General features: G+C 33.8%; 6 protein-coding genes and 1 pseudogene across 7 annotated transcripts; 3 read left to right on the plus strand and 4 right to left on the minus strand.

The window, feature by feature from the left end:
* Positions 1-2,356: 2,356 nt before the first annotated feature.
* LOC118043767 (uncharacterized) lies at positions 2,357-3,455 on the plus strand. The gene is made up of 3 exons (XM_035051837.2): positions 2,357-2,614; positions 2,705-2,874; positions 2,979-3,455. The coding sequence occupies exons 1-3, from the start codon at positions 2,456-2,458 to the stop codon at positions 3,277-3,279; spliced, it is 630 nt and encodes a 209-aa protein (XP_034907728.1). The 5' UTR covers positions 2,357-2,455; the 3' UTR covers positions 3,280-3,455.
* Positions 3,456-8,947: 5,492 nt separating this feature from the next.
* LOC118043766 (uncharacterized) lies at positions 8,948-11,414 on the plus strand. The gene is made up of 5 exons (XM_035051836.2): positions 8,948-9,501; positions 9,599-10,375; positions 10,470-10,549; positions 10,670-10,741; positions 10,937-11,414. The coding sequence occupies exons 1-5, from the start codon at positions 9,178-9,180 to the stop codon at positions 11,277-11,279; spliced, it is 1,596 nt and encodes a 531-aa protein (XP_034907727.1). The 5' UTR covers positions 8,948-9,177; the 3' UTR covers positions 11,280-11,414.
* Positions 11,415-12,068: 654 nt separating this feature from the next.
* Positions 12,069-16,967, minus strand: LOC118043765 (uncharacterized; annotated as a pseudogene).
* Positions 16,968-21,298: 4,331 nt separating this feature from the next.
* On the plus strand, positions 21,299-23,778 carry LOC118043742 (110 kDa U5 small nuclear ribonucleoprotein component CLO). Its single transcript, XM_035051806.2, has 4 exons — positions 21,299-21,420; positions 21,927-22,684; positions 23,085-23,192; positions 23,707-23,778. Exons 2-4 carry the CDS (start codon positions 21,941-21,943, stop codon positions 23,776-23,778), a joined length of 924 nt encoding a protein of 307 aa, XP_034907697.1. The 5' UTR covers positions 21,299-21,420; positions 21,927-21,940.
* Positions 23,779-24,190: 412 nt separating this feature from the next.
* LOC118043764 (protein STRUBBELIG-RECEPTOR FAMILY 2) lies at positions 24,191-30,338 on the minus strand. 2 transcript variants are annotated; one of them, XM_035051834.2, is made up of 16 exons: positions 29,931-30,338; positions 29,028-29,160; positions 28,860-28,931; positions 28,713-28,778; positions 28,494-28,565; positions 28,319-28,390; positions 27,696-27,767; positions 27,526-27,591; positions 27,369-27,434; positions 26,999-27,279; positions 26,228-26,487; positions 25,857-26,122; positions 25,400-25,547; positions 24,901-25,040; positions 24,669-24,825; positions 24,191-24,567 (listed from the first exon to the last, which is right to left on the minus strand). In XM_035051834.2, exons 1-16 carry the CDS (start codon positions 30,022-30,024, stop codon positions 24,382-24,384), a joined length of 2,151 nt encoding a protein of 716 aa, XP_034907725.1. In that variant the 5' UTR covers positions 30,025-30,338; the 3' UTR covers positions 24,191-24,381. The 2 variants fall into 2 exon arrangements, with proteins under 2 accessions (XP_034907725.1, XP_034907724.1); XM_035051833.2 differs by having other exon boundaries at positions 24,901-25,088.
* Positions 30,339-34,832: 4,494 nt separating this feature from the next.
* Positions 34,833-39,180, minus strand: LOC118043763 (UBP1-associated protein 2A). Its single transcript, XM_035051832.2, has 6 exons — positions 38,951-39,180; positions 38,125-38,245; positions 37,788-37,931; positions 36,547-36,743; positions 36,353-36,428; positions 34,833-35,515 (listed from the first exon to the last, which is right to left on the minus strand). The coding sequence occupies exons 1-6, from the start codon at positions 39,085-39,087 to the stop codon at positions 35,168-35,170; spliced, it is 1,023 nt and encodes a 340-aa protein (XP_034907723.1). The 5' UTR covers positions 39,088-39,180; the 3' UTR covers positions 34,833-35,167.
* Positions 39,181-45,118: 5,938 nt separating this feature from the next.
* Positions 45,119-48,862, minus strand: LOC118043762 (uncharacterized). Its single transcript, XM_035051831.2, has 7 exons — positions 48,108-48,862; positions 47,801-47,999; positions 47,639-47,715; positions 47,493-47,532; positions 46,273-46,327; positions 46,013-46,082; positions 45,119-45,691 (listed from the first exon to the last, which is right to left on the minus strand). Exons 1-7 carry the CDS (start codon positions 48,690-48,692, stop codon positions 45,479-45,481), a joined length of 1,239 nt encoding a protein of 412 aa, XP_034907722.1. The 5' UTR covers positions 48,693-48,862; the 3' UTR covers positions 45,119-45,478.
* Positions 48,863-71,261: the final 22,399 nt, after the last annotated feature.

Below are 71,261 nucleotides of genomic sequence, written 5' to 3' on the forward strand. Positions count from 1 at the left end.
GAAAGAAATAAGATACGAACAAAGGGTTCTAGCCTCCATACCAAACCACTCCAATACATAGGTTTATTTATACAGCTCAGGTTGTTATAAGAATACATTTGAAATATATAGGATATTAAAGCCTGATACTCCGCCTCAGTGTTGGAGTGTGCTACAGCCGTTGGTTTCTCAGCAGTCTTTGACAGTAAACATGAACCAAGAAATACACCATAACATGTAGTTGAACGAAGATCATCATGATTACCAGCCCAATCGGAGTCGCAATAGGCTTGAAGAGTAAGAGATCCTTTTTTATATCATAAGCCATTGTCAATTGTTCCTTTGAGGTAACAGAGAACCCGCTTAGCAACAGACCAGTGAGTGGATCTTGGACAGTGGAAATGTTGGCAAAGTTGGTTAACTGAGAAAGCAATATCCGGATGAGTCGATGTGCGATTAATATTTAGTGCACCAACAGTTTGGCGATACTCAATACGTAATTTGAGTTGTCGAGAGTGGTTCACCATTATGAGCTGAAAGCTTAAGTCCCGGGGAGCATGGTGAGGGATAAGGCGTGCCACCAATTATCTTAGTGCGATGGAGAAGATCACCAGTGTATTTTGATTGTCGGAGGTGTAAGCCCTTAGAGTCTCGATGACCTTGAATGCCAAGAAAATAATATAATGAACCAAGATCCTTCACTTTGAATTCCAGTTGCAACTTGGCAAGAAAAGAAGCAATAAGAGAAGGATGCGTGCCTGTCACAAGAATACCATCCGCATAGATGAGAAAGAACAAGTGAATATTTCCTTGATGATAAATAAATAATGAAGAGTCCACCGGTGAGGAAATAAATCCAAACTGAAGTAGAGACTGAGATGGCGTATGAACCTAGCCCGTGGGGCTTATTTGAGTCCACATAAGGACTTCTCAAGCTTGCAAACATAGATGGGAAAATCTGGATGAACAAAGCCTTGAGGTTGCTTCATATAGACTTCCTCTTGTAAAACACCATGCAAGATAGGATTAGAAACATCCAATTGTCGTATATTCCAATAATCAAAGTGAACATCATGAGCAAGAATAACTCGAATTGTGGAAGGTTTAATAACTGGACTGAATGCCTCAGTGAAATCTATACCACATTCTTGCTCAAAACCTTTAGCCACTAATCGGGCTTTAAGTCAATCAACCTGACCATGAGAAGTTTTTCTATCCTTTTAGACCTATTTGTTATCAACAACATTATGATTCAATGATCGATCAGTGGAGAGTATCCACATACGGTTTGCAATCAGAGCATCATATTTTTCTTGCATAGTCGTGCAGTATTCAGGATGCAATAAGGCTTGTTTGTAAGAACGAGGTTCAATTGACATTTTTATACCGGTGAGAGCCTTAAGAGGGTGTTTTGTGGAGTAGAATGTCTTGTACTCAGGGAAGGTGCGGGGCTTGAGATGGCCTGTTAGAGACCGAGTGGTCATAGGATGGGATATTTGAGAGGCAATATATAGGTGCGGGTAAGGAGTGAGGTGGAGATGGAGAAATATCTAGACTTGAACTGGATGTTGGAACAGCAAAATCATATGAAGATGATAAAGGGTTCAGTCAGGAGAATTATGAGAGGTTGATGAATCTGCATGAATGCTAATAGATAGATCAAACCCAATATTAGAGAGAGATAAATCATAATTAAAATCTGAAGAAAAGGAGATAGGGAAGGAATTACCATGAGAGGTAGCTAGCCACCGTGAAAGGTTTGCCGAGGATGGTTAGGTCGTGGAGAAGGATAAGATTGGGTATTAGGTGCATGCTTTTTGAAGTAGTATGGAGGACGGAAGGTTTGCCGGTGGGATTTTGTGGGGTATTATTTTGGCTCAGAAGTCTACAAAGGAGAGAGCTTTATCTCGGGTGGCAACGTGCAGAGAGGTGACAAAGGGGTGATATGAATCGTCGTCGTCGTCGTCGTCATCATCATCAATGGTCTTACCAACGGCTCCTAGTTGTGCTGCTAGTTGCTTTGCCGAATCAAGGTAAGCCGCCCACTTCATGGAACCTTGATTCAAAGTTCGGAGCAGCCGCTTCAAGTGGTCTCGGAGTGATTAGTACTGTTTAGTGTTTAGGATTGTGGTTGTCTAGAATTTTAAAAAGTTTTCGTTTTTTTTAATTTTAAATTATATTTTTATATATTTAGAACATTTTAGTATATTAATAGCAAAAAATAAATTTTAAAAATAAAAAATAAGAAATATTTTAAAAACAATTTCTACCATTTTATTGAGTTACCACTGTTTTCTCTTTGTTTTATTTGATTCAAAGTTCAAACCATGTTTTCCATGTTGCCCGTTTCTCTTACTTGGGATACGAGTCTTTATATTTGCTTCTTCTTCCTTATTTCAGGCAGCTTGAAAAAGGCAGACATACTACAACTCTGTTTTTTCTCCGAGGGAAATTTAGTTCTCGGGGTGGTTTAGCAATGGCCGGTGTGTTGCCTGGTGTTGAATGTGCTCGAAGGAGGAGGTTCCATCGAAGTGGAGATTCACTTGGAGCCCCAGCACATGGCTGGACAAGAAGGTCATCTTTTTGTTTGTACACAAGCAGCCATGAAAATCATCATGGTTCAATCTCTTCCCTGGTATATATCTTACTCTCTATCTACAGATCTTTTCCTTTCCTTTCTTATGTTTTGGTAACTGTTGCTGAGATTTTCTTTTTTCCTTCATAGAATTGGATTGAGAAGCAAAAGCGAAGAAGCATATTAAATCAGGCATGCGAGGACGAGAAGCTGGGAGGAGTGACAAAAGAAGCAAAGGAAAGATTAGATGAGAGGCTAAGAATGCAAAAGAAGAAACCAGAAATCACAAGGAAAACAATGGCTTCAGCACAGTTCATATGGTCCTTGCTAATATGAACACAGTAGCCAAATCAAATTTAGTACTTGGATCAGCTTTCATGCTTACGTGCTATGTTCTTATTTTATTTTATTTTTCTGAATTCAGGCACAAAAGCACAGGAAATCTAAGAGGTGTGGATGGCAGGTCAATGGTACTAGGGGAATTGCAGATGGAGGTGTATGGTCCCAAGAGGAGTGGGTCGAAGAGATTCAACTGGTCCAAATTGAGCTGGAAAGCTGCTGACCAAGACGAGTGCACCATCTGCCTTGATCGGTTCAAGTCTGGTGAGACCTTGGTGCACCTTCCTTGTGCACATAGGTACCACCCCAAGTGCTTGGTGCCATGGCTAGAAAGCAATGGTCAATGCCCTTGTTGCAGAGTGGAAATACATGTTGAACTTTCCTAGAAGCATTGCTCTCTCTCTCTCTCTCTCTCTCCTTTTCCTCTCTTTGTAGATACCAATTAGGGTTTTGAGAGCAACTTTGTTTGCTTTAATAGAGTAATTTGGGGTGTGCCAAGACATGTAGTGCTTGGCTTCTCTGTGTGTTTGTAATTTCCAGTTTTCCATATTAGCAACAGAGATTTTGGGAAATTAATTAAGTCTATTGATGACAAAGTAGTATACAAATGATTTCTTTTTTAATATGCGGCAGCTCAAAGGTTGTATAATGCAAAATCACGGTGGCTTATTTTTTCAAGCTTTTGTAGTTTTTTTTGTTTTTTTTCAAACCTAAAGCAAAAGATTTAATTTAGAGGGTGTTTTTTATGGTGGCAGATTTTTTTAAAAAAAATATTTGTATTTAAAATATATAAAAATATATTTTTTTAAAAAAAATTATTTTTAATATTAACAAATTAAAACGATCTAAAATATAAAATAAATTTAATTTAAATATAAAAAGAATCAAAATTTCATGAAATAGTGATTGCTCGTTGCCCAAAAACATACTTAATCAGTGCCTATATTTTTTTTAACACGGTCTCACTTTGAAGATTTTCTGATTCGCTATCCTACACCACAATCTCATTTTGCTATAATTATTATTTTAAAAATATTTAGTTAATCAACCTATATTATAATTTTATATAAATTTTATTAAACATTCTATTTTAAAACCATAGTTATAAAAAAAACTAGAAATTTTAATTTTTTTAACTACTTTTTTAATTATCAACCACAAAAATTACCACAACTTGAACCATCCTTACAATACTAAAATATTAAAACATAAAAACTTAATGAAAAAACCATTTTTTTTTTTTGTTTTCTTGAGCATTTTAGCTTTCTGACAAGGATCCTGGGGTGTTAATTTGTAAGAAAATGAAGGGCATTGCAAACTTATTATTATTATTATTAATATGGATGTTCAGACTAATTTATGTATACCTTGACTAATTTCATAGACTTTAAAATTAATGATCATACAAGCCTACAGTAATCCTGAAATTTATAATACTCGAACTGGTGACATCTAGAAAACAAATATAAAACCTGATTAGTTGAGGGATACCTATTAGGATTGGAACATTACAAACTTACTCGGTTATATTTGAGTCATTAATATTAATATTATTTTTTTTATCTTCACGATGAAATGTATTTTTAGATTAATTTTTACAAATTGAGAATAAATCATCAATATTACTTTACTAGCTCATAAATGTGTAATGCATTGTAAGAAAAGAAGCCAATGAAAAGTTTCTTTTTATAAATTTAGAAAAGCATAGATATTCTACAGAATTGTAATTTAAAGGTGTAATGCATTGTACAGAGGAATTGCAGGCATGCTTGGTGATTGGCCTTTTTTTTTCTTTTCTTTTTTTTAATTGTGTGAATTTGCAACTTGATAATTTAAAGGTAGCCTAGTACAGGTCGAAGCTTGAATGGACAGCCTAGCTACTTTTTGTCCTGATGAGATCAATGGTCAATGCTGAGGAAAAAGAAAAAATGGCAAAATTTTAGTTGAATTTCTTGCAGCAAGTGGTTCTCATGGCTCCAAAGATCACTGTCTATCCATTCTTTTGTCGCACAAGTTGATACTCAGTTCCAAATAATGCACCTCTTCTGTCTATAAAATGGGCCATAAAATATGGAATTGCAGCATGGGAACGATGATACACCTCTCCTTTTTACCACATTAAAAACAAGGCAGCCATGTGTGGCTGTACAAAACTTGAAAAACCTTGCTTAAATGATTGTTGTCGTGAAAATACGAGGTGCAAGTGTTGCAAAGCTATTTGAGGTGGGACTGCTTAAATTTTGAATTTGTTAATGTTTGTTGCAAAACAATGAATTTTTGCTGATTTCTTCAGATTCAGGGCAACAACTTCTTATTTTTAATTTTCTGGTGTGGTGAAAGAGAGATGAAAAAACAATTAAATGGCTAATTAAACATGGATCTTATGAGACTATGAGTGTGGGAGAATCCATTGAGAGCTTTATAAACAGGCAAAGCTAAGTTTTTTGATGAATGAATGTCATGTAAAATAAACAATATTGCGAGGGAGGAAAATAAAAGCCAGTTAAAAGCACAGCCAACGGATGCAACTGCGATTGTTGACTTTTCAATGTAATGTTATAGCGTATTTGACAGTGTAGTAGCGGTTGCTTTTCAAATAATTTTTCATGTCGAAATGCATATCAATAATGTTTTTTTTATTTTTTAAAAATTATTTTTAATATCAGTACATCAAAATAATCCAAAACATATAAACCGTATTAAATTTTCATTAAAAAAAAAATTAATTTTTTTAAGAATATGGTTTGCACCGCGTTTCCAAACTATTTTTAAACACCGAATATTTCTATAATAAATGCATTCGACGCGGAACTCCTGCTATTTTAAGCTGCATCTCCTGCTATTTTATGTAGAACCAAGGAAGAAGAGAAAGTAATCCATCATGAGTGATATACTTTGTGAGAGAGAGTTGATGAAGTGTTTATTTCTATTAGGAATAGAGAGATTGTTAACTGTTTTTCTATTAATTAAAAGTGGTTTTAATTTATGAATGTAACTTTGATGAATTATTTAAATTTTTACGTGGCTCCTTTCTTATTTTATTTTGTTCTTATTAGCTATGTATTGTCGATTTTGTATATCGTGATTCTAACATTTAGCACATACAAATATTATGTGTACTTAGATTAACATTGGTTTGTTAAGTAAAACAAATTATATCATTAGATGTGCTGTGTTGTAGGTCAAATTATTATTTTTATATAAAAAAATATCAAGATATTATTAATATGTTTTTTAGTAAAAAAAAATTAAACTATATAAGAATTAACATGATGTAACTTGGTCAATTTAACAAGTCTAAAGAACACTCAGAAAAATATATAAAAATATAGTTTAACCTACAAAAAAACAAGACAAATAAATAATGAAATCTTGAAAAATCAAGATAACATCTATTTTTTAAATATTTAAAACTACAACATATTAGATCAATTTAATTTAACCTGTCAAATTCATTACCCATATCATGAAATCTTGATAACTTTATAGAAAGTAAATAAATAAAAAATTATTAAACCCAATTCTTAATCAACCCAATGTTAAATGATAAAATTAAAAACAAAACTTAACTAAAAAAAATTCAAGTCAACTTAAGTTAATCTGCGAAACTTGGATCAAGAGATCAAAATAAATTCATAAAAAGTAAATCAAGACAAATTACAAAGTTTAGTTATTAATCAACTAAATTTTAAAGGATAAATAAATATAAAAACCTACGTGAGTTAATCGACTGAACTTTTGACTCAGATAATAAGATTAAGATAACCATTCCAGCATTGAAATTAAAAAAGAAAATAATAAGTTTGAAAATAAATAAATAAAAGGTCCCAAAAAATTTTGATTGCAAAAGTTAAAAGGGCCTGGGCATTTTACAGCTAATTACTAGTACTTTTATAATATGTTAACTTAAATAAATCTTTAGACATATATAACTCCACCAAAACTATGTCAAAACGCTAATAACAATTTCAAAACCATTCATATAATTTTGAGTTTTAAATTGAATTTAGTCTATCATTTTATCCATAAATTAAATTCACCATCATCAATCACATACGGATTTAAAATGGATGTCCTCATGAACGTGAGGGCATGTCAACACGAGAACAACTTTAAATTTACTTATTACACAATAATACTAAAAAATATTGTTTTTGCTATTTATTACCTATGGACGCCATTATCTAATGAACAGTCTTTGATATATTATGTTGTTGATATTCTTGTGAATTCAATATATTTTATAACATTTTAAAATTTATGGATTAGTAGCCGTGGTGGTGGAATAATTAGGTTATTCCTGTGGATTGTTCGAGTATATTAGTTTTTTTAAAAAAGTTTACATAATAAATTAATGTTTTTACCTCAATAACAACAAAATTTAGAATTAAACCGTAAAATTACACATTTATTTTTAGGGTTAAAAAAAAATTAGATGTTGATAAAGGGTTTTTTGCTTCTTAGAATAAAATAAAAATACACTTTTACTATTAGAAATGACAAAAAAACAATGTAGGGTCATTTTTTTCATTCATGCAGGGTTTTTTTTTTTTTTTTTTTTTGTAATTTTCATGATCATAAAAAGGTATTCTAGCATTTTTTAAGTTGAAAAAAAATATTTTTTTTATTAAAAAACGCTATTGACACATGCTCATTACACACTAGCACATAAATAACATCTGTGTTATTTGGATGATGCATGCAACGTTACCCGGTAGCCAAACTTACACTTTCTTTGTATCTTTGGAAACACCATTGTATTCTCTTACTACTGGTGTGTCGTATGGTGGCAGATGACAAGCAGTTTGTTGTCGATGGTCTTTTTTTTCACTTTCTTTTTTTTCTTTCTTCCAAAGAAAGTATAAGTTTATCCTCTCTCTCTTTTTTTTTAACAATTTCAATCCTTATATTTTTTATTTTTTATTTTCATCCTTTACCCTTTTATATAAAAAAATAATTATGTTTTCAATTTAGTCCTTAAATTACAATTTGACAAGTTGTCATGTATCATGTTTTTTTCAAATTCGGACCTTATTATTTTGATTTATGATTTATTTTTTCTTGGCTTTTTTTTAGTTAAAGTTTCTTTGGTTTTCAATTTCATCATCCAATCAAAGTTTATATTGTTTTATTATTTTTAATTTAATCCTCATTCTTTTGATTTTTTTTCCTTTTTTAAAGTTTTTTTTTTTCAATTTAACCATCCAATTTAAAAATTTTTGATGCTCTCTAATTTATTTTTTATTTTAATTTTCACTCACATTATTTTTTATAAGATTGATTTATTTCTTGGTTTTATCCTTCGACGTTTAATTTGTTAGGAATTGAGTTTCATGGTTTTTTTTATTTGTAAAGCTTTTGATTTGATGACATGGGTCACGATTTTGAAAAGTTAATGCTGCTCAACATCTTTTTTTCTCATCTTTTTTTATAATTTTATCATTATATATTATTATTATTTTAAAATGATTTATGTGTTTATATTTATTTTTTTTATCGGTTTATCTTAGTCTCTTAATTTAGACAATAAGTTTTGCAAGCTTTTTTTAATAGATTTTTTTAAAAAAAAAAACAATTTTTTTGTATTTGATTTTTAAAGAATTTCATTTTATTTTATACAGATGAACTTTTTATTTATAAAAAAATATTTTTATAATATGTTTTTCATAATATTGTTTTCTTTTATTTTATTTAATAGATAAATATATTATTTTTTTTATTGATTTTAATAAACAAACTCGGTAAACAAGAGCAGATAAACATTTCATTTTATAATATCAAATGTTTTAATGTATATCTATTTATCTATCAATTTTTTTAATTTATTTTTAACAATTATTTACTTACTATCATCAATTTATTTTATTAAAATGTTTTTTATCAAAATAGTTTTAAAAAATTATTTATGACGCATGACGAAACACGAATTTTTATAATATGAGAGAGAGGAAAGACCATGGTACCACATGTGGCCGCCGTAGATTATGAACAGAAAATCCAACTCATACTAAAAAATGACATCGTATTACTCCACCAACAATTACCAAGTCCTCTCACCTTCTTCACCAACGGCTAGTTCCAAGTGACCGTTTCATAACCCAAAAATTCAAACTCTCGAAGAACCCTAAATAAACACCAATCCGGAAAATAAAAAAGAGAAAGGGAACACTTGAAAATCTTCATTAAAAATCACAACAGCCCTGGCACCCCATAAAAATCACAACTATCTGTTATCTCTTCTATTCACTTGTTCAAATCAAGAAACAAAGAAAAGATCCTCAAAAATGGTATACACATACACACCAGCATACTACTCCACTCTCCATGACTCAATCACCTCTCTTTGCAAAACAATCCTCCCTTTTTCCTTCAAGAAAAAGAGATTGACTGATGCAGAACACAGGCTCTCAAAGCTGCAGTCTGATAACTTGAAGTGGCAACAAGACTCATTCCACCAGATTTTGAACTTGATGGGGTTGCATAAAGAAGATATTTTGTCTGAAAATGAGGTTTCTGCTTTCAAGATTCATTTGCTTGAGACCCTTATTGCTTCTCCACTTGAACATGAACAACCAGTCATTTTAAGAGATAAATTGGTCTTCTTGCAGGTAAACTTTCTAGTTTTAGAACCTGGGTTACATTTTATTTCAGTTTTTATCTTTAGACAAGCAAATTAAACTAATGTTTATTTTTTCTTTTTTTTAGGAGCTTCTTTATGCAAAATGTATATCAGAAGATGAGTACCATTCATCAAAGAGGCCTTTGTTACAACGGCTAGCAGTACAAGGAGCAGAAATTGATTCAAGAGATGTTATTTTTGCTGGTCCAAAAGACACAAAAGAGAACAAGGAAGGGGAGTGGTCGTTTATTGATTTAAAAGATGAGAAAAGTTTGATTGGTAAAGAAACTTTACAGTTCAAAAACAGATCAAAGCCTAACTCAGCGATCAAGCAAGTCAAAGGAGCAGCCTCAGTTTTTGGTTTTGGGTCCTCCCAAAAGCTAAGCAAACACAAAGAAGAAAAGAGTATTTTTGAAATTGAAGCAAGATTGGCCTCCTCTGGCCATGTTAGTAACGAATCAGAGAACCCACTTTGGGATGAGGGAAGTGAAACGAAGTCAATTCTCATGCAAGCAAGCTTACCAAATGAGTCTACAAAAGAAAGTGGAAGCAATGACAAGTCCAAGAGGAAACCCTTTAAGACTCTGTTTCTAAAAGAGCCAAGAGAAGGAGGTGGTGGTGGTGGTGATAATGGTCTTAACTGTGAGGAGAAAACCTCGAAATCGGCAAAAAAACAATGGGGTTTTGACGGGTTTAAGAAATGGAAGAAAAATGATTCAGACGATGAGACTGCTCCTCTGCCTCTTAACAATGAAAGATCTGACAGTGAGGTTTATTCAGGATCTTACCATCTTGTTGATAAGGTGCATATTAAGAAGAAGCTGCATTCTAATGGCTCTGCTTCAGATTTTTTCATCGATAAGGTTCAGCCTTGACAGTTTATATAATTATTTTTTTCTAAATCTTTAACTTTAAACCTTAGCTTATGGCTCTGTCTATCTGCTGTTAATTATTCAGGTTTCAGGGGACAAGATAAAGAAGGAGATATCAAAAATCCAAACAGAACTAAGCACAACAAACTCCAGTCTTCAATTTTCGTAAGCATTGTTTTTTATTGAACAGGGGACTTTGAAATAGTTGTGTCTTTGTGTGAGTTAGCGATCAATTAATCATTTACTTTTGTCTTGCATTGTGCTTGTTCTTTGTGGTTCTATCAGTGATGACCAAATTGAAGCAATTTCCACCAAGCTTCCTGTTGACAAGGCTGACCTGAAAAAGTTCTGTCCCAAGTAAGAAAACAATTAAAAGGCATTTCTTTTTAATGCTTGTTTTTTGTCACAGCATATCTGATATGGTGATCTACTAAACTCGTAGTCATTGCAACTAAATCGTAGGCATTTCCTTACATTTGCATCCTTGCTACAGCATATCAAACTTTTTATTTACGAAACCTCATATGAACCGCAAATATGTTGTGTTTTAAGGTCATGGCGTGATCGTGGTGATGTTGTACTGGATGAGGTGAAGAAGGAGTTCAAGGATCATGTTGGAGAGAAGATGGAGAACAAGAGAAATGCTGCAAGAGAGAAACATCACAATAACTCAATGCGATGGACAACATTTGAAGATGATGATGAGAATTATCACCCAAACCTTTTTTCTCAACAGGATCACCATTCATTTCCAAAGGGCCAGAATTTTACAGCCAGGAATGATCATAGAGCCTATACTAATCCCTTCTCCCATGATTACTCCGAAAACAATGGAGATAAGATGAGAACAGAATCATTCCAAAATCCCTTCTGGATCCCAAGGCAGCAGTATTAGTATAGGGGAAGTGATAAGGAAGCAGTATTCTTGTTTTTTGTGTACTATTGTAATTGTTGTCCAAATTCTCAAAGAAACTACATCAGTGAGTATATAATGTTTAGTTTTTAATTATATAAAATTATAATACAAATATGACAATTTACAATCATAATAAAAAGACTAGCATGAATGATTAAATCACAGTTCTATCATGTATTCTAACAAAAACAAAAACAAAAAACTTGGTGAAGCATTTTAAGTTTGATTTTGGGTGAAATATGAAGGTTTTGGCTAGAAGAGTGGTTGTTTTTAGGTGATTTTGGATGGATTTTCAAATCAAAATAATTTTTTTTAATTTTTGATATTAGCATATAAAACACTAAAAATATCAATTTAATATAGTCATGATTTTGATCAATTTGAGAGAGAATGCAGTCAAGAGGTGGTGAATTGCACATACTCGTTCATCTAAAGAGTATTTTGAAATAAAATTAATCACTAGATAGAAAACTCATTTAATATACAAAGAATTCTTTTTAAAATATAAGAACATAATTGAAACACTTATCTCCTTGATTTACTATAAAGATTCATGAAACATGTTTAAAATTCTCAGGATTGTTAAAAAATATTACAACAATAAATCAAAAACAACCCTTTGATTTACTACACACAAAAAAAGCATTTAAAACTACTTCTTCCAAAATACTTATCTCCTTTTTTTATAAGACCTTTGAAAAAATAAAATAAAATGATAAAAATAATATAAAAAAACAAAACAAATAAAATTTTATCTCTACAAACATATAAATTGAACTTATTTATCAATTAAATTTAAAATAAATTTAATATTATAATTAAATTTACATTACAGTAAGAGTCACCGACCTGTAAGATCTATTGAATTCAAACTTCAGGGGATATAATACAAGAGATGGAATTTATATAAGGTAATAAAAGGTTTGTATATACAATTATATGTGCTATTCTATCAAGTAGAAGGAATTTCCGGATTTGGGATTGAAGGCTCGTTGGCACCCTCACGAACATCTCCTCGACAAAGCGGGCACACCCTGTAAAAATACCAACAAAGAAGGGAGGGGGGGGAGAACGATGGGACAAAATTTTCACACCAGAAAAGGTAAAAAAATGATTATGAATATGGTTTGTGAAGAAAAAGATAGGCAGCAAATGGGCAGGAGGGTGGCAATATCAATACCCATGTATTTCTTTAAGCCATTTATCCACACAAGCCATGTGATATTCATGGTGGCAGGGAAGAACTCTTATTTTGTCACCTTCCTCGTACTCGGCCAGGCAAATGTAACACCTGGTCCATCAGAAAGCTATTATCAAGCACAATCCAAACGACCACAAGTGAATAAAGTTGGCTATCATTCTGTAAACAGAAACCATCTCAATATTTGTTCACATATAATATGGGCGCAATCCAAGTAATGAAACACCACCAATTGCAAGTTCCCCACCACTAACATAAGCAACCGGCTTATCCTAGTGTACATCATGCACGTTCCACCACTAATATAAGCAACCGGCTTATCCTAGTGTACATCATGCACGTTCACACCAAAAAACATGTTTCAACGAGAAACTTACTGTTCATCCTCATCATTGCCCTCAACTTTGTCAACTTTTTTGTGATTCTTAAGAGGGAAAGAATCAACAATGGATTCAGGGGCAGGGAGCGACATCATGGATAGAGAGAGTGACACAGGCTGACGATGAATTTCATCCAAAACCTGCAGCTTAAACATACACCAGAACTTAGTAACAACCAACGCAGGTCAAATAGTGCATAAATCATGGTAAAACTGCCTGGCAAAGATTTCATGGTCAAAGCAGCTCCCTCATCATGCAATTGATGGTGGCTTCCACACCTCTGTAAGCAACTCTACATAGAAAGACAGCTGCACAGTTTCTAAAAACCTACTGCTAGATCTTAGTCTTGTTATGAGACAGAACAACAGCTAATATCTAAATGCAAGCGACTCTAGAGCAAATTTTTTCAGGAAAATAAAAGGGTGTTTAACTATTCAGGATTCACCTTCATGCTCAAAAAGATAGCAAAATAATGCACCACCTTTTCTCATCAGATTCCTCAAACAAATGTAATAGAGTTGCAAATTGTGGGATTAGCAGAAAAAAATCTAAACTCTACTGCGGGTTAGAACTTGGTTCAACACAATTATACCCTTGAATTTGCAATTCATACAAAAGTGACGCTAACAAAATCAAAAGACAAATATATACACAGATATATAAATAGTGACTTAAAGCATCATTAACATCAACAAAATTAATTCAAATTAGCAACTCTATCACACAGGTCCATTCTGTTTTTCAAACTACATCCATTTTTCATGAATGGGATGAGTGAAGTCAGGTGAAGATGTGACAAAGTAGAATTACCTCAAACAGAGCTTCAGCAAGCATGACTATTCGTGATATACTTCGATGAGCATTCAACTCCTCAGTCATCAAGATTGATTCACACGAGCATGTACCGTCAGGGTGGGAGTCCAGAAGGACAAGAGGTAGTTCGTCGACCATTCTCATCAAGGCCACCATGAAGTCTTTCCCATATCTGCAAAGAGCTTGCAGGACTAGTTCGTAAGAATTACAGATGGACAAATGGGATTTTAACCTTATTTGTTATGTTCTGCAAACCCAGCCACCATGACTATTGGATAGACAATGTAAGGAGTGGCATACAATCATACCAAAGAAACTAAAAGAACCATTGAATGTGCAATAAAAGACCAGGGCTTGCAATTTAAAAAAAAAAAAAAAAACCTCTATCCGCCAGGAGCAAACACACTTCCTGCAAAAGTACAGAACTACAGGCCAAGGAAGAATTCAGACTTTGGGCCTTGGGAGTCAGAAAGGTTAAAATTTCTATTTTGGGTTGGCCATTTCATTAGGATTTATTTGAAATGTTTCCAAGAATAAGAGGGGTTTTGAAATTTTGTTAATGCGTTGAGGACTGTCTTTCTAGGCTTCCTTCCCAATTCCATACTTCAGTGGAACAATAACTGTACAAGGGTCTTGTTGATGATTGTAAAAAATAGTCAACTCCATCAACAAACAGACATATAATCCCCAATATCTATCACAATCATGCACACAAAGTAAATGATATCATAGCATTCTTTCCTCAGAACTATTCAGAAATATCACCTCAGATCTTAAGTGTCGTCTTCGTTCATTCAATCTGTGAATTCTCCTGCCCAAGTATCTAGAATCATTGTCTATCCCATCGTTGAAAAAATCACCACTGAAATTAAGAAGCCATCTGTCATGAGATTCAAGATCATCATTATTATCTGTCAAGAAAACAGTAGTCGGAGAATCAAAATGCCTCCTAGAACTGCGCCTTGAAAATGCATCCCAAAACAGTCTTCTGCTATTCCTTCTGGCTTCATGATTGCTTGTATCTGAAGTGCTGCTAGAATAAATGCTGGAAGAGATACTCACAACATCGACATGGAGTACACTTCCATCTGTCTGGTCTTGTTCCCTATTGGGCACAAGAAATCCTAAATCTGAAGATACTGAATCTTGGATAGACTCATCTTGTGTTGGGCGAAAGGTTACTCGAACATCAGGCCTATGAGTTACAGAATCAGAATCGGAATTAGGTATGTCTGTTACTTCACCCATATGGTTGTCAAAAGAGGCATCATTAGAATGTGAATCTCCAAGCCCCAACGGATCTGAACTGCTTGGATGTATAATATCAGGATAGATCTGAGAAAAACCCTTGTTCTCTGAATTGTCAATGCCATTGACAGCATCCATGTTAGTTGAAACATTCATAGATACAGGATCTGATGATTGCTGTTCTTTAAATGAAGTACTAGCTTCAGTAATACTTCTATTCCTACCCGATTCATCATGACTATGACTATCACTTCCCTGATCCAGGCCAACTAAATCCTTGCTGTCATAGAGGCATTTCCCTTGACAGCTTATGTCAAGATTTCTATAACCATCATTCACAAAAGTTCCCTCACTAGCTGTTATACTGTTTCCAGATGATCCTCCAGTTTCAGTATCCGAGCTACTAGACCCTGTTACCATACTAGAAACCACAGATGATTCCTCAGCAGAATTCTGTACCTCATTGATGAATGGGCCACACTGTTCCAGAGAATTCACCAGACTTTCATCTGGATAGTCTTCCATCTATTGGAAAAGGATGGCATGCGTATCAGTCTCTTCTGTAAAGTGTAGCCACAACACTTGAATAGTAGCATCCTTAAATAGACTTCACCAAACATTAAAAAAAATGCACATTGATCAAGACTAGAAATATAACAGGAAATGAATACTGCCACCTCACCACATCTTGCTTCTTGAATGAGAGAAGTGCCTACTGCCTAGATTTGTCTATACCCTATGTCAACACTAAGGAATTGCTCCATATCCATACCGCAGAACCATCTGGCCCTCACAAATTGCAATAATCAGTTTTAGTCATAATAACATTGAAAAAAAAAGAGCTTCCGTTACAGACTTATAGAAATAGTTTATAACAAAACAAGCATTAAAATCTTCTTAAGAAAATCGAAAATCAATCAAGGGCATTGAGCAAGGCTTCCAAGTATCAATTGATCATTGGTCTTGTGGGGAAAGTGCACATACCAAGTTTTCCTACTCTAATGGCAAATAAAGTTAATTTGTAAAACATTCTGAAACACCAATTTGGAATACAGGGATACATGAACTATGTCAGAGCAAATCATCTGTTTGTTAACATCATCTTAAGCTCGATCAATCATCAATGTGGACATCATAAAGTTTGACAAAAATCTCTACAAACCCCAATTAAACTAAAAATCCAATGACTACACATGTAAGACTAAGGTCTATAAATTAATATCATTTTCTATGTCAAGGAATTGCATAGACACAAAACTTGAACTTTTAATCAAATAACCAAAGTGACCAAATATTCAGACGATTGGAGAGCTAAGCTAACATGTCTCTATCGATAAACAAACAATTCAAAACAAAATTTGATGGAAAACACAGGAAAAAAAAAAAATCCTTTCACAAACAGTTGACAAGCAACAGAAACAACCCCATAAAACCCAAAAATAAGACAACTTTTCCAACATCATAAGATAAATCCTAGATCATCAAAAGCCACAGATATTTTCACGCAAAGATTCAAACTTCTATCAAAACAACAGAAAACACGAAATGGGTATTCGTTATTTTCTCCAAAGTCATTTCATTTTACAAGATAACAACATAAACAATCCATTTTTAACGCTAATTAGACAACCCCAGATCATCAAAACTGATTAAAGAACAAAAAACAGAAATGAAAAATCAATTTCAAGTTCAAATTTTAAATCACTCTTCTTTTTTTACCTCATGACGAGCTGTGCGAAAAGAAGAGGAGCCACCACAGATGAGAGAAGAGAAGAACCTGGACGAACTTCGGTTCGGTCGGGCCCGTGTTGAGAGTGGCCCCGGTCTACTACTACTCGAACCCATTTCTTTAGAAATAAAAAAGGCTGAGAAATGATGGTGATGGTGAGATGGAACTGCATAGCTAAAATTGAGCCTTATTATTTCATGTCGTTTGAGTGTTTGAAATTGAAATGATTAGAGGTGAGAGAGTTCTTTTTCGTACGATTGGGGTTAAAGTTTTGTAGTTTTCTTGCACAAAACTGAAAACACGTCCGCATTCGGTGCCATAGCAGACATGCTGTTTCCTCTCTGCACCGACACATACACCAACGCCCCACTCTCTAAATATCCACTACTATAATTCTTTTTCAAAAAAACAAAATTCTCAGTTTTTGAAAAGGTATTTAAAAAAAAAAAACGTGCAGCTAGAAATATTTAAAAACAATTCACATAAAAAATGAAGATAGTTATTTTTGAAGTTGCTTTTTTTTTGGGTAAGTAATCTATGATTACCAAGTGTTTATATTTACTTTTTTTAGAATAAATTAGCAATTTTAAATTCATATTTTTAATAAGAAATTTACATTTTTTATATTATTTTGATTAAAAAATTAATATTAAAAAAACTAGAATCAGAGTTTTACCATGGATATAAAATTTAGGCTATTATTAATTGAAGTAGTGAAATTATTATTATTATTTTATTAAAAAAACTCAATAATCTTAAACTTATGAGTAAAATAGTCTTTTCACAAGTATTCATTCATTATTATCAAATTTATTATAGATAAAAATGTCTTTTAATATTTTTTTTTAACACAATAAAATGACATAATAATCCTTAAAAGTCAAAAAAATATATTAAACTTGTGTGCATAAGCATTTTTTTTCTTTTCATGTTTAGCACATTAAAATGATTTCAGTACCCTTAAAAGCAAAAATTACTAAACTTGCTTCTAGGGGTTTCTTAGTAATTTCATTTAGGATTTTTTTTTTTTTATAATCAAGTAGGCTCAAGAGTAGTTTGTTATTTTGATAAATATACAATATTATTTAAAAAAAAAAATCGAATGCACGTGCCAATGTGTTAAGCCCTTCCACACTCTTCAGACGATGCTTGATATGCTATCTAGCAGTGGAACATCAACTTTTGCAATAGTATTAAAAGCGTCATGACACCTCCTTCTATACAAGGAGGGGCATGTGGCGATTGAGGCAATGATTTGTTGTTGACGGCTTTTTTTTTTTTTTTTCTTTCTCTTTTCTCTTCCTCACTCGAAATTCACGTTGCCTTTTAAAATTTTAGATTTGTCTTCTCATTTATTGAAATTTCAACTTTGATCCCTTTTTTTTTTTTTTTTCTCTTGGCCCTTTTCTCATATTTCAATTTGTTTTCAATGTCATTATATGGTCTATAATTGTGATTTGTTATTTTTTTTTCAAATATGGTCCTCATTCTTTTGATTTTAATTTTTTTCAAGATTGTTTAGTAAATTTGATTTTTCTTTTCAATTTCACCGTATAATTTAAAATTCTAAGTTGTCCTCTCATTTATTTTTAATTCTATTATCTTAATTGCTATTTTTTGTTTTTTTATCCTTTTCTATAATTGATTTTTTTTTTTTGTGAATTTGATTTTTTTTTTTTAAGTATCACCCTTCAATCAAAATTATAAATTGTTCTCACATTTATTTTTTTATTTCACATTTAGTCCTCATTATTGGTCTTAGGAGTGTCTTTTCACAAGGATTCAAAAACTCAATAATCTTGGTCTTAGGAGTAGAATGGTCTTTTCACAAAGATTCATTTATCATTATCAAATTAATTAGGGACAAAAATGATACATTCATATTTTTTAGCATAGTAAAATGACACAATAATCCTTAAAAGTAAAAAAAAATATTAAAACTTGTGTGTAGAGCCTTTTTGTCTTTCTATTTTTAGCACATTGAAATGACTTTAGAACCCTTAAGAGCAAAATTACTAAACTTGTTTTTAGGGGTTTTTTTTAGTAATTTCATTCAAGCTTTTTTTTTTTTTTTAATATAAACAAGTCTGCTTAGGGTAGTTTGACATTTTGATAAATATATAATATTATTAAAAAAAAATTAATGCATGTGCCAGCATGTGAAGCTTCTTTGCGCTCTTTAGAGGATACTTGATGAGTTGTCCAGTAGTGGAACGCCGACTTTCACAATGGTATTGGAAGCATCACAACGCCTCCTTCTATATGGGGTGGTGCGTGTGACAATTGAGACAACGGTTTGTTGTTGATGACATCTTCTTTCTTTTTCTCCTCTTTTCTTTCTCCTTACCTTGAAATTCATTATGACCCTTTAAAATTTTAGATTTATCCTCTCATTTACTGATATTTCAACTTTGATCTTTGTTTTTCTATTTTTTATTTTTTTTCTCAACCTTTTTCTCATATTTCAACTGGTTTTCAATGTCATCATATGGTCCATAATTGTGGTTTGTTATTTTTTTCAAATATAGTCCTCATTCTTTTGATTTTGACTTTTTTGGATTGTGTTAGTGAATTTGGATTTTCTTTTCAATCTCACCATTCAATTCAAAATTCTAAGTTATCCTCTCATTTATTTTTTATTCATATTTGGTTTTTATTCTCTTAATTGCTCTTTTTTGTTTTTGTTTATCCTTTTCTATAATTAAATTTTTTTATGAATTTGATTTTTCTTTTTAATTTTACCTTTCAATTCAAAATTTTAAGTTATCCTCACATTTTTTTTATTTCACATTCGGTCCTTCTTCTCTTAATATCTATTTTTTTTATCCTTTTATATAATTTTTTTTTCAATTTCATCATTTGATATTTAATTTTTTAGGAACCGGGCTTTGTGGTTTCTTATTGGGATACTTCTTGTTTAGTGACTTGGATCACAGGCTTGAAAAGTTGATATGAGTTGACATTGTTTTTTTTATTATTTTTTTTCAATCTCATCCTTTAGTACTCATTTGATAGCATAACACATGTTTTCAGGCTACTATTTAGTTACTTGTTTTAAACCATATAATGATTTGACAAACTTAAAAACTTTATTTTCTTTTCCATTAATAACAAAGCTAATAGATTGTTATATGTAAACCTCTTCTTTAATGTCACTATTTAAGACAACTGTTTTTGTATCGATTTGATGTATTTCAAGCTTATTAATAATTTCAAACATTCTTGATTTAGACGAATATGTGTCAAAATAGTCCATACCTTTTAATTGTTTGAATTCTTTAACAACCAGTCTTGCTTTGTATTTGTCAATAGTTTCAACAACTTTTTTTTTTATAAAAAAGAAAGCACTTATTCATAATGGATTCTATTTCACCATTGACTGTATCATTTTAATAGAAAGCTTTAGGATAAGATATTGTCATAAAGTATATTTGAGATTTATTTTTCTAACAAGTATGTTAGAAAATTAGGACCGATTATTTTATTTATTTTGTCCTTTTATTCATTCTAGTCTTAACTTTATTATAATTGGATTGACGATAACTACTTAAGCTAGCCTCAATTTTTTTTCTTAAGTGAACAATTTTCTTATGCTTTCTTTAATGGAAACACTTCTTTAAAGAGCATATCATTCTTTTAATGTTTTTAATAATTGATTTATGTTAAGAAATCAATATCTATTATTATTGTAAGCTACCTATAAAAATACAATCCATGTTTTACAATTTTAGATATAACCTTTTTGGATAGAAAAAGGAGAAATATGGATATTAACTTTTCATTAATCTTTCTCATCAATCCCATATTTGTCAAATAGAGTACAAATATATTTTGTTAGAATAATTTAGAAGATATAAGAAAAACTTTCCACCAAATTACTAATATATATATAAAGAAAAAAATAGATGTTTGTTGCCTCCCAAAAACTTGTATACAAATTAAAATCCTTCCATGTAAAAACTACATGATAGACAATTGATATGTTTTGCTTCCAAGATTTTCCTCAACAATTATTACATTTTGAAATTATTAACCAACCTTTCAAAACACACAAATCTCTCATTAGAATTAAAAAAAAAAACTCAAAAAGAAATTTTTACAAAAAAAAAGAAAAACCAAAAAAAAGAAGAAAAGAATAAAATGAGAAAAAACTTTAAATTCACCATTGTGTTTGTGTTGATTACTCATTTCTATGCTCAATAGTTAATTTCTATCCAATCTCATTATTAACTACGCATGGTAATTATATTGCATTATCAAATACACAATTCATGAGATGAATTTCAGATTTATTTATTTACACAAGCAAATGAATTGTCTTAGAAAATATATTAAAAATATTTTTAAAATAAAAACTCTCTTATAAAAATATCTATAATGTGACATTTGCATGTGCAGTTAACATGGAGATTTTATGGAAGTTAACTATTGAATTAATTTAATAAAATTAGGTAATAAAATTTAATCGAATGAATTTAAAGAGAACATAAAAATTAATTGATTAAATTAAGAATATAGCAGTAGAGATGAACAATTCACACAAACATATGAGAAAATTTAGTAAGTAACAAAGAAGGCGGATCTTATTACAAGACAGAGAGAGCCCAATTAATAAATCCCAGCCCAGCAAAATAAACCTACCGAGATCCGTCTACCATAACGAGCTCGCAATCTACAGAACCAGAACCCCTTCAAAAAACCTCTCCCTCCCTCCCTCTCTATCTCCCCCTCTCTCTCTTCTACTTCTAGGTATGCATCACCTTCTCTTCTTCCTTTCTTGCCTTCATTTTTGCTTATGTATATTGTTTCGCGACTCAGTTTCTATTTACACAAGCTGTACACTTGGAATACTTTCGTTACGACTGAATGGTTACTATCTGTATCGTCATTAGCATGGAGTTTTAAGAAATGGGTTATTTGATTTGTAGAGAAAATTAGACACCCTGATGCTAGGTTGAGCACTTAAGTTACCGCGTTTATGTGTTTGTTGTTTTCAAGTTGCATGAGGTAAAAAGGTGAGATTTGAAGTTCAGTTCGAGTGGTAAAAAGGGGTCAGTGAGATTGTAGTCTTCGTTTTTTTCTTAACTTTTCTTAACAAAGATTATAATGGTTTTGTTTTTAATGTTGATTGATACAAAATGAGAAGAATTTTTAAGCACAAATTTAGTTGGTATTCACTTGGTTTTGTGGAAGTTTAGCTGATTCGGCGTTGTTTATGTGTGGTTATTGATTTGGTTTATGATTTGGTATGGCAGGTTAAAGTGGTGACATGGAAGACAATTTATATGATGAGTTTGGGAACTACATTGGTCCGGAAATAGAGTCTGACCGAGAGAGTGATGAAGAGGAAGAAGATGAAGAACTCCCAGACAAGCCTCACGAGGATGAGGAGGAATCTGATGGCGAGGACGCAGTTCATGCTTCCAATGGGTGGCTTGCTGCTTCTGATGATGTTGATATGGATAACCAAGTTGTTCTTGCTGAGGACAAGAAGTACTACCCAACTGCGGAGGAGGTTTATGGTCCAGGTGTTGAAACGTTGGTTAATGATGAAGACGAGCAGCCTCTTGAGCAACCAATAATTAAGCCTGTTAGGAACATCAAGTTTGAGGTTGGGGTTAAGGACCCTTCAACTTATGTTTCCAGCCAGTTTCTTGTTGGTCTCATGTCAAATCCCTCTTTGGTTCGTAATGTTGCCCTTGTGGGCCATCTACAACATGGGAAGACAGTTTTTATGGACATGTTGGTTGAGCAAACGCATCATATGCCCACTTTTGATTTAAATAGTGAGAAGCATATAAGATACACAGATACAAGGATCGATGAGCAAGAAAGAAGGATATCTATCAAGGCAGTTCCAATGTCACTCGTTCTTGAGGATAGCAATTCAAAGTCGTACCTCTGTAACATCATGGACACCCCTGGTCATGTCAACTTCTCTGATGAAATGACTGCTGCACTCAGGCTTGCTGATGGTGCCGTGTTGATTGTGGATGCAGCTGAAGGAGTGATGGTAAGAATTGTTTTCAGTTCAATATTGCTAAATTCATTACAAAAATAGTACGTTCATATCCAATTATGATTTTATCCACACTTATGTGGATTAATTTGCGAAGTCCTTTTTCTTGGATAGTAAATTCATCAATCATGATGAGTTCAATACACAACATATTCTAGTCTTCTGCCCAATAGACATGAAGCCTGCAAATGGTTTTGTCCATGATTGGGCCAATTGCAGCAACAAGGCTATAATCTTCTATTGTTTGACTTGTGTCAACTTGTTCTCAAAACCATGCACCTATAGATCATGTTTAAAATTTGAAGATGCTATTTCATGATATAACTGTTGTTTCTATGTGTGAACGAGCTTGGTCTAGCTGCCTGATATGACAATTTTTTGTTTTTTTGCTTAGGTAAACACAGAGAGGGCCATACACCACGCAATTCAGGAACAGCTGCCTATTGTTGTTGTGATCAATAAAGTAATTCCCTCCTACAATTATAGAAAATTTTGTAACTTTGTAAATTTTATTCAATTCATCAAAATTGTTTAACATCTAGAAAAATGAAATATAATTACCAAAACCCTAACTAGAAATAAGTAGTTGGGCTTATAGCCTACTAAATAAAATATCCAACAATAACTAAATTAAACCTAATAAATAAAGTTAAATAAAATAATAACTAAATTAAGTCCAATAAATAAACCTAAATAAAACCCAATAACACAAGGGTTGAGTTATCTTCCATCACATAAATCATACAAATATGTGAACCATGTCTCGGCTTTGATGTCCCTATTCTGGAGTGATTAGGTTTGACTACTGGTCCACGAACTTTCTAGCAAAATCAATTCTCTATGGGAACATAGAACACTTTGATATTTAAAATAGTAAATATAGAATGAAAACATGTTCAGTAAGGAAAGATATAAATTATATAGAGTGTATTTGTATGCTGTGCGATTTTGTCAATGAACTTGTGTGGCTTGCTGTATGGTTGTTTATTGTTCCTGAAATTGTTGAATGATTGTAGATGGTTCTTGAAATTGGTGGGAGGTTGATGATAGTTCTTGGAATTATTGGGAGGTTGATGCTTATGTATTAAATTGCCCTCTGTTGGCTTACTTGGTAATTAAGATATTTATAAACCTGATCACGTTAGTTTATTTCATGGAAGTAACTTATGGGACATAAAAATGATACCGTAAATGGAGATGTTGGTGCTCGTGTCTTTGGTGGAGAAATGTAGTGAAAAAAATAAGAATTTGTCCTAGGAACTTAAAAAAATATATAAAGATGATCGTGTGTGAGAAAATAACTATTGAAGTAGAAATGTGATGCATTTCCGCACCTTTCCCATCTGAAATCTAGATCAATGAATGAGAAGGCTAGTTTCCCTTCCTTGTGATACCCATATGTAGGCTTAATTTACATGGACTGATTTTGTACTCGGGTCATGACAGGATTTCTTCAAGGTTAGTATGTGTGTTTGCATTTCGGTTCATTTACATAAGACATTTAAAATGTAGAGAGGTCTAACATTGAGAGGATCAGCTAACAGTGACAATACATGAAATGGAAAGGAAAGCCATAACAAAATTGTCAAGGATCTTGCGCTAGAAGCAGTTAACTAGAATTACAAAAATCATGCTTATGTAATGCTTCTGACAGTAACTCATTTATTATATCCCCTGGCCACTTGCAAAAATCAAACAGACATGTAACTCGGTGTTGGTGAGGTTATGAAGCGACTATGAGTCGAACAAAAAGACCTCTCAAAAGGGTCATCTTCAGCACCTTCCATGGCACCACTTTTTGCAGCAGTGAATTTTCGCAGCACACTTGTCAGCGATGAAACAATTTCAGACATAGGTGGACGGAAGAACTTGTCAGGCTGTTCAAGTTTCAAGGGAAAAAAATTAACAGCCTCAAATGAATAATCACATAATACCAACTTCTGTCACATAGATTGTTTATAGATGTTTATGCCAATACCTGAATGCAGAGCAAGACAACGTCTGCAAACCGAGATAGAGTCTCGGAGGGGAGTGTTCTTTTGATGCCCGGGTCAACCATCTGAATCAAACTCTCATTGTCATGCAGCCGAGACGAAGCCCATTTTACCAAAGATTGCTCCGCTCTTGGTCTTGAGCTGTGTTAGAGACAGAAAAGGATATCAGAAGACCATGCAGAAATTTGATTGAGGCAGGGGGGGGACAAAGTCTACCAATCAAAAGGTCTCCTTCCAGTTAATAGCTCCAAAAGCAACACTCCAAACGCATAAATGTCACTCTTGGTGTTGTCAGTTACTGGTTCCCCATGTTCAGGAGCAATATAGCCCGTGTCACCAATAGTAATTTTAGAAGCCTGTTTGTATGAGCAGTCAACAACATTGGATGAGCCCTTCTTCATTCTCTATCAAAAAATATGGTTAACTTGACTAGAGATGCATTTGGTGCAGCTTGAAAGACTTGTAAGCAGCTAGGATAAAAGGGATTTGAGGAAGAAAGAAACTCAACGCTCAGAAATTCTGTTGTGAAAACGTTTCTGACAAAAGTCGTTTCAAATCCTCTAAAAGAATTCTCCTTGAAACAATATCAGAGAAGATTCTGTTGTGGTCAAATAAACAAGTTGCATCAACTTTTAACATTATCAGCCTACTCTTGCAGTTGTATACTACAATGTTAGGTGACAGAAAATTCTGAGAAGATTAGCCATGCACTTACCTTTATTTTAACACTGTTGCTTGTCAGTGGCCTCAAAATAGCTAGTCCGGTGTCACAGAGACGAGGCGTAAGCTCTTTATCAAGTAAGACATTGGCAGCCTTTACATTGCCATGAGAAACAGGAGGCGAGAATGAGGAGTGCAAGAACCTGAAATCAAAAATTTCAAGGTGGAAGTAACCAGTGCATGGGAAAATGTAACATTTATAATAGACATCAACTTCTTCCACTTCCTACCCCTGATATTTGCTAAATCAGTTCATGTCCTACCATCTTCAACTCAGAATGCTGAAGCACAGAGATTTATGCTTCCAGAATATTTTCTGTTGCATAAAATGACATAGATCGCCTCATATTAATATTTTTTTTTTTTGCAACTATAGATCTACTCTTATAGTCCTGCAAGGTGGAGTTAAAGAAATGGTCCTACTAAGCAAACCAACCATATGGGATACTTACTCCAAAGCCCGAGCAACACCAAGCGCAATATTGAGACGAATGTTCCATGACAGTGGCTTGTACCCATCACTATGCAGAACATCATGAAGAGACAAATCTCTGATGTAATCATACACGAGGAGATGCTGCCCATGTTCTACACAGTAGCCAATGAGTGTTACAATATTTGGATGCCTCAGTCGGGAAGCAGTCCAAATCACATCCAAGAATTGTTCTTCTTCTTGGAATGACAGTGATACCATGTTGATGTTTTTCACAACAACTATCTGGAAAAGATAAAAAAATTAGGTGGGGATGGTGGTGGTCGGTGACTTCTCATAACCCTTGTGAATTTCATAAGTAATAAGAAATCAGCAAGTTCAAGTATATACTTGGCCATTTTGGAATTCGGCTCTGTAAACAGAACCAAGAGACCCCTCTCCAAGAAGATTCTCTTCACCGAAGTTGTTTGTTGCCAGCTGAAGTTCTGTCAGAGTGTAAAGTTTTGCACTTACTGGGGCTTTATATATCGAGATACTTTTTCTTGCTGAATTTTTTTCATTTCTGTAGCGGAAAATACGAGGGATATGCGTTGGGAAAATAAGCGAAGGAGATCGGGGAGGCAAGAGTTGTGGGTTCCCTTCAGATGCCACTGGAAAAAGACATAACCGTTGGAAGAGGAGGGATGATAAGGAAAAATTTGTTAATAAAAGAATCAGCAAGAATATGCCGTACAGTTAATATCTTTAGTATCAACTTGAAAACAGATGGAAAGATAAAGAGTAATTGATATCAAAAGCAAATGGAAGGTAATACCACCACAATTAAATTTCTCAGAAGGTGAATGAAATCAGTTAACAAAGTCATGCAGCTCTATAGATTCCAAATCACTAAGATAGTATTGCTTTGTGTTAACAAATAGTTCATTTGAATTGTTGAAAATTGGATAGAAACACAAAAAGAAGCAGGACAAAACTGCACTTATAGTGGAAATATGGAATGGAAACTACAACCAAGAAAGGTTTCACAATTATGGCATGGGCAAATATATTGGATGTCATTTGTATCTGAAAATCCATATCAGTCTGCAGCTTCTGCAGACACACTTTTATATCAAGTGTGCATCCAAGATAAGAGTACATATTTTTGCACACAATTCTGACCTCTAGTCGTCCTGACAGAACAAGAATGGCGGGATCGCTTGATACGCATTGCAATGAAGATTGCAGCGCAAGTCACCACCAGAGCTACCACACCCACTGCAAAAACTATTCCACCAGGGCCCAACCTTTTCTTCTTGTTTCCATTTACCTTGATATAATTCTCCATGGCACTTGACTCGGTGGTTGGGGGACCATTAAAATTTTGCCCAATGGATCCATTATCCGAAGGATAATTCCAGGGAGGATAATTTGCCCCTATGTGGAACTGATTTCCGTCAATCCTGTGAAAGGTAGAGAGGAAAGGAAATTGATGAATAGTTAGTTAATGTAGGCAATTAAAAGCAAAGCAGCTGAAATCTTCCAAACTCACCATAGATCGGGTATTAACTGAAATTGAGTTGGAATTACACCACTGAAGTGATTGGTTTGGATATTCCTGATCATAATAGAAATATGCGAGAACAAAATAATCAAATTTACATATCAGCCTAATTTTAGAAAAGAACAAAAAACATGTGAGAACCTACAGGTCAGTTAGTGAAAGATTAGCCAGGTAGACAACTGAGCCAGTGAACTGGTTGTTCTGTAAGAACCTGTAGATACAGCCAAAAAAACACACAGGAACCAACTTGGTATATCAAGAAACACACCAGGTATAGGACTGAGGAGAATTTAAAGGAAGTTGTATAAAACTCACAATTTGGTAAGATTTGTCAGAGATCCAAAAGAACTTGGTAAATCTCCAGTGAAGTTATTGTATGACAGGTCGCTGTGGCAGCAGATGGAAGGTTCACAAGGAAATCAGAGTGATCACGAATTTACTGGTAATATTATGAAGCATGGCATTGGAACTGATAGCATTAGGGAAATAAGGTGACCAAAAAGCAACTTGCTTTGGATGACATACTGCATGGTCAAGATACCCACCTATATAAAATGTTTTGAAATATCTACCAAATCATGGCTCGATTATGTTGCCAACTTTGGTATGGAACAAACAAAATCTCAAAGGCATAATAAAACCAGTTTCCTTGCCAATGTTTGATTAAGAACAAGTTTTTTGTGAAAAAAACTTTTTGAACAAATTACAATTTTTTAATGCAAGATGGCAACACGGACGAAAATGAGTTGGTTTGATATTCTTATTAACGAAATATTTCTTCCTTAAGATCTAATTAAAGAAACAGTGCTGATGAAGGCTGCACCAATAAAACAGCTTCAGAATTATGCTTTGGTTTTATTTAAAGACCCAGTGTATATACTTCTCTAAAGAGTGCAGCCTTTGACAAAGCTAAACCCAAAGCGCTAGAAGAAGCTTACATCTCTTTTAGGTTCTGTAGGCCAGTAAACACATTGCCAATGGGTCCAGACAGTGAATTGTGACTCAAATTCCTGAAAAATACAACCAAAGAATTTATGACTGAACAAGACCAAGCAAAAAAAAATAAAATAAAAAATATAAAAATAGGCTGTAGAATGGTGACAATCAGCTTACAGATGCCGAAGTAACTGTACACCTGGTAAGGAAAGGGGTATACTTTTGCTCAAGTAGTTGTATGCTAAGTTTCTGCATCGATTAAGTCAAACATTATCCTATATTAAATAAACACAACCAAAGATAAAGATGCATAATTAGGTTCTCGTGTGGCTAGAGTACTATAGATATAATCAAAGTAATACAGAATTTACAACCAGAGCATGCAGAAGAGCTTACATATGAGTGGCATTAGGCGGCAAAGCATATGGTATTTCACCCGCAATATAATTGGAGCTAACATCCCTACCACAGAAAAGCAAATTTAAGAATCAAATGACATGAAGAATTTAGATAACTGAATCTAAGACAAGAAAAATCACTTACAGATGCTTCAAGCTATGGAGATAATGCAGCTGGGTTCCAAGGAACCCACTGAGGTTCAGTCCCTGAAGTCTACTGCACAATGTGAAAGAAAAAAATTACTGTTGGAAATGTTGTCCAGGTAACTAATAGAAACAATGTATAGATTGTGAGATAGGAATATGTCCACACAGGTGTATTACTGATGGCCCAGCACATGAGACTCCAGTCCATGATTCCCCACATGGATCTCCTCCATCCAATCTCCATTCCTTTAGCTGTGGGGGGTTACTCAGGGCCTTGTATAGATCTTGAAGTGCTATGACTGCATTAACATTAGAAGATAATAATCAGATTATTGTGTTTAACAAACAGTATCAGTATCATTATGTTATGTCTCGAATAATTATGTAAATAGTTATTCATTATTGTGTTTAGCAAACAGTATCAGTATCATCATGTTCTGATAATCAATCAATAGTTTATTGGGTGATGAACAAATAAATAAAACCGAGTCAAAATGATACAATTAAGCCCTAATCATCAGTAATCACAATCTAAACATGATGTAGAAGTAAGCTTGTACACGCTAGATAATTGCCACACAATAACGGAAGATATCGAGATGATGGGGCATCACATCATATTCTCTTATTCTCTCGCCATTTTTCTCCCTTGTAGCCTCATTTTCTCGGTACAGAAAAGGAAGCTAAACATGGGTTTTTTTTTTTTTTTCTTTTTTCTGTTTGGTTTCTGAGTAAACCAAGAAAAAGAAAAGAAAATTAAATCAAAACTTTTATTTTATAGGAAAATCAAATTAAACTCTCGATTGAATCCCGAGTCTATGCTCTTCTCGTACCAAATAATTAAAACGCATAAAAAGAAAACTTTCTTCTTTGTTGATCAGTTACTAAATAACAGTACCGATTTCAAATGCTGCAATTAAATTCCTACAATTTCTCTTAGCGTCCAAACAGATATTGCCGAAGAGCATTCTGGTGAATTATGGCCACAAAAGAATTTATAAAAACCACGCAAGAAAACTCAATAGATCACCAAAAAGGAAAGATTAAAGGTGAAATTAACTAGATTTACCATCAGAAGCATCAGTAGAAGCAGAAGCTTGTAAAGAAAGAATCGCCAAGAACACAATCACAACAAGACCCCAATGCAGTCTCTGGTTCGCCATTGTAACTCCAAGAAACTACACTTTATCACTTTCTTTTACCTATAAACAAATAGGAAACACTCAAATCTTTACAAAATTTTCAGTCGCTCCTGTTTGGTTCCCGAGAAATTAAAGAGAGGTTTTTAAAGCTCGAAACTACAAAGACTAACAAAAGATGGCGGATTAAGTTGCAGGAGGAAGGTTCTTAATTTTCTTTTCTTTTCTGTTTTCTCAGTGGCCAAGCAGAGCAGAAAATTACTGTACTGCTCGTCCTTGATATTTAGAGCGAGAGGGGGGGAATTTGGGGCGGTTTTTGTTCGTTATACGGAGAGAGAGGAGAGTGTGATAGAGACGGCTGTTTATCACATGACATGTGTAGATATAACTGATTAACTGAATTCAGCCACGTCAGCAAAAGAATTATTGGATGTTGAGTTACGTGGCATCAAGCAGCAGGGTTGAGCTTTGGGCTGCTGAAAAGCCTCTTAAAAGTTTTGACCTTGGTGGGTATCAACTAATGGCAGAATCGAGCAGGCGTTAGAAAAAAACCCGAATAACCGAGCAAAATGAAAAAACAAAAAAATTAATTGAGAAAAACAAAAACCCTGAAAAACAGATTAAAAAAACCAAAAAATTATATATTCCAGCTCGATTCACATTTAGTTTAAAATCTCTAAAACCGTTCAAACTAAACTAATAGAACCAGTTTTATCGAGAGCTTATTCTCAAATAATATTGATTGTAAATTTTTGTGTAATATATAATGAGATTTGTAAATATTTTTAAATTTTATTTAAAAAATCAATAATTATAGTGTTGAGAACAAACATGATCTTTATTTGAGGTCCACGTAATATTTAAATCGGAACATTGTTGATGAATGAATAATAATTACCAAGGTTGTTAAAATCGCGATTCAACTCGTAAAATCGTACGATTTTACGAGTTAATGTAGGCTTTACGTGTTAAATCGTTTATAAAACTCGGAATCAGGTAAAATCGGGTCAAAATCGGGTAAAATCAGCTAAAATCGGGTTGAATCGCGATTTTATACCCGATTGCACGATTTTGCTCGCAGGAAATAAAGAAACAAATCAGCTGCCAGGTGTCGCCTGCCTATTGGCTTTACCAGATCACAAGCATTTCTCATTTCATCAGTCTTCTCTCTTCTCTTCAGATTCACCGTTCATATTCAAAAATCAAAGAATCAGAACAAACACGTGGCAAGTCCCCAAACTCTAATTGGTGGTCTGGCTGTAATCTTTCCCCTTCTTTGAGCTTCTACGCTGATCATGGGGAAAGTAATTTGTCTCTCTGCTCAGACTTCGAAGCTAGGCTTTTTGGGAATTTTGATGATGTATCTGTGGGCTCTTCACCGTGGATGGACTGATGGCGTTCTTCACCATAGAGCTTCTGGCCATGGTAGGTTTCCTCCTATTTCCTCCTCTGTGATGCTTTTTCCATGGGTAATTAGTGGCAAACTGGCTTTGCACAGCGTGGGGTTGTTCACCTCACGATTCTTTGATATTTGGTACTTTGGTTCTTTGCTGGCTTGTTCACAACTTCAGTTGCTAGTTTTGGCCGGATTAGCCTGAATCTCCTTGTTGGTAGTGGATGTTGTGTCTGCATGTCACTCTGTTTCAGCTGTGGGTGAGTTATGGGACTGGTCTGGGTGAAGGTTCTTTACCAGATGAGGCTATATCTGGCTGGGTGAGGGTTTTCCCCTATATTCCAGACTCTATGCCTCTAGTTCCATATTAATTATCTTACAAGTCTGTTGTTGATGATATGGATTCCATCAGTTTGGGTGAGGGTCTCTCCCCAATGCTTGAGCTATATTCGTAGTGTTGCAGCTTTGCTAGCATGGTGTCCTGTTGGAAGGAAATGGGGGGATTTTTCTTTCTTCAGCTCACTGCTAAGTGGAGAATACTGGATGGAGATGTTCTAAAATCAATCAACAACATGATGTAGACTTGGCTGGATAACGTTGATAAGACAATGAGTAAAAAAATGAATTGTTAAGTTCTAGTTAATAAGTCCAAGGACAAACCAAAAGGAAAGGGAAGAACCAGATCCAAAATTCAAAATTCAAGTAAGTTGATCTGTAATTCATAATATAAGTAAAGAAGCATACCGTCTGATAACCAGCTATTGCAGGGCCATGTTTTCGAGGAATTGAAGTTTCTATCTTTGCACGAGTAGTAGTTAAACTATTACAAATTGGCCACATCAACATTAGCAAATACGTTTAACCCACAATGGCACATTCAAATACCATTCAAACATATTATGATGCAATGGCAATCTCTAAGAGAAAAGGTAGGGACAATTCAATTCTTGATTTTTTACAGCATACATCTCTTTATAATCCAAATCCGTCACACAATTCTTCTAGACAAAACATCATCCTGGGAACCAAAACTCACCCCCTTCCAAGCTTCAAAAATGTATTTCCAAATAAATCATGACCTTGAGAACCAAAACTCGACCATTCCCTTGCTAAGCATGCTCCCTAAAAACAAAGGATGCCAGCTGCTCAAGTCACTTCCCCATTTGATGTGTGGAAGGTTCACTACTCTATTCTGGTAGGGTGAGGCTCTCTCCCCAATTGATTTAGTTACTCTTTAGCTACTGCAACTTTGGGTTCACTGGAAAGCCTCTTGAAGTTAATGCAAAGGATCTCTTGAAGTTAATGCAAAACTGAATTTTTATTTGAAATATGGTTTTAAAGGTGCTTGAACTATGTATGAATTTTTATTTGAAGCATGAATTTTTTTTTAATATATTTTAAAATTCCTTACGATTTTACGATCCGTTTTTACGATCCGAGTTTGTGTAAGCCTTTCCGTGCCGTGTTAAAATCGCGATTTTAACAACCTTGATAATTACTATAAGAAACTGGTCATTAAAAGTTTAAGTCAAACCACTTATGGCTTTCCGAATATTTAGAGGATTATGATAGGTTGTTAGATATTGTAATGAATCTTCAAATATAAATCAATCAATTATTAAATTAATTTATTTAATTCTATTTTATTTAAAATTATAATTTATATCTGAGCCAACTTATTAAGGAATCTAATGGGTTGACTTCTAGGAAACATAATGGGTCACACTCATAAGAACCAATTATTAAAAATTAAGATGGAATGATTAATCAATTGTGACTTGATAGTAAATAAATTTTAGAAATTAAGGACTAAAATATAATTAATACATGGGATAACAATTCTAAACCTAGAAATAATCAAGCAAGGACTTGATTGAATATATTTATAAAATTAGCCTAAAATAATATATGTGATATTTTTAAAGGAGTGAATTGACATTCTACTATTTATAAAATTTTTAGATTTTGCTATAAATAAAATGTTATGTGATGTGAAGGTGCTTCAATTACTGGTGTGTCAGTGTCTTGTAATGCTCCAACAAGCTTTAAATCTATAATTATAGGCGATAGTATTTTAGTTATATCTCCATACTTTTATTTTAATCCATAAAAATATTTTTTTATTTGTTGTAACTCGTAGTAATGAAATATTTTTGAATATGAACTACTAGTTCAATTTTTTTTTTTATATATATATAGTTTTTATAGATATTTATAGATGTTTGCATCATGGATTGTTAATTAAAACTAGTTTCGATATTTTTAGATATTTTATTTATTTTTAATGTTTTAAGCATGGGTCTAGAAAGCTAGGTTCATGAGCCTTTTTATTTTTATTTTGAACAAGTAGACAAATATTAGTAACACTCACGAGATGGCTGCATATGCAAAGAATTTTGCGTTTTATGCAAAATATCCCCTACGAAACACAAACGAACTCTTTCTTTTACATTACTTTCTCTTCTTATATTTACAAATTTAAGTATTAGAGGGTTCTCGATTTTACATGTAGGAAATACCGAACCTAAAATAAAAAAACCTCAATCACTTTATAAACATTGTTTGTTTTTTTCATTTAAAAAATATTTTTTAAAAAATTTAAAATTTTTTTATTTTTTCTTTACTTCAAATTAATATTATTTTAAAAAATAATCACAACTACACTCTCAAACAAACTGATAGTCCAAGCTATAGCCATGAAAAACTTGATTTAGAAGTTTTCCACAACTTCATGAACCAAACACGTGTTGTATTATTTTTCTTGGTGGTATCTTGTCAAAGTTTAATTCATTTCTTGTTTTTCCTTTGTTTTTGTTTTTTAATCATTCAAACATTCCAAATTAGTTACAGCAATTGAAGCATAGTCCATAAAACATTCCAAATTAGTCATATTGATTGAATTTAGAATTATCCATACTTGGCTTTTAGTTGCTTCCTTGACTTTAGCTTCATTTTTATCTAATTAGTTCAATTTCTTAAGATATATTAGTTCAATTTCTTAAGATATATTTTTCTCTAGAAAAGTATGGCACTTGATACATCAATTAATTTTGACGGTGTTGGACGTTCAAAATAATTGAATTCATGAATTCCTAATGATATATTGAGGACCCAACTGATGAAAATAAATAGTTAAGAGATCTAATTGAAAATTAGCATATCCATTGAGGACCTATATGGGGTTTAAAAAAAACAAGTGGATTAGGTTAGGGGTTAAGCTAATCCATGCTTGTAGGTTCTTAACTTCCAGTGAGGAACAGAGACCTGCCTCCTGGAGATGCCTGTCCCCTCTAAAATTGTGGTTTGAATGTGTTTTTCAACAGGCCCAGAAATGAAAGCAAGCTAACAACAAGGCCACTGCAGGCTCCTTGTTCTTATGGATTTTATATAGGTTGTGCTAAGCACATATGAATCATCGACATCATGTCAAACTCAGTAATATCAATCCAGCAACGGAAAGAGAATATTGCACAGAAGAAAAGAAAGAAAAAAAAAGCATCCCTCGACTAAAAGTATACATCCTACTGGACATATTCGATTATTTTTGTCCAAAATTACAGAGCAAATGGCTAATGAAGCATACTAAGTTACAAATGGCGAGTGAAAACGAAAAAGAAAGAAAAATTCCAGCATCGACATTTCAGTTTGATTGCCATTCTAAGCTTCTCAACAGCTCTGTCTCGTAGAACTATCCACAGCTCCACTTGACGACATAAAACTACCGCATTGGGAAGGCATAAGCTTCAGTAGCACTAACATCCCATTGAGAAAAGGTTACTGTTTAGGGTAGTAATAAGGGTATCCACCCATTCCGACAGGTGGTGTTGATGAAAGTCCTAACAGTTCTTTCTTTGCTGAAACTGGTGCATATGAAACTTGAGATTGTGTTGGGTATGGAGCAGGTGCAACTGGAGGATTAGGGTAGGAAGAAGCTGGATATGATGCTACAGTTTGAGGATAGGGATAACCAACAGGAGTACCACTGCCAACTGGAGCTTTACCTGGCTGCGCATAACCAGCTGCTGCCATTGGTACAGGTACTGGAACCATGGGCACTTGTGACTGCATTTGTACCGTTTTGCCCTTGTGGGTATCAGCAAGCTTCACTGTGATAGTTCTCCCCTGCAGCCAAGCAATTAAAACTAAGTTATTTTGATAACACAGAATTTGATCAACCAATTCTCTTTGAAATTTGTCACTCATGTAGTATGTGCAAGGCCCTTTCCAAAATAGGAACAGGATTAAAGAGATCTGCATCTAGGACAAGCACTTAACAACCCATTTGACAAATCAAGTCCCTTAAGAGGGATCCCTTGTGTAGAAATTTGAAGCTTTTGATTCTGGTCTGATAAAAACCAGAATCAAGCAAAAGGAAAAGAAGTAGAGTCTCATTATATGTCGAGCTGACACCGCTAAAATTTATAGCTGGAGGAAAAATTGAATGACCTTGAAGTCCTTCAATCCTCCAAAGGGCCTCCCTAAATGTATATTTACTGGAGGAACACCAGTCGCTGCTCGAACTGCAACGGGAAATTTATCCTGTAACAGGTCCCGGTCTACAACGTCAATCAATTTAGCAGAGTCTTAGCCCAAACTAATTGGGCTGGCTCATAACTCAGAACTTCCTAAATCTACAACTTCATTGTAGCACTTCATCGTGACGATGAACTGCCTATTACAAACACAATCAGACTTTCAGAGAATCACCCTCCTTACTGCACATTAAAGCAAAAATCAAGTTTGTATCTTTTCTTTTTGATATAAAGCACATAGCATTTTGATATAAAGAAGAATAATGCATAAAAAAGACATTAGAATGCAGACTTTGCACAGACAATCCAGCCAAAAAAAAACATCACATGCTTACATTGTTTAAGAAATTTCCTCCAAAGAGTCATGTTTAGAACAATAAAAAAGGTCACTATAACGACCACCTCCAGGGAATCATCATCAACTTACCCCAAATAACTTGTGTGGATCATCTATGGCCTTCTTTGCAGCCTCCACTGTCTTGTATGTAACAAAACCAAACCCACTGCATATGAAAGGGAAAAGAAAAACAACTTTCAACCGTTAGTGGCAGAATTTAAATCTGAAAAAAGTTAATAATAGCAATATCTCTCAACAAATAGAAAAAGAAAATTGTGTTTTACCGTGATTCATTAGTATCTTTGTTATAGGCAACTGAGCCTTCTTCAATCTCACCATATCTTCCAAAAAAATGAAGCAGCATCTCACTTGAGATCTCTGGTGACAAACCCCCAATGTAAAGTTTCCTCTGGGTTAGATCAGGTGTGGTAGTTGCACCAGTTAATCCCTCACAAGCTAAATTGCAGACAGCCATTCGACCCTGGAAATAGAACACAATATAAAAATCTCAAGATTAAAAGAACATGGAAGAACAGCATATATGTCTAACTAGAAAAATATTACTACTAGAGAAGTTACTAGGAGTCTAGGACTGTCTTGCTTAGTTGAGAATAGGCCTTGGCAGCAAAAGTCAATATCCTAGCTATCTACCAAATATCACAAGTAATAATAGCCGCATGATAACAAAACTCCCTCTGCTTCATACTTAAAGTGCATCCTAGAAAACCAACATTATAAGGGACCTTAACCAGTCACAATAGATCTAAACAACAGTTTCTAAATTGCACCTCAAAAGAATTTTTTTGTTTTGTTTTTTTAAATACCATTTTACTATATCATATACTCACAGACAACAGGATACTTCACAAATCCATCAACTTCTTGTATTAGATTTTCTCAAAGTGGACTAATGTGATGGGACCTCCAAGAAAGGAGAAATGAACTCTACATATGGAACAGAGGGTGTATCATCTGCACACCAAAATGTTACCAAAATTCGAGGATTCGGAGGTGCTATATTCAAGAACCTCCTTCCATCTTGTTGCTCCAGTCTCACAAGTTCAATACATGATTTCATACTGAAAAAATCCCCCACCTTTCATGCAATCTTTTTCCTGGAGAACAGCGCAGGCACACACATATATACCATTCCACAAATCAATTAAATAAATAGTAATTTCCATTCCATGAGTCATTTCTGCTTACCACATAAATCTATTTCCTGGAGAACAATGCAGGCACACACACATATACCTGTGTGTATGACACATGAGTGTTAAGTTCATATATATATATATATATATATATATATATATTTAATATTGTCATTTGCATTCAGAAGAATGCCTCCATACTCCACTTCTGTTTACCCATTACAAACAATGCATGTGTTTGCATACACCCATGCAAGTGGTTCAGGAGCGTGCACAAACAGAAACACAAATCATGATGTAGAGCTGGTTTATCTATTTGATATAAAAGACATATCATGCATGTAACAACTTAAAAAACTACTTATTCTTACATCAATCAATTTGCTAGGTGCACCTAGTGCACTTTGTGCTGATTCCATATGCTTGTATGTAATGAAACCATAGCCACGTGACTTTCCTGTCGCTTTGTCATAGATCACAGACCCTTCTTCTATCTCACCATGCATTCGAAATTCCTGGAACAAAAACATGCGGCACTTAGACATCAGAAAGATTTAGAATTGCAAGTAATACATCAAAGACGAGAGAAGAGCATGTAAAAGATCAATTTTCCATGTTAAAAAACTCAAGGAAAAACTTGTATCATGTGGGACAATCATCACCATGGCACACAAAAAAGACACTCTCAGCAATCAGCAATGCACTCACAGCACACAAGGTTTCTGAAGTGGTATTCCAGGCCAAGCCACGAACAAAAAGCTTTCGATGGACTGGATCTGCACTGGCAAGACTTTTAATTTCTTCTGCAATTGAAGGATATTGAGACCCTCTTTATGCCTCAACATGCAAGCAAACACACATGCACAGTGTCAATCACACAGCATACAGATGAAACTCACAAACCGCCCAATAGCAGAGACAAGCGAAATATCCCCACAAAGGCACCTGCATAGTTGGTGCATGCAAACACACGCACGCACGCACGGCACAAAGAAGCAGAAAATCTGGGTTCCAGAGCTATATCTTCATAGAAAGGCGCAGCAACTAATGAATTTCTAAATGCGTCTACATGAATTTACAGCATTTGAAACATCAAGGATATATAAAACTAAAGACTTAGAATTATTTTTTGCAAAGAAACAAAAAAGGAGCTACTAAATGCACCTGCTAGAACAAATTAAAATTTTGTGTAGTGGAACAAAAATCCACTCGCTTTCTCTAACAAGAACAAGTTCAATGAAAGTGGGACCGCTATTTGGTTGCCTAAAACAGAAAAAAGCTCAAAATTCTATCTTTATAATAAAAAGATAAACCTTTTACCCTTTCTGAAGGCTTTCAAAAATCAAACACAGACTACAATTACTACCAATACTATAGAAATAAAACCCAACTAATTATTTTTCACAAACCATGCCCATATACATGTCTTTTAATCAGGAAACCAAAGAGAAACAAAATAGAATCTAAAAAATAAAAAGAACCCAGAAAAGAAAACGAAAAAATCATTAATATTAAGCTAGATAGAGAGACGTACAGTCTAGAAAGGAGATCGACAAGCTGGGGTTTATTAAGAGGGTCAAGCAATGAGCGAAGATAATCTTGTGCGGTTGATGTTTCGGCAGAACCATTGATGATTGCCTCGTCCATCTTTCTCTTCTTCAAGTCTTCCATTTTCAGTTTTGTTTTGTTTTATCTCTCTGTGAAGTCAAATCTGGTTTGAGAGATTTTTTAAAAAATTGTGTTTTATGTATGTTGTCTGCTGTGTTGTATAAAAGATGCTTTTATTTGCCACTGTAAGCAAAACAAAGTGTTTATTTTAGTTTTCTTTTCTCAATGTATTTTCAGAACAAGTAGAGCCCTTTGTTTTCAAAGTGTATTTTAAAAATATTAATTTTTTTTATTTTTTTATTTTAAATTAATTTATTTATGTTATCGTATTATTTTGATGTGCTAATATTAAAAATATTTTTTTTAAAAAATATCATTTTAATACATTTTTAAACAAAATTATTTTAAAAAACAATTACTATTACATAAATGTTTGGAAAATATTCTTGATATGTTTGGTCTTGAGTAATATTTTTTTAGGGCTTGAGTTTATTTAGTTAGTTTTATTTGTATTTGTATTTCTATTAACTCATTTGATTTAAATAAACGAGTTCAGTAAATACAACTGGATAAATATTTTATTTTTGTGATTTTATATCTTGATCTATATTCATCTTTTAATTTTTATAATTTCTCTTTTAGTTATTGTTGAAGACTTTTTTTTTCCTTATTATTTATATAGATGATTACCAATTTATTTAACTAAATACTTGCATAGACTTTTTAATTTACATTTTGATTTTTTTTTTTATGTAAAAAAACACTTTGATATAGCCTACATACCCACTATTTTTTTGAAACATTCACACCCCCTGGCGGAGTGTGAGTTACATAGCTAGCTCTTGAACATTGGATGGTTAGATAAATTTCTTTATGACCTTTTTTTATTATTCAATTCCAAAATGATGTTAAACTAGGAAGCAAACTCGCTTAGAATTGATCTAATTTTGTTAAAAACTAGTTTCATTATATACTTTGCAGCATATAAGTTCTTTTTCAACCTATTCTCTTCAGATAAAATGCTTCTCGACCATTCAATAATTTTGTCATACCCGGACTCACTCAACTCGTGATTTGACTTGATGGTGAACACCTATGCTACGATCAATAATTTACTGTAGTTCGTGCAGTCATCTCATAATGGTTTGTCATAATATTTCAACAAATAAAAAAACCCAGTTGCATCTACATTAAATTCTTCTTATATAATTGGACATTGATTGACATTACCTTGATTCATTCTCATTGCATCTATAATCATATTCATGTAAGGATTAATATAGTCATTTGCAACTTCATACACATTGTTAACACTAGAAGTTGACCCCATCATCCTTTCTCCAATGCTATTATTACAAACAAATACTTCTTCGTGTGCATACAAACACTAGTAATTCTCCATAAACTCTTTGTATAGAAGATGCATCATTATAATATCTGGATGCATATACTTTTTATTTTGATACTTCCTGCATGGACATCTAATACTGCCTCCAACAAAATTTCTAGGAATAGATATTGCGAAATTAATAAAACCCTAAACCCATTACAATAATCCATCATTCACAATTCTTGGAGTGAATCTCAATACATCCATGAACGATCATCCATGACTTCTATCGAACCTCTATAAAATTATGATAATAACATGTATTAATTAACTATGTTAGATAAATAAATTTGCAAAAATATTGGTTTACCTTGAGATTATCCAACAAACTAATCACAACTTCTCATAAATATTAAATATTCATTATCAATTATCAACGTCCATACAAATTTATACATATAAATTTATAAAAATTACAACTCTACAATAGCATTGATAAAAATTAAAACGAACCCGCTATACAAGCAATTAATTATTTCACTATAATATATGTAATTCGGTAATTCAACAAAGTTTTGACAATTTACAAGCAAATACAATTTTAAATAATCTAAAACAAACCATAACAAGTACAAAATTATACATTCATATACTACAAGTTTGTTTGAGAAATAATAATAAAACATGTACATATACTAAAAAAAAAAAATTAACAATTAAATGTGAAAATTAAAAAAGATAGAATTACTTACAAAAAATGATAAAATCCATAATAAATCAAAACACGGATGCTGTGACCACAAAACTTAAAAAAAACATGACTTGTGCTGAGAAGAGGAAGATTTTTTTTTTGGAAGGGGGGAGTTGGGATAGTGAAGAAAAAGGAGAAATAGGGGAGGAGAGGGTCCGTAAAGTGGTGATATATTAACTTTTGCCAATGGAATCACCGACGGATTCATTCTATCGGTGATTTCGTCGGTCATTTTGACAGTGAACTGGTCATGTCACTGTAAGAAGATCCCGGTTTGAATCCCTCGGTAATTTTATCGATAAAATTGCCAGCAAAAACTTCCACGTCAGCGAACCGACCTTTTTTTTTTTTTTTTTTTTTTTTAAATTCTGAATTTTATGTTGGTATATACAAACTGAAGTATTCCATCAGTATATACCGATTGAATGACAAACAGAAAAGATTTCGTCAATAATTATGACCGCAAATTATTGATAAAATTATTCCGTTGGTTTTAAGTGAATTCCTGGTAGCTAGTGGCATTCTTTAATCCTTAATTTATCTATTGTTTTCTTCCTATATATTTTTCTCGGTTGTTTTTCCATTTGAATAAGACTTGAATTCAAGTTCAAGTTCTCTCAGCTTCTAGAAAAAAATGCATCATTGATTTGGTTATTTATGGTGATTTATTATTTATATGATCGATGAAGATTTTAATATATATAGTTTTAATCGATCTATAACAAGTCATGGTTTATTCAACTGAGGCAACACCTGATGAAAAAAAAAAAAAAATCATGTCTAAGGCACGAGCGTGCCTAACCTGCTACGGGTAGACCAGGCACTAGGCTGGCCTTTGCTATTTTTTTATTTTCTTATTGTTTTACACTATAAAATTTATCAGTCACTCTTTAATTTTAATTTAATTCTTAAATATCATTATAAATTTTTATTTGAATTTTAATATTTTTTTTTTATAATTATTATATATCTAATATGAAAAATAATAATTCTAATTTATTGAAATGTTGAACTTGCTGAGAATTTATTGAAATGGTAAAATGTTTTTTCTTTATTTTTTAAGAAATTATTGCATTTGGCATCGAATTATTGAATAAACATCAAATCGCAACATAACAAGATCAAAGGATGGTCAAGACTCCAGTCCAAAACTCGATGCTCTCATGTCAGCAAGCATGGCCCTATCTATATATGATACATTCCTGATGGCTGTAGTGATATAAACCTAGCATTTTTATTTTCTCCCGAATCTCACCTCTCAGAACTGAAGCTCCACATGTAAAGCAGACCACATAAGGTTTACTTCCCAGTAATCAAGTGTTAATCCTTGCAGATGGTCAGTCTTTTTGGAATTTTATTGCTGATCATACGAGAAGACTTGACTAGAGCTAACTAGATGAGAAGCCAGCATTTCTCCATCAGAAATCTTGGCATCTTCAAGGTCGATTAATGGGCACTGTAGTCTGAAGACATCGATCCTTTCCATGACGGTCATTCTAATGCATCTATAGAAGAGGTTCATATTCGACGTGTTCGCCAAGCTTCAAATGGACAATGTGATTTGGGAATCAAAGTTGAAATACCTGAATTTGAAAGGAGATTACAACCAGAAGAGTTATTGATTGGATTAATGCTGTAGAAAGAATTTCTAACTTTAATGACATGTCTGGAAGTCAGAAGGTGAAACTTGTGGCAATCAAGTTGAAGAAACATGCCTCCATTTCGTGGGACAACTTGAAGAAACAAAGAGAGCAAGAAGGGAAGAGGCGGATTGTAACATGGGGAAAAAATGAAGGAGCTGAAGAAGTTTTTGTCAGAGATCCACTTGTGCAATGGATGCTTTCCATAAATTTCACAATTTCAGAAGAGGGGTTTACTGTTGAGGAATATACCACTGAGTTTAAGCATTTGAAGTTGTGATGTGATGTCATTGAACCAGAGGAGCAGACCATAACTCGCTATGTTGCTGGGCTTCGTGAAGAAATTTCTAATGTTGTCCAATTGCAACCATGTTGGACTTTCAATGATGTCTTCAAACTTGCATCCAAGATAGAAAAGCAGGAGAAGAGTAGGAGTAATCGCCAACCTATGAGAAAAGAAAGCTTTCCAAGAAGCAGTCCCATCACTGAAGCCATGTCAATTCCATAAAGGTCTTCTTCCAAAGCACCTCCTAGACGTGATGGCACTTCTCAATCTAACTGTCCTGCCAGTTCAAACACTAATTCAAAGCAGTGTTTCAAATGTCATGGATATGGTCACATAGCTGCAGATTGCCCAAATCGAAGAATTATCAGTGTTGTTGAAGAAGTATTGGAGAAGGAAGCTGGATTTTGACTGTTCCAACAATGAGGACAGCCTGAGCAATGAAGAGGAAATCACTTATAGAGATGAGAGAGATGCTTGTTATTCATAGGAGTTTTAAGTGGTGCACATTCTGCTGATGATTGGCTTCGTAATATACACTTCTCATGGAAAGGTATGTGATGTTATCATAGACAGCTGGAGTTGTGAAAATTTTGTCTCAAAGAACATGGTGAAAAAACCGAAACTCGAAACCAAAAATCATCCACACCCGTAAAATCTCAAATGGTTGCAAACAGGAATCGAAATGGAGGTAAATAAAAGGTGTTTAGTTGAATTCTCAGTTGGTAAGGATTATACAGATGTTGTTCATATAGTTGCTTGCCATTCACTACTTGGTCGACCATGGCAATATGATAGAAGGGCTATCCATGATGGCTATAAAAATACATGCTCTTTTGTCAAAGATGGAGTAAAAGTTGTATTAGATCCTGCAAAAATCGAAAGCCATCCCGAACCTTTTCAAGGGGCGGGAAATAATTTTCTTTCTAAGGCACAGTTTACTAAAGTTTTGGAAGGATCTAATATGACCTATGCTCTGTTGGTGATTGAAGAAAATGACAAAAAAAGAGGTTCCAGCCTCTTTGCAGCCTTAGCTTCAAGAGTTTCAAGATGTTATACCTTATGAAATTCCACCAGGCCTTCCTCCAATGCGAGAGATTCAGCACTGCATCGATTCTGTTCCTGGTGTTTCCATTCCTCATAAAGTTGCCTATAAGATGAGCCCTAAGGAGTATGAGGAACTACAGAGGCAAGTTGATGAGCTCCTGTCTAAAGGCTTGATAAGAGAGAGCTTGAGTCCGTGGGATTTAATCATTCATATTTTCTTGTTCTGAATTCAAAACACCATCGACTTAGGGCTCATCTATAGTTCAGTCAAAAGTTTCATTTAAAGTTGATGAACTTTGAAAGTTGCTGCCTTCTATAGTCCAGTCAAAAGTTTCATTTAAAGTCAATTACTTCATTTAGTTTATCATGTACTTACATTTACTTGGAGGCTATTCCAAGCACTATTATTTTTAAGTCGATGAACTTTGAAAGGTACGTGCAAGCTGGTCCCTAGTTCGAGTCTTAGAAAACTGATAAGAGAAAACTTGCGCGCAAGCTGGTCAAAGTAATGCAGGGACAGTACAAGGGCTCAAGCTCACTATTATATTCAAGCAGATGGTGTTTTGAATTCAGAACAAGAAAATATGAATGATTAAATGAACTTGCAGTTTCTGTCAGATTCTTTGTTTCCATTTCTGTATCTCTTTGGTTTCTTCAAAGAGTGGTGAGTGGCAGTGACCCTTGGTGGATTGCATAGGGTGTGAGAATTCTATCTTTTCTGGTTCTTACATCACAACCTTATCACAGATAGTCTCACCCTCTTAAGTGAAGGTTCAGAGAGATAGCAGCATACATGCAGGCCGATGAGCTGGATCTTATGGAAAATTGTTTAACTCCCATATCAGTAAACATCTTATCATTTGGTAAGTGAGTTACAAAAAAAAAATAAAATGGCCATTTGCTTCTTCCAAGTAACCAAATGTTTTGCTGATAACATAATGAAAATGGAAAAACTTGTATTCCTATTTTTGGTCGACTTCTGATTGAGTGCAGCATGCAGAGCTAAAAGGCTGGTGTTTCTAACCAAGCCAGTAGGGCAGACATGCATCAAAACTCTGGTATATTTTTATTATGATGAACTTGAAGTACATAGCAATGCAAGACTATCGTTCTAAAGCTGATGGAGAACTCAGGAAACTTGAACCCTACAAGAACCACATGACTTTCTGTTTTGCAAAGAATCCCAACCTCCAAGTTCTAAAGGGTATTATGCATGGGAACACACATCGTATTCGTATGTATTTACTCTTCCTATATAGGTACATTCAGACGCTTTTACTTTCTTTATGAAGAAGCATAGAGATCATCCGCAATTCTGTTGTAGCAGGGGACTAGAAATCACGTTTCCAGAACCCATGAGTACCTACTAGTACATGAAAACCAGTCCTCTGTGCTTTGAAGATCTAACTTATCTTGGATGGGAAATAGGTATTAGTATCAGAGCCTTCTAAAATGGAAACATCAATATCTTCAAGGCTAAATGTGGGCTCATCCGGAGAAGTAATGTCCAAATTCTGCTTATTCAGGAGACTATTAGTTGTTTTCTGCTGCTGATCAAACATCATCTTAAGTTGCTTGCCTTGCTCTTCAATACGTAGTTGCAGATTTCTTTGAATCTGTCACAAAAAAAATTGTAACTAAGTAAAGATAGTGATAATTGGAACGTAAAATTTGAAAGTCCGATCATCCTGGTCTTGAACATCCAAATTACATGGGGCCGGAGCTGGTGCTTCTCAGGGGCTCTGGTATATAGTTTTATATATTCTTTTTTATTCTTGTTTTGTTTGTTTTTCCCTGTTCCTAGAGCTTTTTGTTCTCTCGCCTTGCGGCTTTGCCCTTGGAGGCTTGTTTTTTTTTTCTAGCATATTAAAAGAAAAGACCTATATTGACATAAATGAAATAGCAGTGGGCATCGGTGAAAGATCTTGAGGATGTACCTCCAGCTGCTCATGCAGACGCCTCTGGACATCTAATTGTAGTTGCAGTGCCTCTCTGATTTGAAAGCCACTGCAGGACGAGGTTCAAATTCGTTATTACAAGATCAAGGGATTGTCTGAGAGGATTAACACAGATGATAATACAGAAGAAACAGAAGAGAAAACAAGAAAATCAATCTCAAATTTCAGAAATTTAGCTGGCTCTTGTTGGGATACCAATAGAATAATGACCAGGAAGAAGGATTCATTATGAGAATTACGTTTTGATATCGAGCTGTGATACATCATTTATGCTATTTCTTTTCTCAGCCTTTCCTGCCATAGAATTGGTATTTGAATCAGAATTTTTAGAGCGAAAGATAGCATAATGTTTACAAGCAAGCTGGGCACTTAACAAATACAGGCCGAAACTACCAAAAACCAATTTAGCAAATTATCACGTCTCGATAATATTAAAAAACCTTCTCAATTTAAAAGCGATAAAAACTCAATAATAATTTTATATTATTTTTTTATATTTTCTCAATAAAAGTTTTTTAAACTGAAACCTTAACAAATTTATATTATTTTATACTTAATATTTTTTTATTAATTATAATAAAAATAATAAGATTTGAACTTATGATTATTTTATTGACAAACTCTAATATTATATTAAAGAATCATCTAAACCTAAAAATTTAAAAGGTGATGTAATTTGAATTTCTAATCACTTGATCTATAAACTCTGATACCATGTTAAAAATTCATCTCAACTTAAAAGTTTAATTGATTTTTGGTTAATATGATTCTTTGACATAATATCAGAGAATAACTAAATAGTTATGAATTTAAATTTTATCATCTCTATTTTATTTAATAAAAATTAAATATAAAATAATATAAAACTATGCAAAAATCTAATAAAAAAAACTTTTATTTAAAATAATATATAAATTATATAAATCATATATTATAACCTCACCTTATATAACTTAATTTTGAGTGAGATGGATATTATATCATCATGATTACTGTGTATATAGAGAAAAATGAGCTACTGACATGATAGACGTAATAGCTCTTTCGAGAAAGCAGAGCACTTTGGTCAAACTGCTCTTAATTTGGTCATCAAGACCCGTTGAGACAAAGAAAGAAAAGGATCGCTCATCGTTTCACTTGATTTAAAAGTATTTTAGCAAATGAATATTGATATATATACTCCTTGCTACAAGAAAGTGACAGGGATCGAAGCCCGACAGAACTCTCTCCTCTCTTTACGTGTTTTGAAAGGTGGTGTTACTTGTTCATAATATATGACATAGATGTTCTGGATTAAAACATCAAAGGTTCCATGAAGAGCTCTTTGCATGTATTCATATTCAGGCTCAAGACATAATCACTTGATGATATTCTTTTTTGTTCTGATAGAAATTATGAGATCAATTTCAAGCAGATAAGGAACGAGGGAATTAAATCATGTATTGTTACAAGGGTTTACCTTCTGAAGGGTCTGGCATGTATTTTGCAATTCTATATTTCTGCAAGACCAAGGAGAAAAGAAAGAACAAAGATCTTAGGAAGAAAATCCCATATAAATTACAAGAAGAAAAACAAAATCCAAACTTTTTGGTTGAGCAACAATACCTGCAAATGACTTTTCACATGGAAGATAGTCAAACCATCTGAATCCATCAACTTTAGTATTGCTTTAGGTGTTGCCTCTGTAAATCAATAAGTACAAACTGTACAGAGATGAACAATTTCTCCTCCTCAAATGGATAAGAAGCTAATACTGAAGTTACTTACTCTCAGCGCCTCCAAGGCGATTTACGCACTCAACAAACTTCTCATGAAGATCTTGGGTCCATCTTATCCGTGTTTTACTTGACAGATCTTTGCCAGAAGATGTAGGACAACCTCCCAAAGAAAATCTAGGAGACTGCTTTCCTTCCAGAGAATTAAAGCTCAGCCCTGCAAATGGAGAGCTGTATGGATTACAACCAACCTGTACAGAAACAACATACCATGATCAAATTGAATTTTCTAGATAACATGTATATCTGTTAAGTAGAGGCTTAAACTGGCGAAACTAAATAGAATGGAGAATACGTACTTGACGATCCTGATTTCCTTGGAAAGGAACTGAAAAGTGATTCCCTAGAGAGACAGTACCATGGTGGTTATCTAAGAACTTACTGTGTTGTTGTGAAGGAAGCTTGTTCCCTGAAGAACTGCTTAGACCTTTATCTGACTTGTCAAAAGAATTATAGTAAGAGTAATGGGGTTTTACAACCGGTTCCAAAGTGCTGTTCAATCCAAAGTTGTGATCAGCTTGCTCTCCCAAGTTAATAGAATAGTTTGGACCGGAAGATTGATGTGAATCATAGGACTTGGAATATTGAGAGCAGAAAGAACTACCAACTTGACAATCATACTGCGGAAACCGCATGCATCTTTCTGTCGCGTAAAATGATGAAGCCGGAGATTCAAACCGGCTCATTATGCTACTAGATGATCTTTCCGGGCTAATATTTTGCTGTTGGCATCCTGCCTCCATGACCGGGGGCTGCAAACGAGGTGCCATGTTCCGAATCTGTTGGTTGCCGAAGTACTGTGAGGATAGGCTCACAAAGTCACCAGTCATTACTCCATGGTCCTGTTGAACTCGTTCTTCGCAGTCGATATTTCGAGTGTTCATTCACAGATGAACGGAACTGCAATCCTAATATTGTGCTACCAAGAAAGAGCAGAGATAGTTTATGTTGAGGTTTCTTTGCAAGCATCACAAAGTGTATCAAATTTCGTACTGTTTTGAATTATATAAAGACTAGAAGCCACGCAAATTACACGGTGATTCTGGGAAAGGAAAGATGCAGTTAAGTGTATGATCCACTGTAAATTTGAATGCAAATGCATGGCAAAAGAAAAATATTCTCTTCTGATATTCTAAAAACCTTCTGGCATAAGATTTGAATATATAAATATATCTTCCAAGTACTATGCATCCCTTTTTAGTTATTCCTATAATGGATAGGGACGAACAACGAATTTTGACATAAGCAAAGCACAAGATAAATAGAAAAAAGAAAAAAAAGAGAGGCAATATATACTCTTAACATTAAACAACAAGTTGATACAAATTTGTCTTCATAGGAAATAAAAAATGGTCAGGAATTAAAAGAATATCGCGTCTCAATCAAGAAAACAAAATTTCAGGATTATTATTTTTTATATAAAAATAATGACAATAAAAGAAGTTTCAATTAATTATATATTATTATTGTTATTTTTTTAATTTTTTTGGAGGGTTTTGTCTCATTAGTATTTCCCAAAGTGTTGGTATTATATCATCAGAAATATTTAGGCTGAAGAATATTGAAGTTATGGGCATCTGTGACTGCGAGCCTAATAATTTAATGTGATACTGGGCATAAATTCACAGAAACAGATCTTGAAATTATTCCTATTATAGATACGTCTGAGAACACTTTAGCCACCCAACAAGATTTAGGTATGTGAGAAAATTAAACACCAAAGAAACAAGAAAAGAAAGAACGATGCCTTGTTTTCTCTAAAGAAACTTAATTAATATAAAAATCTTAAACTCTCCTCCGTTAGTGGGAATCTGTAATTGCCAGAAAAGTTGCCGTATTATAGCTATACAGCATAGTGTTAGTTAAGATTCCATAACGTGCTCAAGAACCAAGTATAAAGTGACCTACACCAATTGCATCCATAAAGTGACCTACACCAATTGCATCAATTCACAATAAATTGTATCTGTAATCTACATGGCTTTTTCACTCATCTATCTGGATTAATGTTTTCACACTGTTCAAATTAACTCAATTTTTTCATATATAAAATCTAATTAGAAAGAGATTTAGTCTTGATGCCTTTAAGTTGAACCAGGGATATCCATACATGGTGTCTCTAAAAAGAAATAATCAAATTTAAGACCTGTTTATTTTTGCGTTTTAAAAATATTTTAAAAAAAATTTAGAATTTTTTTATTAACTTTAAATTAATATGTTTTTAGTATTTTCAAATCATTTTGATGTGTTAATGTTAAAAATAATTTTTAAAAAATAAACAAACATCATTGTTATGCATTTTAGCATGAAAAGTTATTTGAAAAGTAACCGCAACCATATTACCAAACACGCTTTTAATATAATATACGGATTGGTGCAAAAAAGATCTCATATAACTTTTAAAAATCTCCATTTTTAATTTTTTTTGAATTAAAACAAATATATTCAAAAAATCACATTACCAATGGAAAGGTGAAGGCAAGAACACAATCTGCTAACCCCCCCGACATACACATTTTAGAATTCTTCGAGAGTATAGTAGCACTGTTTTTTTTTTTTCCAGAAATGCATGAAAATAGTCTTACAATAGTTATGAGCAGACAAACAATGAAAGAAGCAAACAATTAGACAGACATTCAGAACAAGAACAGATTACCTGGCATTTTCAAATATATCAGAGCAGAAAAGCACCATAATGAGGCAGCAACTGCTTGGGAATCGCAGACTTATCATTTCCTCGATGAGTTCTTGGATCATTGGAATCATTACGATGATAAGTTTTATCAGCAAGTAATTAAATCTCTTAAAACGTACGGCACTTGTTCATCATACACAAGGAGGCCACACAGGAAAATGGTGCAAGTTGAGAGCTGAGAACCTTGTTCCATATCGCCATCAGATAGTTGGGCAAAGGTATCAAAAGTAGAAACACTTTTTCCTGGATCTTTGTACACACGAAGTTGGTACCATATGCTGGGACAATTCTCTCCCTCCATCCAATCCACCACTTTTTTGTATCTAACGTGTACGAAATATTATCATGGTTTGATACTCATATATATTTAACTTCCAGGGAATATTATGCATTGTGATGTGACTGCAAAGTTGAAAAACCTATTATAATATGTAATATTTAGATATCTGACATTCGGTGTTTAGGTTTATTGGAAGACACAGTACAACAATTAAAAGGATAATAATTGTTTTTTAAAATATATTTTACTTTAAAATATATTAAAATAATAATATTTTTTATTTTTAAAAAATTATTTTTAACATCAAAAAGATTTAAAAAAATAAAAATAATAATTTAAAGTAAAAACATTTATTTTTTTTAAGATATACTTTAAAAATATAAAAACAAATGGGATTTAAATTGATAAAAAAATGTATCCAATCATGCAGTGTTGGTAGGAATGGCAAGTTTTCCTCTTGGATAGAAGAAATTTGGATTTAATCATAAAATTATAATTTTTGAAGGAGTTGATATCTAGTATTATGGCCATTATAAAATTTAATGGTTTGTGAGAGTTTGGGTAAGGAGACTAGTTGTGAAAGAAGAAAACACATCACTCCTAGTGTACCATATCTATTATAAACTACATTGCTGATTGATTGTTTTTCTATGGTAGGTTTCTATTCGTTGATCTTATCTAAGATTCATTACAAATCTTTTTTTATGAGAAAATCTCTACTTTATCGGGTGAAATTCTAATCGTTCTATAGTTCAAATTTTACCTTGGTAAGGTAGAACAACATATGGGGAGTAAAAGTTACCTTTTTAACCTAGACAAGGTGGTGGTACGTGGTGAGGGGCTCGAGGAATTGTGAGAAAAGGAATCACAGATCAATTTCTAATTTTAAGAAGTCGTTCAAAGACATGATGAGAGGAGGTAATTTTTTGATCAGGATAAGTATGATGGAAATTTTGGTGATCTTATTTATGATGATATAGATCTAGGAGCCAAATAAAAGAGAAACAATTTGTTAATTATTGTTTTTTATATAATTTTTTAGTATGAAAGGATTGAAGTTAATATCTAAAATTATTATACACCTTGAGTGAAGAAAAAAAAGAGAATTGAAGTCTTTATTGACATTTGTGATAAAGGTAAATATAATTTAAACATGAGGATGTTTTCTTTTCAATCTAAAAAAATTGATGCAAGAGATTTTTTAAGGGAAATTATTTGTTTTCTTAGCTATTTTTATTGTAGAAAAAATATATTTTCTTTATGGTTTTTTTTTTATTAACGTGGGTGTTCGGGTCAGCTTGGGTGCACCTCGACTAATCCCACGGGCCCTGAAGTTAACGACAATGTAAGCCTCCAGTAGTCATCATATGAGCAACCTAGAGTTTGAACTTGAAACCACAAAGAAAACAAACCTCTTGGTCCCAAGCTTTTACCACTAGCCACCACCTAGATGGTTCTTTATGGTTTTATATTGGCATGTGGAATATCAGTCTAAAAATTCCATGGAATGATTTTATCCATGCATCCAATCCAATTGGAGTGAATGCTCATCTTCCACGTGCCAATATCTATAGTGGTTAGTGCCAATATCTATAGTGGTTAGTGGAGCCTTACTTGATACTTGTGTTCTCCTGAGTACATAAAAAAAACAATTATTTATTGACCCTGATTTACACCCACACACACGATTAACTCCATTAACTCCTCTCACGAAGATAAATCTATTGACACTGAATTATATTTTTTATGGCTAAAAACTGGTCCTTGTTCTTAAAAAAAAATGGTCTTTGTTTTTTTAATTTTTTAAAATACAATCTAGAACTCTATTTTAAAAAATTGATGTTTAATTTATCTTGAGAATATTCCTCGATAATTGGCATATGTAAGAGCATGTAAAGTGAAAGAAATATCAACAAATAAAACCATGATAATATAATTTAGAATGATTAATTTGTAGAACAATAAAGCTTGATCACTGAAATGAAAAAAATTCACATGTGGGATAAAAAGCTATGTTCGTTTTTCCCAATTGAGTTTATCTTGAACCGACATTCCTCGAAGATTGATTTTTTTGTGCCTGCCTTTGCCTAAAAAAGTCAGCCCACATATATATGCCTCATTTTTTTGTGCGAAATATATTTTTCAAAAACAAAGCTATTTCTTTTTTCTTTAATGGGTGGTGTTATTTTAAAAAAAAGAGAGATAAATTTATCGTTAACCTCCGCACGGAACAATTGATAGGAAATAGTGCTTTTTTTAATATTAAATTTATTAAAGTTTGAATTTAATAATTTACTTTAATTTGTTTTTATAAGATTATCATGGTTTTATAATCTGGATCACGAATTTAATGTATTTAATAAAACAATGGTGCAGATGAATCTAAAAAACTGATTCTAACTCTCCCTTCCATGTAATACCATCTTAGCTTGTTTGAGAGTGTGGTTACAGTTACTTTTTAAAGTGCTTTTTATGCTAAAATGCATCAAAATAATATTTTTTTTATTTTTTAAAAAATATTTTTGAGATCAATGCATAGAACAATTGATTGGAAATAGTGCTTTTTGTAATATTAAATTTATTGAAGATTGAATTTAATAATTTATTTTAGTTTTTTTAATAAGATTATCATGGTTTTATAATCTGAATTGCTAGTTTGATGTGTTAGAGAATAATATAAATCATATCCTAGGACCTCACCTAAAAGTTTAAGCTATTGGGTTGAGATAATTTTTTAAAATGGTATCAGAGTCTTGATGACGAAGTAGTCATGAATTCAAATCTCACAATCTCTATTTATTTGATAAAATTAAGCACAAGGTAAAATAGATCTGTGCAAGTTTCAAATTCAAAGGGCTTTCATTTGAGGGGGGGTGTTAGAGAATAATATAAATCATATTCTAGAATCTCACCTAACAAGTGAAGCTATTGAATTGAGATGATTTTTTGATATGATGTATAAATAATGACGTAGATTAATCTAAAAACTGATTCTAACTCTTCCTTCCATGTAATATCCCTACCATGTAAATATATTTGATTTGATGAGAATGGATTAAAGTTCATTCAAGAAAATTTTTGAATTAAGGTGTTTTCGGTTCTTAAGAATCTAAGAAAGGAAAGAAAGATCCAGAATCCAAACCCTAATCTTATTGATTTTTTGGGACATTTTGGTAAAGCTAGAAAATGAACAATAAACTTAACGAATGATACGATTGCATCCATACATAAGTTAATTATTGAGCTAACTTCCAAAGTGTTAGTGTTCGAAGAAAAATCTACAATTTATTTTTCCCTTTTCGAAATCCGAACAGGCAAGCATTATGTAAATAAAGTAATCTCTTGATAACAGGTGTTATTGTGTTGATGAAGAAGACAATAGAAATACTCCCAAGGCAACAAAATGCACGTTTAATGAATAAAGAAACGGAATTTCTCTTGTGAAAAAAAGAGGTCATTTTTTTTTAATCTAAAATAAGTAAATATATCAGATTAAAAAATACATAAAGCTGAAAAAACAACAAGTTCAAAAAATAATTGCTCATTTTCTTGTTCCTAAGAGTCATGAGTTGGGTCTAGAAGAGGACATTTCAAATTTTGTTTTGGTTCGACATGAATGCATGCACAGTTTAATTTATTAAGAACTTGTTAGGTGTTATGATAATAGTTGTTTTTTAAAATATTTTTTATTTAAAATATAAAATAATATTTTTTTATTTAAATTTTTTTTTGATATTAACATATCAAAACGATTTAAAAATAAAAAAATAAAAAAATCATTTGATTCGCTATTATTTAGTATAATTATTCCTTTTCCATAATGAGAATTGTTATCCAAGTAATGGAGACTTGGGTGTAAGAATAAGAAAATAGAGAAATAATGCATGTATATTCCGGATAATTAAAAGGATATAAATGAAAATAAAGAATAATAAAATTGTTTTTGTTCTCAAGCCAACATTATTGAGCTGTTGGGATTTGGACTGTGCTTCGCTAGTATCAATATCATCCTCTGGTGTATATAAATGACAAAGACCACAAATTGTGCCCACTGAGAGCAAGCATAACCTTTGGGAACTAATCACGATAGAGATGAATAATAGCGATTATTCTTGATGGTCTTTCAACGGTAGAATTTCCATGCTTCATGGAAGAAGAACTATTCGCCCTAAAAGTCGTTAATTAATTTATCTTTTTAATGTTCCGTTTATACTATATTTGAGGGGACGGAGGGTGCACCAAATAAAACATTCCAAGCATGTGCCACGATTTATCTAGGAAAGGAACCATACAGCAAATTAAGTGCATGTGATCGGATTGTTTGGCTGCCAATTTGCAGAAAATTGCAAATGGACACTACGGCAGCGTTTGGAAACGCGGTTCAACCTGTGTTTCTAAAAAAATTGAAAGTTTTTTTTAACTAAAATTGAGTGCGGTTTGTACTTTTTGGATCGTTTTGATGTGCTGATGTCAAAAATAATTTTTAAAAAATAAAAAAAATCATTGGCATGTATTTTAGCATGAAAAGTTATTTGAAAAGCAACCATTACCACACCACCAAACATGCTCTACCTAAAAAAAACTGTTCAGGGCTATGTTTTCACTGAAGTTTTAGTAAATTTTAAATTTTAATTTTTTTTTATGTTTTTAAATTATTTTGATATTTTAATATTAAAAATAAATTTTATAAAAAATTATTTTAATATATTTTTAAAAAAAAATATTTTAAAAAATAATTCTACATATACGCAGTATTACGTTTCAAAATGAGATTTGAGATGGAGAATAAAATAAAAAAGGGAATCAATATTAGGCACAAAGAACTCGATCAAGAAGACATGATAAAAGGTATAATAACCAGTGTTTAAAATTGTCTTTCCTTGGGTTCAATTAATATTTCTATCATCTAAGGTTTTGTCCTAAACTTTCACTGCCAAGTGGATTGTTCAAAATGGGGTCATGAAATTCTTTCAATACCATACATTATTAAACATGATTAAAAATTCTAAAGGTAGATATTATGGTTTAAACTATTTTTTATTTGAAATGTATTAAAATAATATTTTTTAAATTTTTAATATTAACACATTTTAAATTGATCTCAAAAACTGTATTCGTAAAAAAAATTAAAAATCATCTAGCAGCTCAAAAACTTCAATTTTTAGATGTAAAGTTACTTTTCTCGATCATAAAAAAAAAGTATGATTTCTTGATATTATCATAAAACAACTTAAGTTGTTGTGTAAATGATTTTTTTTAATTGTAAAAAGAAAGATTTGAACTCGATGTTTTTTTAAAGAATAAAAAACAAACTAATGTTAATTGAGTTACAATACATAAGTTTTTATATTAATGTTTAAATCCTCATGTATATTATTTTGTTCTAATAAGATCTAATAATCCATTTTACTATTTTTTATGATTAATTATAAGTTATTGGTGCAACTATTCATACTATCCTTCTATACAATTTTCACTTTTTAGTGATTGAGCTTTACTCTTCTCCCTCCTTGTTACTTTAAGTTAAGTGCTAATTCACAGCAAAATCTTCTCCAAAATCTTCTATACAATTTTCACTTTTTAGTGATTGAGCTTTACTTTTTATGAATAACTTACCATCTTTGCAAAAGGAGAAAGGAATATGTGAAAGTTAAAGAGCTCAAGACCATGATCGGTGCTGCCGGGCCATCCTTGACTGTGTAGCAGGCAGATAAAAACTTAACCATCATCACACACACACACACATACGTGTAGCTTTCGAATTTCATGACTCTCATGTTGATGCCTGAAGCCTGAAACTGAACGTGCGTAGGAAAGTTGGAGTGTTTAGAGGAAGGTAAATCTCTTTGGCTATACTTAATCAAGTGCACCAGTTAGCACCCCTGGATTTTTCGTGTTTGCTCTACCTTCTTTGAACTAGTTGTCCAAGTAGCACCCTGAATTGTTTTTGGTTGAGGAGATGCAGATGGAGACATAGAAATTAAATGGATTTCTAGAAAAAATATTTATTTTTCCTTGCTTACGAGATTTTAGCCTAAATTGTATATGCAAAACAAGTCCCTTATGAAATGAGAGACTTCAATACTTAAGTCAGTATTGCTAAGATGAACCTCATGCATCTTATCTCTCTCAAAATCTAAGAATATATAGCTTCAAAAATATCTAGTAAAGTATTATTCATGAATAATAAATCAAGGTGAGCCAAGAATAGTTTGGTTAGACCGAAGCTCGAGCTTGGTTGGGCCTTTGCATAACCAAGTTTCGTGGAGCATGGTTGAGCTAGACAAAAGGAAGAGAGAGAAATTAAGGGGGGAGAGAGGGGGGGGATAGCTCGGTTAGGTTGTGGCCAACCAAGATAAAAAAAAATATAAATCCAAGTTCGGTCATGGCTCAACCAAGCTTAAGTTGTAGCTTAGTTGGGATGCCAACTGAGCTTTAACATCCTTCTTTTTCTGTTTATTATTATATTATCGTTCTCCTCAAAGTCTTGTAAACATACATGCTTAAAAGGCTTTAACGAGCTAGAGAGAGGGAGAATACTGTTAGAGTGTGCTTGCATTAAAATATTGTGTGATAGGCATGCTTTTGAATTTTTTTCCTATTTTTTGAATTCATGAGAGATCTTGCCAATGTTTTATGGAGAAAGATCTATGATATTTTTTGAGACAGTAGTCATAGGGACTTGGAGAAAGTTGGCAATGTGTACTTAAAGACAGTGATCGCTAAGACTTGGACCTGTAGATAAGTGATCACAGGGACTTAAAGACATTAGTCATTGACAACTAGAGAAAAGTGGTCGTAGGGACTTAGAGAAAATTTGTCACGGGAACCTAGAAATATAATGGAGAATAATGGAGGCTTCTCTATAGGAATTTCATGCTTAGAGACATAAAAGTGAACTATATATATATATATATATATTCAAAAGATGATGAAGATATAATTTTTGAGATTTATCTTATCTGGAGTAGTACATCACAAACATGATTTCTAGTTTGTTCATATTGTATCTCATTCTTCACAAATTCTTGAAGGTACCCTTTGAAGATTAATTTTTCTATCTTTTTTTGTGAATGCATGACACTTTTCTATGTTGTGTCCATGATTATGGTGAAATAGGCATAACTTATTGGGGTTTCATGTGTTTGAACCACTTTTCATTGGAGGTTGGTACTGCAAGAAGTATTTTCCCTTTATGATAGCTAACACATCAGCACATGTCATTGTGAGAGTTGTGGTCACGAGCTCAGGGAATGTTATTGTGATGTTACCCTTGGTGTTTTTTTTTGGATGCTCTTGTTGAAGATTGACAGGTATGATGAAGTCTCTTTTTGTGTGTGAAAGTATGAGTGACTTTGTCTAGTTAAGCTAACTTTTTCCGTATTGATATAATTTTCCATCACATATTTGACTCTGAGAAGATTTTTATCAGGGAGTGTTTATAACCTTTCCTATAAGGAATAATTGTAGATTTTATTGATCAGTGCTTTAGTGGTGATGGGTTCAAACAAATCCTCTGTATTTAGCATTTCTTCATTAAATCTCTAGAAATATGCTCTCATTCTTTCATCATCTTGTTGTATGATAGCAAAAAGCTCTGTAGTGCTTTTTTTAGTATGAATATTGGTGCTTAAATGAGATATGAGTTTCATATAAAGATCTTGGAGACCTAGAATGAAATCAGGTTTAAGGCCATGATATCACACCCTAGCAAATTCGTTAAACGTTATAAGGAGATTCTTACTTATAACATCACGTTTTGTTGTCACCAGCTTAATGATGCTTCTAGAATTTTGTATATACTCCATAGGATCTGTAAGATCATCATAATTGTCTATGTTAGCTTTAGCAGTGGCATAATCATTGGTAAGGTGAGTGTGTAACACTCTGTGACAAAATGGAGACTCTTCCACTTGGTGGCAATGGTGTGTAAAATCAGGGTTGGTGTAGTCTCGTACATGTCATGCCGAGATTTTTTATGATGGGGAGCATACGAATAGGAAGATCGAGACGCAAAAGAAGATTAATGGAGATAGCCACATTTATAGCTTAGGTATGCTCTGGAGTGTTGGCTCATTTGGAGAGTTGGTTTATACTGTCTACTTGACATGTTTTGTGCAATTTTTTCTTGAAATGAAAGTTGTATTTGTACACCTAGCATTATGGGTTGACTTTGTTGTTAGTTGTACTAAAGGAAGCGAAATTGTTCCTATATGGCTAGAACAACATTACTTTTTCGAAATGAAAGAGTGCTTGGCCCAACCATGTTTAAGGAGAAGCTCGGTTGGTCATCCTAACAGAGCTTCACACTTGAAGCTCGATTGGGATGCCGACCAAGCTTCAACATCCTTCTTTTATATATATATATATATATATATATATATATATATATATATATAATCAAGTACATAAATTAATTTTGTTTTTTAAAATTTTCCCTCTAAAATAATCATAATTTCAACTTTTACCCTTTAAATTCAAACTATTAAACTTCTAGGAACATTTCCAATATTAAATGAGAAAATAGTAACAAGAGAGAGAAGATTGGTAAACTTTTAGTCAAAAAGTATTCGACTACAAGTGATCAATACCACCATTAAATGATAGCTCTCATTATAAGAAATCTGTAAACATTAAAATCATATAATTTCATCATAATATTTTAGAGATAAATATGGATTTGAAGTTTTAGATCTAAAAATTTGAATATGATTTTTATGTTGATTTATAACTTAAAAACACTTGTTTCAAGGTTATATTTGTCTTGAGGAGGTTAAAGGGAGTGTTTTCATGCAACTTTTTCTTTAAAAACAAGTCGGAAACATGATATTGGTGTTGTAACCCATTTTTGGGTCCCCACAAAAATAAATAAAATAAATAGCCAAAAGAGGCTAGAAAAATAACGGAAGGCAGAAGCACTCAGAAAATGGTTAGAAAACTGGTCAAGGAGTATAAAGATACAAAGATTGGATTTTTGACAGTATTTTCTTGAAGGATGAGAGCCCTATTGAGAAGGAAATTTTGAATTTTGAGGAGAAGCCCAAATTTGGATGTTTATGGACTTAATTGGATTTTATTTGAATTTATAAAGGATTTGATTGCAAGAAAAAATTGATTTTTAAGTCAATTTGGGCTTTAATTTGGAGAAATTAAAGTTCTGGGGCCAAATTATATATTTTTTAGGAATTTATTGGGTCAAATCAGGGGCTTAATTGCATAAATATTGAAGTTTAATGGCCAATTAGGGACTTAATTGTAAAAATCCGAAACCAGGGACCAATTTGGAGAAGGCGCAAAGATAGAGGGGGCTGTTTGAATTTGATCCAGGGGCTTAATTGAAGAAATTAGAAGTTTATTGATCAATTGAGGGCTAAATTGCATAAATCAGAGGCCAAGGATCAAAGTGGAAAACGCGGCCAACTATGGGGACGTACCGAAATTGGAAGGGACGAAATTGAATTGAACACAGATGATTAAGGATTGATTCAAGAAATGTTCTGGCGCCTTTATTTTAAAATGGAACGGCGCGTTTTATCCAAAACGACGCCGTTTCATGCAAAAAAAAAAAAAAAAAAAAGGAGACCGAACGGTGCCGTTTTGAACGGCACTGTTCACTTTCTTCTTCCCCCGAACATTACAGCGGGGAAGAAGGAAAAGTTTGCATTATTTATTTTTCTGCAGGTCCCTCTTGTCACCGACCGAGGCCCCACGCCGGTGGGCCACCGACAGAAGACACTGGCCGACCACCCGCCGCGCTGCCGAAGCCGAGGGAGGCCCGCCTGGACAGCCGCTCCCCGACAGCCGCTCCTCGACCCGCTCCTTGGCTCCACGGTGAAGCCACGCCCGCTGGTTCTATAAATGGAGAACCGAAAGAGAGAAGAGAGGGGGGAAGACAAAAAAAGAAAAAAAAAAAGAACCCAAAAGAAAAAACAAAGAAAACCGAAGAGAGAGAGGAGGAGAGAACCCGAAGAGAGAGAGAGAAGAAACCGGAGAAGGAACGGACAGAGAAGAGAGGGAGGAGGAAACAAAACAAAAAAAAGCAATGAGACAGTGAGGGGACGACCGAGAGGGGAGACCATTGTACACAGAGAAGGATGAACAGCTGACAGAAGGAAACACCCGGGATCAAGAGGAGAAGAACCAGACATAAGCAAAAAGGAGGAAGACAGAGGTACGTGCGTCTACATAAAGAAGAAGAAATACTGCAGAAAACAGTTGCGCTTCCCAACCACTGCCACCGTCAGAACCATCGTGAGCCCCCATTGGCTTCCTGTCCACCGCCACCAGCATCACTGGGAGTGTTCGCCATCGTCTTCAACATCATTTCTGCCACCAGGTTTGCACCCCCTTCGTCGCTGTGCATGCACCATTTCCTTGCATTTCACTGTTGAAGTGAAATATAATTCACATGAACAGTGAAATGTTAATTCACTGTTCACATCACATATAATTCACGTGAACAGTGAAATGCTATTTCACTGTTCACATGAGGCTGCTGGGTTCAGCCCAGCCATGTGGGCCCCGATGGGTCAGCCCTAAAAAAAAAATAAAAAAATAAAAAATCTTCAAAAAAAATTATTTCAAAGAATTTGTGATTTTTCTGTAATTTTATTATTGTATTTTGGGTCAATACCGGTTTGTATTTTTATATTGTCAAGATACAAATTCGGTATTAAAATACCCGGTTTTCGTCAAAAAAAATGTTTACTAAAAAAAAAAAATGTTTTGTTTTCATGCATACGGCCAATACACTAGCATGTTTTGAATGTTCTTTTTATATATAAAAAAAAAATATTGGAAGTTTTGAAAATGTGTTTTCGCATAGATTTCTTAAACACAAAATCATTTTCTTGCATTTGTGGATTTTACAACCCGTTTGTAAAACTCCAAAGGGTATTGGCCAATATTCCAAAAAACTATAAAAATCTTATTTTGGGAGGAGAAGTTGTGGTTATTGTTCACCGCTAATGTTTGGATGAAGAAATCCTTAAAAGGACGAACATCCAAAATATTATCGGGAGTAATAAATCAACGCACATGTTTGAAAGAAGCTTTGGCTGCGATCGAGAATATTTCAAAATTAAAATTTTTTTTCTCCACGGTTTACGAGCCGTGAAAAGTAATTTTTTTTTAGGAATTGTGAAATTTTCTTCGTTCTTTTTATTCTCTTTTCCTTGCGATTTACGAGTTGACGGGTTTAGAAGACACCAACACCATAGACTATGGAGCAAACCAAACACCAAGCAGCTTACCTTAGGTAGGGCGTATTAGGGGTGCTAGTACCTTCCCTTTACGCAACCAGTCCCTTGCCTTAGAATCTCTGGAAGACCAGTTAGGGTTCCTAGTGACCAAATACTAGGTGGCGACTCCAAAGAACCAAATCCTTAGAACACAACGAAAATCGCCAGCCGATGTCGTGCCTTTATAAAATTTTTTGAGGTGGTGTGACAGAATGGCGACTCCACTGGGGACCCTTGGACTAAGCTTGATTTTTTTGTTTGTTTATGCTATGTGTTATTGGTTTTTGTTTTCTTACGATGCTTTGTTTAAAAGCTTTAGCATACATCTTTACATTCTATCGTACATGGCATGGTCATGCATCACTTTATTATTGTTATTATATTATGAGGGCACACACCTGTAACTTTAAGGTTAAGTGGGGGACTAGCAGCTTGCCTTATGACTTGAGTCAAGGTTTAAGTTTGTGTAAACCCCAACTCTTTGCTGAGTGTTTAGACTGATTGTGATTGGTACACGTGCCATCCCACTATCTACTGGACCTCCATATCGCCTTTACGAGGGTGATCACTGGAACAGCAAGAGACCCTTTTTAGAGACCCAGTAGTAAACCTACCCAATGTCTCACATAAAGGAACTAGAGCCTATCCTTAGGATGTATGCTCCATAATATCTTTTTGCATCCATAAAGGGAGAGATGTTCTAGAATTGGGAGACCCAAGAAGCTTCATTTGGTGATTTAATCAACAATGCTTGTTTGATCATGATATTGTGTTGTTTTCCTTTTTCAACTTTTTTAAATCGAGGTTCCAAATGCCTTTTCAAAAGTTCATCTTGGTGTTTTTTACACATCATTTTTCTTTTCAAAACGAATCTTCCATAACTACACCTGCACTTTACACTGAGAATGAATGGCCGGACTTTAAAGAATCCATATTAGTTGTAGAAGAGGAAGAATGGTAGGAAAATAACATTAGGGGATTCACAAAAACGAACAACATGAACAAACTTGGAAACCCGCTACAAGATCATGCCGTTTGGGTTAAAGAAAGTTGGGGGCACCTACCAAAGTGCCAGGGTAACTTTATTTCACAACATGATGCAAAAGAGATTAAAGTATACGTGGATGACATGACCTAGAGAGGGAGAGAATCATGACCAAATATTAAAGGAATTAGTTGAAAGACTAAGAAAGTACAAGTTGAGGCTTAACCATGCAAGGTGTTCATTCGGGGTGAAATCTAGGAAGTTGTTGGAATTTTTGATGAGTGACAAAGGGATAGAAGTGGACCCTGATTAAGTAAAGGGTATTCAACCTATGCCAACTCCCAAGACTAAGAAGGATGTAAGGAGGTTCTTGGAAGTTTTGAATTACATTGCTCAATTTATATCCCAATTAACCACGACTTATGACCTCATCTTCAAATTGTTAAGGAGGAAGAATCTTGGAATTTGGAATAAGAATGTGAAGAAGCTTTCACGAAAATCAAGCAATACCTACTGAATCCACCCCTATCTATCGAGTTGAATTGAAAAATGGCAAGTTCTACTAGCTGAGTACAACATAGTATATATGACAAGAAAAGCCATGAATGTCATCGCCAATCACCTAGCTGACCATGTTGTGAAAGTTTATGGGCTGTTAAGATTTGATTTTTTGGATAAAATATGCTTTCAGTCGAGTAAGGGAAATCAGATTGTTGGATTATGTACTTTGAGGGTGTTGTGGTAATAAAGTGGGGGCAGTGCTAATCTTTCCTAATAAGAAACAGTATCCGGTTTTAGTTAAATCGCAATTTGGGTACGCTAAACAACACAACTGAGTTTGAAGCTTGCATTCTCGATTTTAAAGGTTGCATTAGAGCTAAACATCAGAAAGATAGATGTGTATTGGAGACTCGATTTTGATTATTTGTCAAGTGAAAGGAAAAGGGCAAACCAAGGACGAGAAGTTGAGACCTTGCCAAGAATACTTGTCTAAATGGGCTAGAGAATTTGAGGAAATAAAGTTCACCCATCTAGGAAGGGAAAGAAACCATTTTGATGTTTTGGTCACGCCAGCTTCTATGGCTAGAATAGACTTTTGGCACAAGGTACAACCAATACACATTGATATAAGAAATAACTTAGCTCATTATTGCTCAGTTTGAAAGAGAAATTGATGGAAACCCTTGGCACTATGATATCAAGAATTTCATCCAAAACTAGACATATCCCATGGGGGCATCCAAAAATCAAAAAGAAGACGTTGAGGAGGTTAGCAATGGATTTCTATCTTGATGGGGAAACTTTGTATAAATCATCTGACGAAACTTTGTTGAGATGTTTTGATCACGTGAAAAAAAAGTGGTGAAGAAATTTATGGAAAGATATTTGATCTATCGATATGGTCCACTAGAAAAATAATGCCCAGAATTTCAACGGCAAGATGATAATAGAACTCTGCGCTAAATGAAAAAATCAAGTATGCCAATTCCTCGCCATACAAGCCAAAGATGAATAGTGCGGTAGAAGCTTCTAACAAAAATATCAAGAAGATTATTTAGAAAGTGGTATTCACTTACAAGGATTGGTATGAGATGTTGTCATTTGCCCTTCACGCGTACCCCACTGCAATCCGAACCTCAATAAGAGTCACCCTGTATACGTTGGTATATGAAATGGAGGCGGTAATACCTTTAGAAGTTGAAATCCCCTCATTAAGAGTATTGATAGACTTTGAGCTAGAAGAGTTAGAATGGGACAAGGTTAAATGTGAACAGGTGAATCCGATAAGTGAAAAGAGGATAGCCGCAATCTGTCATCATCAACTTTATCAAAGAAGGATGGCCAAATCATACAACAAGAGGATTCGACCTTGAGGGTTCCACGAAGGAGATCTTATATTGAAGAAAATGTTGTCTTTTACCAGGAGAAGGTCAGAGTAAATGGACGCCAAACAATGAGGGCCCTTTAGTGGTAAAGAAAAGCGTTTTTGGGAGAAGCTTTAATTGTTCTCTAGAATGGATGGAGAAGATCTATTTTAGGCCCGCGAATTCTGACTCTGTAAGGAAATATTACGCTTGATGTATTTTGTAATTTCTCAATCAACAAAATTAAAGTCCGACCATGAATTCTCTTTGTAAAGAGCCTTTTATATATATATATATATATATATATATATATAAAACATATGATCTCATAGCATTTGAAATCTTTTACTTAAAGGAACTTTTTTACGCATGACTCCATCAATTGGAGAGCACCAAATCAAATCTTCTTGACATATAGTTGCACTCCACACTGGGGGCAATAAAAGATTATTTCCTGAAAGGTTTTACATGTTTTCAAAATGGGATGAGGGCCCGTAGATTTGAAAAAGAATAAAGCATTTAACAAAAGCATGACAAAAGAGCAAGGACAAGTCGTAAATTTTGAAAAAAAAAAAAAAAAGGGCTACTTGTAAAAAAGTCGAAGACTTCTTCCCAAGATATGATAGGAGGCAACACGAGAGATGAATCCAGCATACGACTTCAAAAGCAAGCTCCTGCTGAGAGGGAGTCTCATGAACAAGAAGAAGAGGATGGGGCCTATGTTTCGAAACCAGGTACGAATGCATGCATTGCATCTAATCATAAATCATTGCATGTATGTTTTTTGGATCGTTACAGGAGGAGATCTTAGTGCATTCCAACAAGATTATAGATGAAGAAAGAATAATTGAGTTGATTCTAGAACAACAAGAATAGAAGATAAGGATTCTCAAACCCTGCCAGCAAGAAGAACGACATCGATAGCATTCGGTAAAAGGGAATCGCCAAATGGGATTCCAAGTTGTTTGAGATCGCCAGAAGGGATCTTATATTTTGATATTCATCAATGGAGGTCGCCAGAAGGGACCTCATATTTCATGTTTGAATAAAAGGAATTGCCAGATGGGATTCCAAGTTGATGGAGATCGCCAGAAGGGATCTCGCATTTCACTATTTGGAGGTCGCCAGATGGGACCTCATATTTCATGTTTGATAAAAGGGAATCACCAGATGGGATTCCAAATTGTTTGAGATCGCCAGAAGGGATCTCGTATTTCGATGAAGGTCGCCAGAAGGGACCTCATATCTCATGTTTGAATAAAAGGAATTGCCAGATGGGATTCCAAGTTGATGGAGATCGCCAGAAGGGATCTCGCATTTCACTATTTGGAGGTCGCCAATGGGACCTCATATTTCATGTTTGATAAAAAGGAATCGCCAGATGGGATTCCAAGTTGTTTGAGATCGCCAGAAGGAGTCTCGTATTTCGCATGAAGGTCGCCAGAAGGGACCTCATATTTCATGTTTTAATAAAAGGAATTGCCAGATGGGATTCCAAGTTGATTGAGATCGCCAGAAGGGATCTCGTATTTCACTATTTTGGGGGTCGCCAGATGGGACCTCATATTCCATGTTTGTTAAAAGGAATCGCCAGATGGGATTCCAAGATGATTAAAGGAGATCGCCAGAAGGGATCTCGTGTTTCACTATTTGGAGGTCGCTAGATGGGACCTCGTATTTCATGTTGGTTAAAAAAAGGAATCGCTAGATGGGATTCCAAGTTGGTTAAAGGAGATCGCCAGAAGGGATTCCAAGTTGGTTAAAGGAGATCGCCAGAAGGGATCTCATATTTCGATATTCATCCAAGGAGGTCGCCAGAAGGGACCTCATATTTCAGCTTTGAATAAAAGGAATCGCCAGATGGGATTCCAAGTTAAAGGAGATCGCCAGATGGGATCTCATACTTCGACATTCATCAAGGAAGGTCGCCAGAAGGGACCTCATATTGAAACCATTTCATATTGAAAGAATTTCTTAGAAAAGAAGGGATCTCGAGATGACTAAATTTTGATCATAGTTTTTGGGTTGAGGAGGATTGCTATAAAGACAAAGTTTCAGAGCGATCAAGCTCCAACCAAATCAGTTTCGGGAGTTCAGTTTTGGTTTATCTTTATAAATCTTACTGCGCAAAACCTATGCTCCGTAAGCTTTATAAAGAGGGGGCATCTGTTGTAACCCATTTTTGGGTCCCCACAAAAATAAATAAAATAAATTAGCCAAAAGAGGCTAGAAAAATAACGGAAGGCAGAAGCATCAGAAACATGGTTAGAAACTGGTCAAGGAGTATAAAGATACAAAGATTGGATTTTTGACAGTATTTTTCTTGAAGGATGAGAGCCCTATTTGAGAAGGAAATTTTTGCGAATTTTTGAGGAGAAGCCCAAATTTGGATGTTTATGGACTTAATTGGATTTTATTTGAATTTATAAAGGATTTTGATTGCAAGAAAAAAATTGATTTTTAAGTCAATTTGGGCTTTAATTTTGGAGAAATTAAATGTTCTGGGGCCAAAAATTATATATTTTTTAGGAATTTATTGGGTCAAATCAGGGGCTTAATTGCATAAATATTGAAGTTTAATGGCCAATTAGGGACTTAATTGAAAATCCGAAACCAGGGACCAATTTTGGAGAAGGCGCAAGATAGAGGGGGCTGTTTGAATTTGATCCCAGGGGCTTTAATGAAGAAATTAGAAGTTTATTGATCAATTGAGGGCTAAATTGCATAAATCAGAGGCCAAGGATCAAAGTGGAAAACGCGGCCAACTATGGGGGGGGGGGGAACGGACCGAAAGTTGGAAGGACGAAATTGAATGAACACAGAATGATTAAGGATTGATTCAAGAAATGTTCTGGCGCTTTATTTTTAAAATGGAACGGCGCGTTTTATCCAAAACGACGCCGTTCATGCAAAAAAAAAAAAAAAAAAAAAGGAGACCGAACGGTGCCGTTTTGAACGGCACTGTTCACTTTCTTCTTCCCCCGAACATTACAGCGGGGAAGAAGGAAAAGTTTGCATTATTTATTTTTCTGTAGGTCCCTCTTGTCACCGACCGAGGCCCCACGCCGGTGGGCCACCGACAGAAGACACTGGCCGACCACCCGCCGCGCTGCCGAAGCCGAGGGAGGCCCGCCTGGACAGCCGCTCCCCGACAGCCGCTCCTCGACCCGCTCCTTGGCTCCACGGTGAAGCCACGCCCGCTGTTCTATAAATGGAGAACCGAAAGAGAGAAGAGAGGGGGAAGACAAAAAAAGAAAAAAAAGAACCCAAAAGAAAAAACAAAGAAAACCGAAAGAGAGAGAGAGGAGAGAACCCGAAGAGAGAGAGAGAAGAAACCGCGGAGAAGGAACGGACAGAGAAGAGAGGGAGGAGGAAACAAAAACAAAAAAAGCAATGAGACAGTGAGGGACGACCGAGAGGGGAGACCATTGTACACAGAGAAGGATGAACAGCTGACAGAAGGAAAACACCCGGGATCAAGAGGGAGAAGAACCAGACATAAGCAAAAAGGGAGGAAGACAGAGGTACGTGCGTCTACATAAAGAAGAAGAAATACTGCAGAAAACAGTTGCGCTTCCCAACCACTGCCAACCGTCAGAACCATCGTGAGCCCCCATTGCTTCCTGTCCACCGCCACCAGCATCACTGGGAGTGTTCGCCATCGTCTTCAACATCATTTCTGCCACCAGGTTTGCACCCCCTTCGTCGCTGTGCATGCACCATTTCCTTGCATTTCACTGTTGAAGTGAAATATAATTCACACTTGAACAGTGAAATGTTAATTCACTGTTCACATCACATATAATTCACGTGAACAGTGAAATGCTATTTCACTGTTCACATGAGGCCTGCTGGGTTCAGCCCAGCCATGTGGGCCCCGATGGGTCAGCCCTAAAAAAAAAATAAAAAAATAAAAAATCTTCAAAAAAAAATTATTTCAAAGAATTTTGTGATTTTTCTGTAATTTTTATTATTGTATTTTGGGTCAATACCGGTTTGTATTTTTATATTGTCAAGATACAAATTCGGTATTAAAATACCCGGTTTTCGTCAAAAAAAAATGTTTACTAAAAAAAAAAAATGTTTTGTTTTCATGCATACGGCCAATACACTAGCATGTTTTGAATGTTCTTTTTATATATAAAAAAAAATATTGGGAAGTTTTGAAAATGTGTTTTCGCATAGATTTCTTAAACACAAAATCATTTTTCTTGCATTTGTGGATTTTACAACCCGTTTGTAAAACTCCAAAGGGTATTGGCCAATATTCCAAAAAACTATAAAAATCTTATTTTGGGAGGAGAAGTTGTGGTTATTGTTCACCGCTAATGTTTTGGATGAAGGAAATCCTTAAAAGGACGAACATCCAAAATATTATCGGGAGTAATAAATCAACGCACATGTTTGAAAGAAGCTTTGGCTGCATTCGAGAATATTTCAAAATTAAAATTTTTTTTCTCCACGGTTTTACGAGCCGTGAAAAGTAATTTTTTTTTAGAAATTGTTGAAATTTTCTTCGTTCTTTTTATTCTCTTTTCCTTTGCGATTTACGAGTTGACGGGTTTACGGAAGACACCAACACCAATAGACTATGGAGCAAACCAAAACACCAAGCAGCTTACCTTAGGTAGGGCGTATTAGGGGTGCTAGTACCTTCCCTTTACGCAACCAGTCCTTGCCTTAGAATCTCTGGAAGACCAGTTAGGGTTCCTAGTGACCAAATACTAGGTGGCGACTCCAAAGAACCAAATCCTTAGAACACAACGAAAATCGCCAGCCGATATCGTGCCTTTATAAAATTTTTGAGGGGGGTGTGACAATTGGAGGTAACCAGCAAATTTGAATGGATTGTAGTGAGTAATCTCCGTGGTTTGGCAAGTCTCCCACTGAGGAAGATAGCTATGGAGAGGACACTTCGTTCCCTTCCATATTGCTTCTAGGCTGCCTTCCATCCCAGACATGCTTCGGCTTGGTTACTGAGTTTAGGTACAATTTTTTTTTATAATCTTTTCCATTTTTCTTATATTCCTTTCAAATCAATTTTTTTTTACAAGGGTTTTAAAATTATAAAATTTATTTAACTTGAGTTAGTAAAAATAAATCATTTACCTAATTTATCATCTTTTCTAAAAACAAAACTTATTCTGAGCACATGTGAGAGAGAGAGAGGGGGGGGTTGTTAATGAAATTAATTTTTTAATGGATCAATTATGAAGCAATCACATCTATTATAGTATGATTTGTGACTCTATAAAAGTCTCTAATTTTAATTATTTATAGAATTAATAAATGTTGCTTAAAGTAATCAGGTAAATGGTGTTGAGATAATTTTATATCTACTCAAATCTTAAGTTTGTAAACAGCCTGTTACATGATTTGTCACCCTTTGTTATTCTTTTTTTTTTTTTTTTTCAGATTAACATAGGTATCTGGACTAGCTTGCGAGCACCTTAACTAATCCTATAGGTCTTAAAGTTAATAACCATGTAAGTCTTCAGTAACCCCGAGATTTGTAAAACTCAAACTTATGATCTCTAAAGAGCAAACCCAAGGGTTGGCTAATTGAGTTACACTCTTTAGAAATTTTGTTAATTTTTTTTTAATGTAACGGCTAACAACTCTTATGATTTCTCTTTCTTAATTACACTTCCTTATTTAATATCTTTCTACTCTTAACTTTTAATGGCTGATTTTTATATCGTTTACTTTATTGATGTCTTAAATATTTTAAAGGATTTTATATTTTTGAAATTAGTTGTTACTTAATAAATGTCTCCACCAAGACAAATTAATTACGATTTGTTTTGAGAAGGTAAAAAGATTAATATTATAATTAAAATGTAGTAATTGATTTTTAAAATTAATTTAATTACATATTTTACTTTTTTATTAGGAAACTTATTGAATGAAAGAAAGAATTTAATAATAAATATTCAATAAATAAAGAATTTGTATGTTCATTTACTCATTCACATAACCAAAGGAAAATAAGATTACAAGGAAGCAGATTCTTATGTCATAATTAATTAGAGAGTGAATAGAGAAACATAATTAACAAAGATAAATTATGAATTAAAAAAAAATATTAACCTCTTATTAACCATACATGCAGGAAGTCAATGGGTGACAAATCATGCAAAACATTTAGTTTTACACTAGATCATTTACATGTGTTATGATGAAGATTGGATCATTGTTTTTAATACATTAAAAGAAACATTCAAGCATTGCTACAATGTTTTCAAGAAGGAAAAAAAATATAAATTGTGTAGAAATCATCTTGATATGATCCTATTGACTTGGTAAGTTGAAAAAAAACCTTGACAACTGGAAAAAAAAATAAAAGTTTAACTAAAATAAATTCAAGAAGATATTTTAAAAAAAATTA

Source organism: Populus alba, chromosome 6 (assembly GCF_005239225.2).
Source record: "Populus alba chromosome 6, ASM523922v2, whole genome shotgun sequence".
Taxonomy (NCBI): domain Eukaryota; kingdom Viridiplantae; phylum Streptophyta; class Magnoliopsida; order Malpighiales; family Salicaceae; genus Populus; species Populus alba.

Bases quoted from the DNA above. Each gene is read 5' to 3' on its own strand.
- LOC118043766 (XM_035051836.2), top strand. From the start codon at position 9,178: ATGGTATACACATACACACCAGCATACTACTCCACTCTCCATGACTCA. The intron at 9,502-9,598 runs GTAAACTTTCTA...TCTTTTTTTTAG, and splicing joins ATAAATTGGTCTTCTTGCAG to GAGCTTCTTTATGCAAAATG. The intron at 10,550-10,669 runs GTAAGCATTGTT...TGGTTCTATCAG, and splicing joins AACTCCAGTCTTCAATTTTC to TGATGACCAAATTGAAGCAA.
- LOC118043742 (XM_035051806.2), top strand. From the start codon at position 21,941: ATGGAAGACAATTTATATGATGAGTTTGGGAACTACATTGGTCCGGAA. The intron at 22,685-23,084 runs GTAAGAATTGTT...TTTTTTGCTTAG, and splicing joins ATGCAGCTGAAGGAGTGATG to GTAAACACAGAGAGGGCCAT. The intron at 23,193-23,706 runs GTAAATTTTATT...GAATGATTGTAG, and splicing joins ATAGAAAATTTTGTAACTTT to ATGGTTCTTGAAATTGGTGG.
- LOC118043762 (XM_035051831.2), bottom strand. From the start codon at position 48,692: ATGAACACTCGAAATATCGACTGCGAAGAACGAGTTCAACAGGACCAT. The intron at 46,328-47,492 runs GTAAACCCTTGT...ATTCTATGGCAG, and splicing joins CATGCCAGACCCTTCAGAAG to GAAAGGCTGAGAAAAGAAAT. The intron at 45,692-46,012 runs GTACATCCTCAA...TTTTTGTGACAG, and splicing joins GTCTGCATGAGCAGCTGGAG to ATTCAAAGAAATCTGCAACT.
- LOC118043767 (XM_035051837.2), top strand. From the start codon at position 2,456: ATGGCCGGTGTGTTGCCTGGTGTTGAATGTGCTCGAAGGAGGAGGTTC. The intron at 2,615-2,704 runs GTATATATCTTA...TTTCCTTCATAG, and splicing joins ATGGTTCAATCTCTTCCCTG to AATTGGATTGAGAAGCAAAA. The intron at 2,875-2,978 runs GTCCTTGCTAAT...TTCTGAATTCAG, and splicing joins GCTTCAGCACAGTTCATATG to GCACAAAAGCACAGGAAATC.
- LOC118043764 (XM_035051833.2), bottom strand. From the start codon at position 30,024: ATGGCGAACCAGAGACTGCATTGGGGTCTTGTTGTGATTGTGTTCTTG. The intron at 26,123-26,227 runs GTATATACTTGA...TATCTTTTCCAG, and splicing joins CCGAATTCCAAAATGGCCAA to ATAGTTGTTGTGAAAAACAT. The intron at 25,548-25,856 runs GTAAGTATCCCA...TTTTGATTTCAG, and splicing joins GGTGTTGCTCGGGCTTTGGA to GTTCTTGCACTCCTCATTCT.
- LOC118043763 (XM_035051832.2), bottom strand. From the start codon at position 39,087: ATGGAAGACTTGAAGAAGAGAAAGATGGACGAGGCAATCATCAATGGT. The intron at 38,246-38,950 runs GTACGTCTCTCT...TGAGGCATAAAG, and splicing joins GTCGATCTCCTTTCTAGACT to AGGGTCTCAATATCCTTCAA. The intron at 36,429-36,546 runs GTAAAACACAAT...TTTCATATGCAG, and splicing joins AAAGATACTAATGAATCACG to TGGGTTTGGTTTTGTTACAT.